The following is a 72,089-nucleotide window of genomic DNA, read 5'->3' as shown; positions in this document are numbered from 1 at the left end:
CACCATCATCATTGTTACTATTCTTAGCATTACTCAGTTTTTATTTATAGACTTGAAGTTATAGGACAAGGGATTAAAATCATTTTCATGACTAATAACATTTTGCTCTTCAGAAAGACCTCCCTGGTTTACATGGCCTGGCTACCTTTCAAAAGAATGAAAGTCCTCCCCTGGTCTTCTTGAGTATCAGGGGCTCCAGCTAGATGAGGTATGTTGATCATGAAGCATCCTCTTTCCAGAAAGCTGAAATGTGTCTGAATTGATGGCGATGGAATTTAGTCTTCGGAGGGAGAGGCTGCTTCTGGAGAATGCTATTTTTTCACAGAAAGCAAAGTCAGATGGACTTGACCTGGTGGATTCTCCCCACCAGGCCAGAGTCCAGCCTGCTCTGGCAGTTAATAACTAGGGGCCAATCCTGAATGTCTATTCTTGTCTCAGCAACTCCACAGTAAGTATCTACAACTACATCATAAACTGGAAAAGATACCTATCCATGAAAAGAGCAGTTTCAGCCTTGAATACATCCAATTTTCAGTTGCTTCTCAGTGATATTCAGTTTTTAAACAGTGAAAATGGGAATTCTGTTATTTTCTTGACCCGAATAACCAGAGAAAATCTAAAAACAAATAAAAAGCCTGCATCAGCACAAGGTTACAACTAAATGGAAAGGAAAATTAAGAGCAAACAAAAACTATCAAGCAGATCAGTTCACAAGAGCCGTTTAACATGATCAGCTCTATAAATAAATAAAGACTCTGACCAGTGTAAATAATTTGGAAGTAACTAACATTGCATTACAGGTGGCAATAGAAAATAATCAGATATTCAAATATACAAAAGGAATGACCACCCCAACATCTCATCTTACTAAATAAAATATTTTAAAAAACTAAAAAAATAATGTTCAGGTCTCCACCAACCTATACTAGTAGAAGTTGTAATACTATAGTGTCTGCCAGTAATAATTCACAGCTCAGGTGCTAGAGTCAAGGCCATGTGTTGAACACATTCTGAGCATCAGTTGAATCTGTTCAGTAAGATATTGTAGATACTGTGAAATGTGAAGTGTCAGAGATACATTGAATAATTTTTTAAAAAATGAAATTAGTTGATGAATTTAAGCAATCTTACTAAACTCTATTGTACAGATTAAATTTAACAAGTGTCCAAATTGGAAGCATTTTTTCATGGGGTTAAATAATTACTTTTATTAGTACCATATAGGGCACATTTGATGTGACAAGTGTTTATGACAACTCTTCATATTAAATTGAAGTCATTCCTCATAGCAAAAGGACAATAGAGCTTATTCTCTCTCTCTCTCTCTCTCTCTCTCTCTCTCTCTCTCTCTCTCTCTCTCTCGTACTAGGGATTGAACTCATTGCCACTCGAACACTGAGCCACATTATTCTCATCCCTATTTTGTATGTTATTTAGAGATAAAGTCTCATTGAGTTGCTTAGTGCCTCACCATTGCAGAGGCTGGCTTTGAACTCAAGATCCTCCTGTCTCAGTCTCCAGAGATGCTGGGATCACAGGCAGAGGACAGTAGAGAATTCTAGGCCAACTTTTCTAAAAACTAGATGCATTTCCATTTCTAATTTGTAACTTTTATTTCTTATTGACACAAAGATGTTCATGTTTATAGGGTAGAGCATGATATTTCAATCCATGTTTATGCCATGATTGCATCAGGGTAATTGGCATAATACATTACCTCAAACATGTACCATTTCTTTGTGTTGGGAACCTTCAAAATCCTCTCTGGTAGCTATTTTGAAATAGCTATGTCAATCATAGTTACCCTGCTGTGCTACAAAACTCTAGAGTCATTCCTCCTATCCAACTGCACCCCTTCACCCATTTACCATCCTCTCTCCCTCCTTTTACCTTCCCAGACCCTGGTGACCTCTACTCCATACATCTATGAAATCTAATTTTTTAGCTGCCATATAAAAGTGAGAACATGTTGTGCCTGACTTATTTCATTTAACTAAAAGTCTTCCAGGCTTATCTACACTGCCACAAATGATAGGATTTCTTTCTTTTTATGGCTGAATAATATTCCTTTATATGTGTGTGTGTGTGCGTGTGTGTGTGTGTGTGTGTGTGACATTTTCTTTATCCATTCATCAAACAGGAAGCATTTGATGAAATTTTGTAGATGGGGTAGAGACAGTATCTAGAATAGTGAGTCCTAAAGCATAATCACACTCACCCCAGGCACACATGCACATATGCTCACATGCAGACACATTACATGCCACAAAAACGCATGCAACTTTTTAACATGTAATAGACAACTATGAATATGAAAGAAATACCTTAATGTTTGAGAGGGCCCTCAGTGGGCCAAACTTGTTAGGGTTGGGATGGATGGTTAACTTCAGCAAGCTGGTTTGCAACTGAAGCTTGGGTCTTTTTGCACAGGGATGAAATTACCCCAACATATGCAATCAGCAGCAGCAGCAGTAGTAGCAGTAGCAGCCTTCAGCAGCTCTCCACTTCCAGCCTCCTGAGTTATTTCTCTACCTACCCAATGCTAAAATTCTCTATGAGCAGGAATGGAGATGGGAAGGAGGAGGAGGCAGGTAGCAGAAGGTGGTGTGCAAGAATAGATCCTGTTCTATCACCTTGAAAGAGGATTGCTAGTAAGCCGCTTGTGTGTTTTAATGCCGACTCTCTAGTAGGACATAAGATTTTTGAGTCCTTAAACTGAAGATGAAAAGAAAGTCCCTCTAGTATGGGGGCATCAGCCTTTTAAAAAATTAAATTGTTCAATGTACCATTAAAGAAGATTATGGTTTTTGTTTCATCATAAAACGCTCCTTCTTCCTTGTTATGTGTTAATTTCACAGACTTCCCAGAATAATTTATCCCACCAATTCTTCTTAGAGACCCTAGAACACATTGGTAATAAAGGTGCACTCAGAGCATTTCCTGAGGTTTAGGGTATGAGTTGGTGGTTCTACTTTACTACGAATCATCTACCCACAGTCTTAGGCTCATATCCTTCTAAGGCAAAGATGGAAACTCTGCCATGGACATGATACCATAACTCCATGAGCATCAACTTAATGATGGCAAACCTTTGTACTCAATTAGCCTGTCTTCCATTTAGTTTGTGTTTCCAGCAGTGCAGAAATTCTGGCCACAATGACTGAAGTTTTAAAAAGTAGCATGGGCTATGGGTAGGCCTAATCTACTGCAAAAATAAAGAAAAAATTTTAAAAAAAGGGGAAATGTCATGCTAGCTACAGAAATGCATGCTTTATGGTGGATTGAAAACTTTGTAAGAAAATAATCAAAAGAACAGAGAAATCGATAGGTAACTGATAAGGGATAGATAGAAAGTGCTTTGACATGAAGAAGAAAAAACATGATTATCATCATGACTTTCTGATAATAGACAAATAGTAGAGGGGAGAAATGATTGCCTGCGGTGCATCTTGGCTTTAAGTGATTTGAAGATGATACAGATGTATGCATCTCCATGGGAGCTACGCTAAACAGTAGTAGTTGGTTCTCTAAGCATGCCCAGACCCACAGCATCAGTACCACTTGGAATGGATTAGAAACATTCATTCTAAGGTTCCACTTTACCCACCAAATTAGAAACTTGCGGTGGGGCCCAGCAATATGTGTTTTAACAAATCTTTCATGTGATTTTAATGCCCTGATTGTGAACAACTGGAGAAGTGTGTCAATTAGCTTTTCATTTCCATGCTCAAAATCCACATCTGTGAGGTGTGTGTGTGGGGGGGGGGTTTAAAATTGTTTAAAAATAGATTTTTCTCCTTTGAACTCAGTCCTGTTAGTGAAGGAAATAATAAGCAGAAACAGGATCACTAAATAGCAATAAGTGGTCTAAAAATGATAGTAAAAGGACAACAGGAAAATACACAAATATGTCATTTTTAATTTTCTTTTTCTTAACAGCTGAGTGTAAGCCCCTTGAAATTCTGTTGATGTGAAAGTCATATTTGTTTTAATTTTGAAGCGGTCTTTGGCACATCTGTTGCTACCTTCTCAATTTTCAGATGAGGAATTTGAACAGGGTAAGGTTTTACTGACTTGCCAAGCTTAAACAGCAAGTTGGTGATCCTGGGTCTGAGTAAAGAGATCTCAGGTAAAAGTTTAAGTCGAGTAAATATTCTTGACTTGGGCGTGGGGGGGGGGGCGGATAAAATGCTTAACTACCCTTTATTTTATATACTTTTATGATTCCTTTAAACTATCTTCCTAGTCATTTGGCTCCTGCCAGAGGCTGGTGCTGAGACACGTCTCACTAGAGGAACATATGTTCTCTCCGGAGGTGACAGGCCAGCAGAGGGATCAGGGTAGCAGACAGGGCCCCAGCTGCAAGGCTGCCTCTGCCAGGCGAATGAAAGAGCCTTTTCACTCCCGGTTTCCTCCCTCCTCCACACCAGGCACGGCACCAGCAACCAGCCCCCACCTTCCCTCTGTGAATACATTCTTCAATTCTGGAAGGAAATCATACTCAAGTTGGCCAGGAAGGATTGCTCTTGAGTGAGTAAAGGGATAAACTTATTGCCATTATTCACCACTATTGTTTTATTTATGCTCTCTATTCCTCCTTCTTTAAAGGGTATGGGTGGGGTGGGAGGTGGCCTTTATTTTCAAGGGCTGTTCTCTGTCCCATCATTCTCTGCCAGGTCTCTATGTCTCCAGAAGGTGAGAGTGTGGAGAGTCAATCCTGGATCCCGTCTTCATTGTTTCTCCAGTGCCAAGTTCACTGCCTTGTACACAATGTAGGCTTCATAAGTCCATGGTGAGCTCCTGAGTAATTGTGAGAAATCAGGAGGGAAAATGGCAATGGAAATTATAGGGGAAATTATCTTGTTTTGTTGCATAAAAGGGGTAGTTTCTGAGAATAGAATCCTTTGTCTTTACTCTTAGAAGTAAAGATAATGAGAAGGTGTGGAATCATGGTAATGTCACCCTGAAGGTGACGTTAGATGACAAGTCAGATCTCTGTGTTTCTGGGCAAAGAAATCTTCCCAGATTTCCTTGGAGGAAAGTGTCTTGGGTTTGAAGACCCTTCAAACCAGAATCCAGATATTGGTCATAGCTGGCAGTCATGCTTAAATGAAAAATAAACCCTAACAAAAGGACTTGATGAAATAATAGCAAGATTGGAGGCAAAATTATGTTCTATGTCATCTTAGAATTGAGGGGTCTACTAATACTAAGACAGATTTTGATCTATAATAATGAGGCTATCACTCTAAAATATCAGCCTTAGGATACTTAGGAATAAATTGCAGTACTCCTAATAATACTGCTATTTTTTTTACTATATCTTATTCTATAGCTAATAAGAGATTAAGTGAATTAATTCTGTCTGGGTCTCTTGCTGTTTAAAGTATTAATGAAGAATGAAGAGGATGAGATGTTTTCGAGGAAAGAAGCAGGAAGTAAATATCATCTGATTTAGAAAAGCATAGAAGTATTCAAAGGCAAAAAATCTGAAATTTGTTTCAATCATTACCGTGTAGTAGATTAGGACATTTATTTTTAGCTTTAGTAATAATGGAAAAATGTAAAACAAACATATATGATACATAAATAGCTTGACTTTTCTAATACTGAACTTAACCAACTGATTAAATTGATATTTTATTAGGAAAAGCATATAAATGACATATTGGAAATAACTTATTAGCATTTTTAAGTAAAGAAGGATAAAAACTATTTTGGCAGGACAATCATAAAAATTGTGGAAATGTAATGCTCTTTTTCAGCAATCGATAAACATGTTCTCAATAAATTTTCTCTGTCCTTTTAAAATAATTTTTATTTTTTTCTCTTATTGAAATATGGTCTCACTATGTTGCCCAGACTGGCTTTGAACTCCTAGGCCACATGATCCTCCCACCTCAACCTCCTGAGCAGCTGTTTCTACTAGCATGCGCCACTCACTGCCTCCAGCTTGTCCTTTTCTTGATGGCTTTTCTGCCTCAAAACTTTCTGGATTGGTTTGAGTTCATATGAATCTTCTGCAAGCATGATCAGAGAGGAAACTTGCCTTTGTTGTGTATTCCTGCATCCTCAGAAGCTAATATAGTAGCTAACGTATTGGCAAATTAGAAGGGAAAAAGGAACAAACAAACAAACAAATAATTCATTTCTTGTTAACATGTTTAAAATACTCCTAACAGGGGCTGGGGTTGCAACTCAGTGGTAGAGATATTGCCTAGCATTGGATTCGTTCCTCAGAACCACATTAAAATAAAGGTATTGTGTTCTCTACAACTAAAAAAAAATTTATTAAAAAAATATTCCTAACTGATCATTTCCATGAAAGAAATGTGATAAGCCTGAAAGTTTTATAGTTATGATTAGTTAACTAATAGCAAAAGTTCATGGGCATTAATGTATGTATCTTGAGTCCTTTTCTTGTTTATAATTTTTAGACCTAAAGCCCATTAAATGAGAAGAGGGGAGACACAAATAAATCACGCATCTTAATTTCGTGGAGGCAAATGATTATCCATCCTTTTTCTGAGGATACTTTCATTTTTTAAAAGCTTAGGAAAAAATAATTTTAATATTTGTGTCTATTATACATTTGAGCTAAAAGATCTTTCAAATATATTTTAATTGAACTGGATCCTGGTACCAGATGACTATAGGATCACATTCTTACATGAGTACATGTTACCAGAGAAGTAGAAGCTCTGCTTCCCAACAGGGCTGAGGAACATTGCCATCTGCCCCCTTGTTTGTTTTCAGATCCCCTTTCCAAGAGGAATTTAGAGGACATTTTTCCTTCATATTAAACTACTTTAAACAAAACAATTTAAAAAGATACATGTTGTAGGTTTTTAGCCTTTTATGAGTAATATGTTTTCAAAACTCAACTGCACCCAAAATTCTATCTGGAAACTATTATAGATGGAGTCACTGCTTTGCACATAATATTTGATGCATTCATTGACATTGCCAATATAGAAAATTTCTGTGTGGGCAGGCAGTTGGAGAGGGGGAGGAAATAGATTACTAAGAGGCTGGAGGGGAGCAAGTCACATGAAAGTGGTAGTGAAGGTCATTGTGGTGCTGGCTAGTGGTGACAGTAGTGGGATAGATTTACTGGAGCCATAGAACAGGTTCTATGGAATTTGTGGCATTTCAGAGAGATCTAGAAAGCAAAGAGCTGAGGAATGCAAGGTTTGCTCTGGAACAGCTGAAGGCATTATATGGACAGGGCAGACACTATATAGAGAGAAGGAAGAGAGGCAAGCCTGATTTGAAAGTCACACCAGATTGTATGGAAACCTCAAATGCCCTTCTAAAGCTATTAGATTTATTTTCCAGACAGTATGGAGTCATTAAAGGCTTTTAAGCAGGAGAGTGAGGTGAACAGATTGTGTTTTAGAAAACACTGCTCACAGATGGAGAAAGGATTCAATTAGAGAGATCAGTGAGAGGAGACTACTGCAGAAATCCAAGAAATGACAAGTCTGATAGAGTGGTGGTCATGGCATGTTTGAAGACAGTTTGAAAGTCAAATACACAGGATTTGACAGCTAGTTCTGTGTGGAAGAGATGAGGAGACCTAAAGATGAGCTCTTACTGCCAACACAGCTGAGTACTCTGGTGCAGGCTTTAGCCCATTCGTACAATCCACAAATATTTTTTTTTTTAGAAATAAAATATTGCAACAAGTAAAATCATTATTTTTATCCCTCATATATGCTCAATAGAGAAATGGTTTGATAACAATAGGTGGGTCATAGGAGAAAAATATATGAAGAGATGCTTGGCTTTGCATTAAAACAAAATAAAAACTTCTAGGGGGGAGAGTCTAACAGATTGATAAAAATGAAAAAATAATAACTTTAACATAACCCAATTTTATAAACTAGAATACACAACACACACACACACACACACACACACACTTGATGGTAGGACGAATGGTAAATGTATACATCAAATTGCTAATGGCTCTCCCTAGACAATGGGGTTATAGGTTTGGTGAGTTTCACTTAATTCTTTGTGCTTTTTAAAAATTTTTGTATATTTTTTATTCATTCTGTGTTGCTTCTCTAAGGTAAAATTAAGCAATACTACTGTTATTACTTTGGGAAAAAAATGAAAAATAGCATTAAGTTTAGAGGGCATGAGAGAAGAGCATCCCTGGCAGTGGAGGGGTATATGGAAAGGGACTGGACACAGGGAGTGTTGATGGGAGTCACTGTTCAGCATCACACAGCATCAATAATCAGGCAGATTGCAATGGTGGTTACATGAGTCTAAATGCAATCTATTAAATTTCAGAGTACATATCCCTCTTCCTCAAAAAAAAAAATATTTTTAAAAAGTGCGTGTGAAAACTGGAAAACTCCAAATAAGGTCCCTAGTTTAGTTACTAGTTCTGTATCAAGGCAAATTTTCTGGTTTTTGACAATATTTACTGGTTATGTGAGATGTTATCTTTGAGAAAAGCTGGGTGAAGGGTATACAAAATTATTATTTTTGTATCTTCTTATAATCTTTAGATCCAAATAAAAAACAGGCTGGAGCACTATCACAGCTGATACATTGGAACATGCCCATTTAGACATACTAAGACAGGGCTGCCTCAAAGCTGCCTCATAATTTAGAGTAAGCTACTGTATGCTAATATTATTTTAAGGCTATCTTGAGCATTGATCTAATTTCAGGCCAATTTCAAAAGAATGTGACCAACGTCACAAGCTGAAACAACTGGGACATTCATGCTACAATCTGTCTCAGTCAATACAAACTCTAAATCTGTGGGGGGGGGGGGATGGGGAGAAAATCAAGCAGAGGCAGAGAAAATTCAGAAAAGAAAGGAGAGAGCCAGGAGGCAGCAGTTCAGCATTTCTGTGTGGGCATTGGAGATGAGGGGGCGGGGAGGGACCTATTTAACATGACACATAACTTATTTCCAGATATTTGGAAAGAGAATTTACTTTCATTAAAATACTTCCATAGAAAAAGTAATAGGGGAAAAATTAAATCAACTAAAAGTATTTTGGGTTCTTATTGCCTTCAGGAAAAGAAAATCTAATTTTTAAAAAAATCTCATTAATAATCTTTAGATTTATCCTATTCTTATAGACCCTCTGGCATATAAGGACAACTTGAAGTCCTATGCTCCTGAAATTGTGATGCATCCCATAAAAGCATAATCTCAGGCCCTACCGCAGACCTATTCAATCTGACTCTGTATTTTTAAAGAGTATTCAGGGTATGCATATTAAAGTACCCGGTACTCTGACTAGTTAAGTTTGCCTTTCCACCACAATAATCATAACCAACAGAAAATTAATTCATACAAAGGACAATTATTGACAGTACTTTAGAAAAATAACCTCACATAACTAAAACAAGAAGTGAAATAACATTAATTTTTAAAAATAATGTTATTTAATGTTATTAAAATACTTTCTATGGAAGTATTTTAATGAAAGTAAATTCTCATTTTGAAATCTCACTTTGAAAGAAGTCTTCCTTCTCTGCATTATGATCTGCTTTGTTGCTGCTGCTTTGGGGCCAGCAGCTGAGAGGCAGCAGGTGGTGGGGCTGTGTGCTATTTCAGGCACCAAGCAACCTCTGTGGGTGAGCTTTCCAGAGGGGCAGAATGCACACCTGTGGCCCACACAACTTCCACCTGTCCAAGGCCTTGAGCTTCTTTGCACTGTGGTATGGAAGTTAACCAAGAAAAGCTGAATGCACAGAGAGTCCCAAAGCAGAGAATAGAAGTAGATACTCTAAATCTCAAGATATGTCCCTAACTAACAGTAATGTCCCTTTCAGAATGTGGTACTGGAATGTATTGGTTTTTTTCAATAACTGAGTTACTGGTGGTTAGGTTTTCTAACAGAAATGTAGTGAATTTATTGGTCTTGGTTTTGACTCATGAGATCTGGATTTACCTATGCCCCTTCAAAACAGGTCACTTCTCTGAATCTCTGATTCTTCTTTTATACTAATGGACACTGTTTGCCATACATCCAGTGAGGCTAGAGTGATAATAATGCCTATATAAAATGAATTGCACATGGTAATATTTACACAGCATGCTGTAAACCTTGAAACATTATACAAGCATAAGATATTTTTATTATTGTTGTCACAGTATCGAAAATTGATCTTAAAATCAAAGAGCAAAAATACCAATTGTGAATATCTTTGGGTAATCAGTTTAGCTTGCTGTTTTAGTAAGCTTATTCGGGGCTCACGGCTTTAGAGGCCAGTCCATAGACAGCTTACTCCACAGCTCTGGGCCTGAGATAGGGAACAGTAAAAGGGCATGGCAGGGGAGAGCAACTCAGGATATGGCCACCAGGAAGCAGAGAGAGCTCTGCTCACCAGAGACAAAATATAAACCCCCAAGGCATGCCCCCAGTAACCTACCTTATCCACCCACACCCTACCTGCCTACAGTTACTACCTCGGTTAATCCGTTAAGACTCTCATAACCCAATTCATGCATTGGCTAACACATGAGCTTTTGGGGGACACCTCATTTCTAAACCATGACACTTGCATTACTCTAATAATGTTGTACTATGATTTTGAATGTAAATAATAGTGATAATATTTATATAAAGTTTAGAAAGTTGCAGGACTAACAGGGAAGGGAAAATACATGGTAACTTGACATCTAAGAAGCTCTATGAACACCCTCACATTTACTCCCCAGGTCTGTTTTCCTCCAGGCCTGAATTCTTAAAAGCCCTTGAAACTTAAAATATCATGTCTAGGTGACTAATGCCTGCTTTGCTGGCTTACATGATGCATATTCTTTAGAAAAGATAAAGGCAAGGGAAAATATTGTTAGGGATTTATGATGTAAGTATATTCCAAACATTATCTATTGACTAGCTGACATCAACCTAGATCCTGAGGACCAGACCATGGTAACCCTCCCTGTGCTCCATGATTAAGAGAATGATACTTAGCAGGCTGCTGTCACTCCACCACCACCACTACCACACACACACACACACACACACACACACACACACACACTTCTCAGTTTCACTGTTTACAAAGATTCCTTTAAAAGGAAGAGCCCAAGCCCCCAAAAGCATGCCTTACTCTTAAACACCTGTGCTCCTTCTCCCTTTGAGCTGGTGTCCTGCTCTATTGCCTGCTTTTCTAAATAAATCTCTTTACTTTCTTAAATAAATCTTTGTGCCTCTTTTGACAAGTTCTACAATCCCTTTCTGTGGAGTAAGTCAAGAACCTTCCAGGACTGTGTTGACATCCCCTCCCTTCTGGGAGAACTTCTTGGACCCTTTTCTGGTGACAACATGGTTCCACCTAATATTTGTATTACAGTTAGTTTTTGAAATGAACCACAGTTCCTTTTAGCAGTGCTTGTGCTTAAGAACTTTATGGTTCTGTGATTCAGAACTTGGATTTTGGTAGAAAGTTCAGAAATATTACCCTTAAAGAGACATATATTCTTTTGACCAGTTGAGGTTGTTTTTAATGTGTTTTGTTCCCAAAAGTTTGAGGTAATACAACTGGCAAGCATCATTCAGAAGATTGGGATAGAAACATGTATATTTTGATTTTCTGCCAACTAGAACTAGTTAAACTGGTTGAACTTTAATGTTGAAACTGATCTAGACAACTTTGCTATGGTTGCTAAAGGCAATTGCTGCATTGTGAATTTTAGCTCCAAGATAGTGTATGCCTAATTTGAGTAGTAGAAAAATACAAAAACTCTCATGACATTTCTAGGCAGAGTTGTCCGACCATTACAGATCTCTTAAGTTATTATGGAACTCTCAGAGCCCATGTGGCATCTCAAAAGGTTCTCTATGGAGTTATCAACAATCACCAAGAAAAGGAAAGGGTCATTTTGCATTGAAAGTCATGACTACACTAATATATAATACAGTCTAACCCTTGATGTGAAAAATTCAGAGCTTGGAAGGGTGAGGAGGCAGGAGAAAAAGAATTCTTACCCTATTCATGCAATAAACTTATTTGGCAAGATGATTATCATATATAGATAGTGTGTATGGCAAAACATATGCCTTCAAAGATTTTCCAAAATCTATAAAACCATTGTAGAGAAGAAAACCTCTAGGGTGGTTGAATCTTAGAGTGAAATGAGGTGCTACGTATACCATGTGCCTAGCACAGTGCTAGGGAGATACTGATAAAATGTGAGTTCTCTTTCTTCCTCCTTGCCCATATGTCTAATCCTCCTTTTTCCTATCTCAGGCAATACATAATGTCACATTCAGTTGCTTTGTCACACAAATCTAGAAGACCCCCCAAATGTCTTTCTTGCCACCTCTCCTCCCCACTCTCCAACTCCAACAAACCTACTGGGGTGAATAAATCTCATCATTCTGGGGCAGCTGAATTAATTTTATGTTTCCCTAAAGAAAAAAGATCAAAAATTAAAATTTTAAGTTTTTTTAAAAGAGAGAGTGAGAGAGGAGAGAGAGAGAGAGAGAGAGAATTTTTAATATTTATTTTTTAGTTCTCGGCGGACACAACATCTTTGTTGGTATGTGGTGCTGAGGATCGAACCCGGGTCGCACGCATGCCAGGCGAGCACGCTACCGCTTGAGCCACATCCCCAGCCCTAAAATTTTAAGTTTTAGGAAAAAAAAAAACATGTTAATTTGCTCACATGATAGTAGGTAAAATTGCTACCATTTATTTAGCATTTACTGACATTCAAAGAGTATTTATTTAAATTCAACAACATAGTCTGTATAATGTTCCAGGCACTATCCTAAGTACTTTAAACAAGAAAAGAAAAATTACGAAGCAGTTAGTTACAGTTTTACCAACGAGAAAACCAGTGGCACAGCTAGATACAGTAAAATTGCCCAAAGTCACAGAGACAAATAATGGCAGACAGAGTTTTAATGCAGGCAGCTGACTCCAGGATTGGTGATTTGCTACCTCCCTTGGGGTACGGAGCTTTGCATACATTATCTTATTTAATCCTAAATTGAGGTATCTATGAAAAAATTGTTGCTATTCCAATTACACCATGTTGGGAACTGAAACTTTGAGAGTAAGTGATTAGCCTAAGTTCAGGTAGGTAATAGTCAATCCTGCCAGGATTCAAATACAGGTTTGTCTGATAGTCCATAATGTTAAGTATTTGTCTACTGTTAGGGTAACTTGAAGAGGCCACCCCTGTCCTTGACAAAATTACTCTTTTACTAAGATGTTTTAGATTTTTCTATAATATATTTTATCTGTTAGGATAACCAATAATAAGACATTGTGATATAAAAGATCATGCTCAAGTTTTAAAATCAAAGACTCCAGTTTAAATTATAACTCTTACTAGCTGCAAGACCTTGACCATTCTATTTAATGTGAATAAACCCCACTCCATATTGTTTTGAGGGAATTTGAAGATAATATATTTGTAGTGAGCATACAGTGTTCAATGAAATATTAATTTCAACAAAATAACAGGTCTGAAAATAGTCTTTGGGACAAGTCTCAGGTTCTTGCTGTGGGGTTTGGGACTTTCTGAACTTTCTTTTCATTTCATCTAAGGTTAGCCACTTTATAGGTTCATGTGAATGGGGTGTGAAAACAATGATGAAATAAAACTGAGGGTTTTCCACTTGGTTTGGAAAAATGATATTTATTACTATTGCACCAATTTCAGTTTTTTAGAAAATTGTTTTCATCTAAAAAGGTTACTTAAATTCCCAAAGTTCTTAACTTATTCTGATAGAATAATTTATAAACTTGGTAGAGTAAGTTTAATACATATATATGTATGTATTTTCCATGGACTGTTTAAAACTGAATTTTGTTAGCATTTTAATATCTATCTCTTTAGTGCTGCATAAGAAGCACCCTGCTGTTATAATCAAGCCTTGCAACCAAATTGAGTTCAATGATGCTCAGTTATGCAACACTGGGACACCTCAGTGGCTTGTCTGCATATAAATTAAACTAAGGAAAAATCTTGGGTGGAAGAAGTAGCTCTTTTAAAAGAAACAAGCCATAAAGAGATGATAAATGTTTGAGGAGATAGATATGTTTAATGAGATTTTCACATCACACAATGTGCACATGTATAGAACACTACACAGCACCCCATTAGTGTGTACAATTATTATCATTTTATGTATCAGTTAAAAATAAATTTAAATTTAAAAACCCTGAAATTCTCAATACCTACTTCCATCCTAAATTTAAAATTCTAAAATAGTCAATATCTTCTTTTAGTTGGTAAGAGCAATACCAATTATTCAAGCCAAATGAAGCTATTGAGGAAAAAAAATGTAAATGCCAGTTTGATTTCTCACTCTCATGGCAATAAATCTTTGTAGCAGTGTTAAAAAGATACAAGATTTGTTTGTTTGCTTGTTTGTTTTGGTTGTTTACAAAGTATATTCACACCAATTTGTGTCTTCATACATGTACTTTGGATAATGATGACCATCACATTCCACCATCATTTCTAACACCATGCCCCCTCCCTTCCCTTCCCACTCCTTTGCCCTATCTAGAGTTCGTCTATTCCTCCCAATGCTTCCCCTTCATACTCATGAATCAGCCTCCTTATATCAGAGAAAACATAGAGCATTTGGTTTTTTGGAGATTGGCTAACTTCACTTAACATTATCTCTTCCAACTCCATCCATTTATCTGTAAATGCCATGATTTTATTCTATTTTATTGCTGAAGTAATATTCCATTGTGTATAAATGCCACATTTTTTAATCCATTCATCTACTGAAGGATTCACATCTAGGTTGGTTCCACAATTTAGCTATTGTGAATTGTGCTACTATAAACATTGATGTGGATGTGTCCCTATAGTATGCTGTTTTTAAGTCCTTTGGGTATAGATGGAGGAGAGAGATAGCTGGGTCAAATGGTGGTTCCATTCCCAACTTTCCAAGGAATTTCCATACTGCTTTCCATATTGACTGCATCAATTTGCAGTCCCATCAACAACGTATGACTGAGCCTTTCCCCCCACATCCTCGTCACTTATTGTTGTTTGTATTCATCATAGCTGCCATAGAGATACATGTTTTTAAAGTTTTTATTGCTCTAGGAAAAATAACTTTTTTTTTGAGGTACTGTGGATTGAATCCAGAGATGAGCTACAACTCCAACTTATTTTAATTATGTTTGAGACAGGACCTCCCTGAATTGCCCAGGATGGCCTCAATCTGCTGATCCTCTTCCTTCAGCCTCCCACATAGTAGGGATTATGGGTATGGACCACTATACCTGGCTAGAATTTTATTTTTTAAAAAAAAAAACACTAACAATTAGAAACTCAAACATGCAAAAAAAGACTGAGAAATGCAGACTGTTCAGGAATATGATTTAATAACAGAATTTCTGGGAATCATTTGAATTTTTTTACTGTAAAGATGCAACCCTTGAAGTATTTTTTAACCAAGTCTTATAAAATAGTAGTAGTTTTCTTTTTTCTAAGAACAGTATCTTTACCTACGAACTCTTTGAGCTGATGCACTTGTTGAGTGCTGGGTTTCTGGTCATCATCTCTAACATTTTATTTGAGCAATCAGGCTCAGATAGGTCAGCCCCAAGAATAGACTGTCCTGGTGATGGAATTTCTGCATCTAGAGCTTTCCATTAAACTGTCTGCATATTGCCAGAAAAGCATTAGATGTTCTGGAATAAGAACCCTCCCCCCTCCACCTTGGTCCCCCAGACAATCAAGGATGTCCAATTATGAATTTGTGTTGTGCAGTGGATTTTATCAGCAATCCATCACTTCTTCACATATATTTCTTCTTGATCGCCCCAGTAAATGAGCTACACAAGAGAGAAAGAGGTAATGTCTGGTGTTATAGCCAACCAGCAGTAAAGATATTCTCTCCTCTTTGTTGTTGTTGTTGTTGTTTTATTTTGAGACAGGACCTTGCTAAATTGCTGAGGCTGGCTTTGAACTTGTGATCCTCCTGCCTCAGCCTCCCAAGGTGCTGGGATTTCAGGAATGAGCCATTGCATCCAGCTTTCTCTTTGTTCTTGTAATCCGAAATTATAAGGACTTGGAAAGCTTTTGTAAGTATATATTGACTACATAAATATAACCCTATTCTAATAATGCAGAAAATCTAATCACTTTGCTGTTTTACCAAGGAGTTCTTTCATATTCCACTTATAGTATCCTTCTATTAAAAAAATAAAAGCAGTGTTTAAGCAGAAGATCTGTGGTATGACTCACTGCAAAGCCACACATACAGAGTGGGACACTTCCTCTGATTCTTCTGTCTCAGCAGAATCCCCACCAGGGTCTCAAGTCCTTTCTGTAAGTTGGCCACTCCTGCACATTCTTCTGAGAAAACTACTCAGTTTTCATCAACTCACCTTGTACCAGCAAAGAAATCTCACTTGTCAGATCTAATTTTTGCTCCCATCAGGTCTCTTGGTGGTGATGTGTGTCACTGTGCAAGGAGCCTAGATAGCAAAACTTCTATTCATGCACCTACCTCCTCAGGAAGCAGGTCCCAGATGAGGACCATCCACATTCCCAAGAACAAAACTATTAGCTATCCATAGCGGTAAGAGCAGGAGTGTCCACACTCTGCCCCCTATCAAGGAGGATAATGGTGATCCAAACCCACCATACCCCAGAGCATAAACAACTCCGAGAATCTGTGTTAGAGCTTGAAGTTAGCATGTCCCTCAAGGCTCCTGTGATGTGGAGTTCACTCTGCTATGATAACTTTATACAAAGCATGTGTTAGGAACCCACATACCTAATTCTGTTCTAAAAGCCATTTTAATTCCATTAGAGAGCAAGAGTTTGATACACAGCAGGTTCTTAATAAATATCATTTGAATGACTGAATGGATACAATCCTAAAAAGCAGACTTAATTTCTCTCAAGATGGTTTATTGGAAATATGTCTTCTTTGTCCTCTTTCTCTTTACCTCCATTTTCTATCCTTAGCTCCAGTTACTCTTTTAGTTATTACTTAAAGAAGATTGAAACAGAAAATTATTTTGTTATGAACAAAGAGGATGTAAAGAAATTAATCCACATTGACTAGAACTGGCAGTAAAGGGGACACACACACACACACACACACACACACACACACACACACACACACAGTGAAGGAGTGAGTCAGGGCCTTCCCAGACCACACTCAAGCTGAGTGATTCAATAGGAGGACTCCCAGGACTTAGTAAACTATTATACTCACAGTCACAGTTTATTAAACAAAAGAATTCAAATTAACATTAGCAGCAGGAAATGGTGTGTGTGTGTGGGGGTGCAAAGTACACAGAATCCAAATGCAAACCCAAGGAATCCTTTCCCAAAGTGATTAGCTTTTCTAGACAAGATGTGTGAAGGGTTGCTAACCAGGGAAGGTCAACTGGGCCTTGATGTTCAGGGATTTTACTGGGGGTCAGTCATGTAGGCCTACATTGCCTGTTATGATTGACTGAGCAACTCAGACTCCAGAACCTGAGAGCAAACAGGTGTCCTCCATAGATCACCTTTTAATATAAATTATCTGATAAAACTGGTACTGCATGGCCCAAGGCCTCAGGCATAAGGCACACAAAGGCACTCTTATCAGAGAGACTATTCCAAGGGTCAGAGCTCATTTCCCAGGAGCTGGCCAAGGGCCAGTCCTGGAGACAGGCTTCTCATGAGCTGAGCAGGGTCTGATCAGTCTAGGTCTATTCAGTTGTTAACCTTGACCTGCACAGAAAGGTTATTGTTTTAAGGCAGTCATGGTCACAGTCAGAATCTTCTAATAAAGAAAAACCTTCTTTACGCTTCTTTTGCTATACTTTTCTACCTTCAAAGGACATCAAATAGATGTCTTTAGTCAACTAATTGGCAGATTAAAACATGAAACAGTTCAGTTTTTCTTTTAATGACATGATTCAAAGGAGAATAGACTGTAGTCAACCAGCCCTTCAACCTGCTGAAACTATGTAACCCAGATATCATCTAAACTCATTCCACTTCATTAAATCTAGATAAAATCTGTGAGAAAGGAAAACAGTACCCTGTGACATCTGGGAGCAGGCTTCATACTATTGACCAGGTTTTGGTATTGCCGGGGCTGGCCTGTTATTTAAAGCTAGGCTTTGGGGTTATCCTATTGAACATAGCAGCTGCATAGAACATGCACATCAGACAAGGCTCCTCTGTGACTATGAAGGATTAAGACAAAAATACAACCACTCTGAAATGGTGTCTGAACAGGGAGCATAAATGTTGTACCACGTACAAAAACAGCCAAACACCCCCCTATCCTGGCTAATATGAATGACTTCTTAACTGATAGTTTTAGTGTGGTTTTAGTCCTCTCTCCTTCTAGATGAGATTTATTAAGAGCCTCAATTGTATAATTATCTTTACTTCCTGACAGCACCCAATTTAGAGCAAAGTCCTTCTTCTATATATCCACTTCCAAAATCAATTAACACGGGCCTAAGTCCCATAAGTCCTTCCCAACACCCTCTTAATGTCCCATAAGTCTTTCCCAACAGCCTCTTAATGAAATGTCTCATAGCTCCACTGCTGTGTGTTTTACCTTGCTTCAATAACTAATAAACACGAGTTTTTCAAACTTCAGGTATGTTGTTGGGTCTTTGATCAGAGGGCATTGCATTTGCTTTGAGCCTGGATTCCACACCTCTAGTAGAAAATTCAATACCCTCTTTAAAATATCCAAAAGTTCCCAACAGACTTATAGCCTCAAGGGTACCTCTGGGTTCTGATCATTTGCTTTTCCTAATTTGGTTCAGTTCACAGATTCTTTCAACATCATTGTCTTGCTCTGTATATATTTGTCTTCTTCTGTACTAAGTTAACAAAATGGATATTAAAGCCTCTTTTCTATATTTAGAGCTAAAACAAAACAAAATAAAATAGAAACAACTTTTTTTGGCAAACTGGAAATTTAGGCTTCTTATATCATGATGCATAAACAACCTCAAATATGACATTCAAAACTCTGTCCTTCTGAGTCCTGTGTCAATCCACAATATTGTTTAGCTTCTCTCTCCTCACTTTTTACTGCTCCTCATTCCCTATTCCACCAGTGCAGATCTCTGCTCATTTCTAATGTAGTGACAATATTCTTTCATTCATTTGTCTCCTATCAGAGCCTTGGAGACTCATCTTAATTCTAGATGGCTTAACATCTAAAGCCATTCCTAAAGCCATGTAATTACTATGAGAAGAATTTGATGTCTGGTGTTAAATTCCATCCCACCATCCTAACGTAAATAGAAAATAAAATAGTTTACTGAATAATCCATTAACTTCTTTATAACATAAAAAGTACAATCAGACTAGAGCAAAACCAAATCCAGATTAGTAAGAAATATCACCCGAATTGCTTCTAACACTTACCCCAAGAGATTTTTTTTAAAAAGTGGGTGTACTTGCTAAAGACTGAATACTTTATGTGGAAATAGGAAACCTTCAAAACCTGATTATGTATCTTCAATTCTGTATTTAAAGATTCTCTTTTATACTAAGGATTCAGTTTTTTTAAATGTTGCATTTGTCTATCAGCCACTGTATTTTGTCTGCAAGGGAGAAATTATGCTGTTCTAAGAACATCAATCTTTTGTCAAATTTATGCTTGTCATATAACAAGGGATTTAAAGGAAGAGAAAATGCAATGATCTCATAGATTGATGACCTAACCTCATGTCGGACTCTTGAAACATTATTATCACATTAGCCCTCAAAATAATGTGCTCACTAGGAGTTTTATTTCACTGAGTCCCTATCGATTTCAACATGAGCAATTAGGTGACAGCACCATGATAACCTAGATCATCAGTTCATGAGATGGATGCCCTGACACCTAGCTCAATTCATGGCTAAACTAATTTGTATATTTCTCATATTAATGTCATACAACATTAAATGTCATTTAATGGTTTTTCTAATATCTGGTTGACAATATCATATAATAAATGAAGATATACACATATATATACACACACACATTTAGCATGTGGATAAAAGTAACTAGGTAACCTGAAAATGAATATAGTACAATTTATGATAAATTTTTTTTTTCATAAAATTCTTCAAACTAAAATGCAGGCTTCTATACAAACATTTTTTTACAAACTTTTTTTGCATAATCATTCATGAGTTGTAATCACAATGGATGTTACATACTTACATACCTAAATAGGCATATATCACTCCTAAAGCCCACTAATAGGTAGACTTTTCTTCTAAGCACACTCATGTAATCAAAATAATGCCATATATTATTGTTTTTGTGAGTGGCACTGTGAGACAGTTAAAATAGTATTTATATTTACTCTTTTCTATACTGTGAAGTAAATTTGTAATTATGGAAAAATAACTTCATAAATTTATGGAAGACACAATTAGAAGGAAAAAATAACTCAGATATAACAAAACCACTCTTTGCTGATCATTAAAGAATTTTAGCAAAGAGAGAATATCAAATATCATTATGACCGAGCACGGTGGTGCATGTGTGTAATTTCAGCAACTCAGGAGGCTGAGGCAGGAGGATTGAAAGTTCAAAGCCAGCCTCAGCAGCTTACCAAGACACTGTCTCCAAATAAAAATGAAAAACAGTTGAGGATGTAGCTCAGTGGTAGAGTACCCCTGGGTTCAATCTCTAGTACAAAAAAAAAATTATATCTATATATCTTATGAACATTTGAGTGCCAACTTTAGATGAGTTATTTCAGTTAATTCATACAAACCTAAGAAATTGGTCCTGTTATCACAGCTTTGTCTTACAAATGAGAAAACAGGTTCATAGTGATTAAGTATTTTCGACAGTGAGATGAGGTAAATTTGAACTCAGGTACTAGGATTCCAAAGTCAGGGGTGCTCAGCTATAGATACATGATTCATACAATATTTTTATCTGGATTATGAATACTGCTGAAGGTATACAGAAATTTACAAGAATACAGAAGTTTTAAGATAATCAATATCCACATCCTTAAAGTTTTACGGGGTACTTCCTAGCATCTCTTTTTCTACGTCTTTCACATTAAAATTTCTCTCACTTTCCCCAAGAAATGCACTTCTACCTTCCTAAAGCACACTTTAGTGCATTATTCAGGATATAAAAACCTCAAGAGTGTCAAATAAAATAACAACTCAAAATATTTGGTGGAAGCCTCTTCCAAACCACCATAAACCAAGCTTAGAACTTTTGTCTTTCCCCATCTAGACACAATGTTTCAGGTAAGACCTTAGAAAAGAGGAATACTTTGTTAGGACATTACTAAATCAGAAATATTGTGGCATGCAGGGAGTATGTGAATAATGATAATTTTTGTTTGAAAACTTTCACCTACCTCTTTAAATTCTTCATTATTATTAAAGAGTGCTTATTTATTTGTGTTTGAGACAGGGTCTTGCTATGTTGCCCAAGCCTAGAATTTCTGTGCTAAAATGATCTTTTTGCCTCTGCCTCCCAAGTATCTGGGACTTCAGACACATAATACCATTTTTGGCACAAAGACATTACTTTTTAGAAGAGACTGACAAGAACAAAAGTTAAGTATTCACCAGCTGGTCCATAACCAATTATTCTTAGCCTGGAATGCTCAAGTAGATATGACCAAATCAAAGCTCCTTCAGACATGCTAACTGGAACAACATATATACAGATGGAAAGATAATGGAAAGTCCTTGTCTTTGAAATGCTTTTAGCTGGGTACACTTGGGTTGTCCAGATGGCTTAAAGCACAAAGACTTAGTATTTACAGAGAAACATATAACGGCCCAGTAGAAAAATGTCAGTGTCAGCTGTATGCTTACATAAGTATAAAATGGAGAGAGGGCATGACTGAAATAGCTGTGCTTGTGTAAGGGCTAGCTGGCATACCTCATCTAGAAACCTCATTGCTAGGTCATAGGTCAGAGTGTGTTCTTAGGAGGTAGAGGGAAGATGGGTTGGCAGTTTCAGACATCTTATTTCCTTGTGACTGGGTAAAAGTGCTGATTCTTGTTGGCCTGATTAAAATATCTGAGACTTTGTTTTTATCTCAGTAAGATGTATTAAATGTTAAAAATTATTTTCACATTTTTAAATATAAGCTATTATTTTCTGCTAATCTCAAACACTGTTTCAGCATAAGCAGATCCAAGTTGTATGGTGGATACACTCCACAGTTATTTGGTATTTAGGAAAATCCCTTTGGCAAGCCATCTAAGATGAGCCTCCAAGACATAGACAATAAAGGACAAATGAAAAGAATACAGAATTAGTTGTTGTTGTTTTATTCTAAAAACAAAATTAGGGAAAAAGTGAATAAAAAATTACAAATTTTAAAAAGCTGATATACTACAGACACCACAAAATCCAGGAAAAAAACATAATTCTTACATTACTTAGGTGATTGAAAAATATCATACCACCTTTTTTTGACTCTTTACCATTAAATAAAATTTATGGGAGAACAAGGATTTGAATTGAGCATCTGCCCTAGAGTTTAATCACTAGTAACAGCTTTAGTTGGTTGCAGAAGTCCCTGTAGCCAATTAACTAATTAGGCTGCAAACAACTAGTTAAGCTGTAACGAACTGGATGGCCAACTAAGCTGTAGCTAACTAAGTTCACTTCTGTTTTTCTAAAAACGCTGTCAGATCACATTGTTGATTGAATTTTTATGATACTATTCTAGTTGTAGGATGCTTATTCAAAAAGTATTTACCCAAATTTAGAACATATGTAATACAAATAATAATCATTCAATATAGGATACATCTTTAAAACTGCTTTAGTTATAATTTACATATTATAAATTTCACTCATTTTGAATATTCTATTCAATAAATTGTTTTATATTTACTGAGGTAGATATCTATCATTACAATCTAATTTTAGAACATTCTAACCTAAAAACTTTCTGCCCATTTATAGTCATTTACCATTACCAACTCTAACCCTTAGCAACCACTCAGATACTTTCTCTTCAAATTTGCCTTCTTAAAAAAAAAAAATCATACAAAAGACTCATACAAATTCATGTCTGATTTATTTCAATGAGCACAATGATTTTAAGTTTCAGCTATGTTTATCATATATCAATACTTTATTCATTTTTGTGGCTGAACAATATTCAATTGAATGGATACACTGTATTTAAAAAAATCCATCCTTCAGTTGATGAATATATGGACAGTTTTTACTTTTGATCTAATGCTGCTGTGAACATTTGTGTACAAGTATTTGTATTATTAAAAAATATTTTACATATTCTATTTTCAAAATGGTCAGGGGGTCAATATCAATTCCATTCAAATTTTAATTTTTAACAATGTAAGCTAAAAAATTCTGTCTACCTAAATAAAGTAAGTAGCAGCAGAAGAGGTTTTATAACAGCATCAATCAATTCTTTGAATCAAAAAATTGAAGACTTGCTCTCAAAATTCCACCTAAGAATGGAATTGCTAAGTTATATGGTACTTCTATGCACCAACTTTTTTAAAAAAAGAAAAATTGTTTTCCAAAAAATGATTGCATCATTTTACATTCCTAACAACAATGCATGTGGGTTTCAGTTTCTGAACATTGTTTCCAAACCTGTCACTTTTATTATTATTATTATTATTATTATTATTATTGTCATGTTAATAGGTAAGAAATTATCTTATAATAGTTTTAATTTGCTTTTCCCTAAAGACTAATGATGTCATCTTTTCATGGTTTTTTTGGTCATTTGTACATCTTCTTTGAAGATTTGGTCATTTCTACATCTTCTTCCTCATTTTCATTTGTTACTTTTTTAAATTATTGAATTGTAAATGTTGTTAATATATACAAGTCAAAAATAGTGATTTGCAGGTATTTTCTCATATACTGTGTGTTTCCCTTTTCCTGATAGTATATTTTTCAAGAGCAAAAGTGTAATTTGATGAAGTCCAATTAAACTTTTTTTCTTTTATCACTTAGGCTTTGGAGGTCATATCTAAGAAATCATGGCCTAACATGTTCATGAAGTTAATTTCATAATCTGGGAAGTTATATTTTCTTCTAAGAGTTTTATCATTTTAGTTCTTACATTTAGGTCTAGGATCTATTTTTGGTATATGGCATGAGATATGCGTGCAAATTCACCTGTTTGCTTAAATATCTGATTGTCCTATTTGTTTAAAATATTTTTCCCATTGGATTTTCTTGTCACCTTTGTTAAAACTTAGTTGGCTATAAATGCAAGGACATATTTGGGGGATATTAATTCTAATATAATGATCAATTGTATTCCGTATGTCTTTACTCACACTAGCACCACACTGACTTTATTACTGCAGTTTTATAGTCAGTTTTGAAACTGAAAAGTGTACGGACCTCCCATTTGTTTTTAAGATTGCCCTGGCTATTCTAGGTCATTTGCATTTCCATGATTTTATGAATTTTAGAATCAGTTAACAATTTCTGCCTAAGTCTTCTGGGATTTTTACAGGGATTATGTTGAATCTGTGTATCTATTTGAGGAGTATTACCATCTCAATATTAAATCTTTTAATTCAAAAGCATGGAGTATCTTTTCAATTCAATTCTTTCAGTCAGGGCTGGGATTGTGGCTCAGCAGTTGAGCGCTCCCCTAGCAAGGACAGGACTGGGGTTCAATCCTCAGCACCAAGTAAAAAAATAAAGACATTGTGTTGAGTCCATCTACACCTAAAAAAATAAATATTAAAAAAATTCTTTCAGTCATATTTATAGTATTCAGTGCACAGGTCTTTTACTTATTTTGCTAAAATTATTTCAAAGTACATTATTCTTCCTGAAGTATTGAGAGTGGAATTCTTTTTTTTTTTTTTTTTTTGTACCAGGGACTGAAACCAGTGGCACTTAACCACTTAGCCACATTTAAGTTTTTGAGTCACAATCTTTTAAATTTTTGAGACACAGTTTCCCTAAGTTGCTGAGGCTGGCTTTGAACTTGTTATCTTCTTGCCTCAGCCCCCTTGAAAGGTTAATAAAATAGGTACTTGTCACTCCGTTTTTCTATATGCTTAACAAAACACTGTTTGCTAATCTTGTTCCCAGGATGTGCTGTCCCCAACTGTGAACTGTTTGCTAATCTTGTTCCCAGAATGAGCTGTCCCCAACTGCCAAACTACAAAATGTAACTTCTCTCCCTGTCCTCTCCAAGGAAAGTATATAAGCTCTGCTTAAGCTGTTCTCAGGGCTCTATCTCTCTTTGCTATAGAGAGCTCTGGGCCCTAGCATGCTGGTCTCCAAATAAACCCTCCCTTCTGCTGTTGCATAAGACAGTCTCTTGTGGTCTCTTCCTCCGACGTTTTGCCGGACCCTTACAGTATTATAGGTGTGTGCCACCCTGCCCAGGTTGTGAATAGAATTCTTAATTTCATTTTCAAATGTTCATTGCCAGTGTATATAAATATTATTAATTTACATATGTTTAACTTGCAACCTTGATGAACTCATTTATTACTTCTAGTACTTTTGTAGTAAATTCTTTTGGGTTTTCCATATATAATGACTTCACATATAGAAACTTCCATTTTAAGCACTAATCTTTATGGACAAAGGAAATTTTAAAAATTAGAATTAGACTTATTTTTATGCAGAGAAGTATAGTAGATGATCAATAAAAGATTTCCAAGAATAAATAAATATTATGTTAAGAAAAAATTTCACAGAGTGGAATGAAGTGGGAGTTCAAGGTATGAAGTAAAATTTTCTCCTAATAAAGAAAATTGTGTGCATGCAGTATTAAAACTTGATGGTATGATTTTAAATTGGTATTTTAGAACCCATCAACTACATTTAAAAGTTATGTGACTTTTATTTTAAAATGTCAACCTTTTCAACTAATTGAGATTACACATTTTGATGGTCAATCTAAAATTGTGACAGAAGGTACACAACTACAGTTTGTTTCAGGAGTTTCTGTAGGGTTGGTTATTAAAGAAAAATCATTTCAAATCTTTGAGTTGATACACACTACCCTATCAGGGTTTGCTCTTTTAAGATAAATGTGACCTTTCTGAGATTTGAGGGAACTACCAAATGACTCCCAATTTTGAAAGTAACAGATCCTCCTCCAATCATCATCCAATGATGATCCAATCATCATTGGATCATCCAATAGCCCGTACCGTTAATTAATTTTGATTGAGGGAAGCAATAACTCATCTGAAATAAGCCACTGCCTTAATACAAGTTACGTAATTATATTTAAACATTTAAGGAACTACAAATAGACTTTTTAAAGTCAAGCTTATTCAAAAGTATTAATCTGCCATCTATAGCTTTTTACTAACTTTAAGAACTTTTGAAGAGAAGTAAAGCATGTATACTTAGACTTTTCCCTCTTAGCATTCTATAAGCCCAGTGGTATTGCCTTATCATCAGAAATCTTATGTTTTCTACGACATTGGTACAAATGTTCTAACCTATTGAGACCCTTAGGCGGGCAAACCATTCTCTGGGTCCTGTAGTTATGAGGGCTGGGCTCCGGACCTGCAGATCAGCCTTTGTTCCCAGGTGCACAGCGCCTGCGGCTCCCTCCAGCGGCCACAAACTGTCACGATCCACTGCTCTTTTCCTAGAGTCTCCAGATGTCTCCCTTTCGTGGGGTTAGTAGAGATTGCGCAGGCGCAGGGGCGGCCGACGTGGCCGCGGAGACCCTGCTTAGGGGGTCGTGTTGAGTGGCTGACTCACGAGGTTCTCCTGGGTTTCCTACCCTCGTTCCCTCCTCTCGCTAAGGTTTTACGGTGGTTCCTGGGTTCAAAGCCGACTGACGTCCTCCCCTGCACCGTTTGGAAGGTCAGAGAGCGCAGAACCTACACTGGGCGGGCTGGTGACGAGTACGTGGGAAAGACGCCCGCGTGGGCGTCACGTGGCGGCGAGGAGGCGGCGCGTGACGTGGCGCGTGCGGCCTGGAACGCTTTGTGAGCCGCCGACGCGCGCGGGCGCTCGCAGCCTCTGGACTGTGGCTTGCGGAGCCCCGGGTTGCGGCGGCCAGGCGGGGAGCTCTCTGGGCGGTGTCGTAGCGCCCGAGGTCTGGAAGGCACAGGTGGGGCGGCGGCGAGCGAGTCGCCCCCGCGCGGACCCCACGCTGCCTGGCAGGTGGCCTGGCGTCCAGGGTCGGGTGGGCTCGGCCTGGCGGGCAGGTGTGGGAGGGCGGGAAGCGGGGCCTAGGAGGCCGGCCCGGTATCCAGGTCTCAACGAACTTTCGTCACAGGGTGCCATTTCTGGGGAGAGCAGTTCGAGAAGTTCTTAGTGAATCCCCATCCCCTGTTTAAGGAACCGTTGGCCTGCCTTCCCGCGCGTCTTATTGTCGGGATGGTGCGCACCCTCCCGCCCCCGCCACTCCCAGATCGCGGTCCTCCCGGGTTATCAGTTGGCTGTTGTGCAGCCCCACCTCCGCTCTTCACCGCGACTTCCCCTCCCTCAGCGTTCTCGGCCTCCCGAGGGTCGGAAGCGTGTCTTTAGCTCAGACTCCACAACCAACAATAATTATATTGGGAATGCATAACGTGGGGTTTTACTCTTTCGAATACTTTGGTTGATGTTTGCTAGGGACTGAGCGCCGCAGAGGATCTCTGACCTAGTTCTGTGTCTGGAAAGTTTCTCTCGGAATGCGCGCTGTAATGACAAGGCATTATTGCGTTACTGTAGGGTTGGCCTGTTTCCCACTCCCTTTTCCACTGCTGTAGTAGTCTTTTGAGGATCCTCGAGGTTTGCTAATTTGTTACTGCTTCAACTATTTAAGAGTTTAACATTTTTTTGAAGTTGACAAAAGAAAAATAACGGCAACATATAAGAATATTCTCCCCACCCCCCCCACCCCCGTCAAAGAATGAATATTCCAGTTTCTGATTCCCTCCCTTTTGTGTTCACTTAATTTGGTGGTTTCATATGACCCCTTTGAAACAGGAAGCCTTTATACTATGTGGTGCTTATTGAAACAATTTGCCCAGCAAGCCAGAATAGGGTAAGATGGAGTAGGATGTTACAGAGGGAATTGCATACAGATAATACAAAAAAAACACTCTCATTTCATTTCTCCACCCCCCCCCCCACACACATCACTAGGAGAAATGAGTGATTTTTTTTTTAAAGATCTGTTGCGCAGAATGGTGAATATAGCTAATTGAGTGTTGTACATTTCAATATTAGATAAAGCCTCAAATGTTTTCATTTCAAAAATTATCAAATATTTGAGGTGATTGATAAATTAGATTTAATCATTCCATATTAAAAACCCAAATATACCATCACTTCATACCCCATAAACACATAGAACTGATTTGTCAATATATAATTTAAATAATAAAAAGTAAATTTTAAAGAAAAAAACCCTGTTTCTTTTTAAAAGGGCCAGATTGGCTGGCAGGCATACATTAGACTAACTTCTGCTAGCTCTAGGGAGATTAAATGCTGTATTATTAAAAAACTATTTGGCAATTTTGCTTGTTAAACATAATTGTTTACTACCTTCATTATTTATGGGATTGAATTAAGTTGCCAAGTATTTTGGTTCAGAGTTTTACCTCTGCAAGCGCGAGGGGTTTTTAAGGCATATACATATAGTTATATGTGAAATTAAATGCCTTTTTTACTTCTTTTATTAGAAGGTTTAAATAATATAACAAGTTTATCATAGTATTTGGTAATCGATTTTGATTTGTCATATGACTATTATACTGGTGAAGTTACTCTATTTAATACCTTAGGTTGACTTTTCAAAGACTTTCCCAACACTGAAAATTAAAGCATGTGAAATCATTTTTTACCTTTTCAAGATACTCAATAACTACTTAGGAATATGATAGGCCCCTGCTTTCTTGATATTCTCTTACTCTTATCTTTCTTGTACCTTAAGAGGGAGGAAGAATGTAGAATGTTTTCCCATGATTTTGGAAGGAAGAGTGGGTTTGGGTCTGTGTAAAGGGAAGACATTTTGATGACACAGCAATATGTGTAATTCCAGGGAGAGGGGGTTATCAGGGTTCTTTTGTTTTTTTAGGAGGGTGGGTACTGGGGTTTGAACTCAGGGGTCCTCACCCACTGAGTCACATCCCCAGCCTTTTAGATATTTTTAATTTAGAAATAGGTTCTCACTAGGGCCTCCATAAGTTTTAGCCCTATTGTTGTATACCACAAGCACTTAAACTTTCTATCTATCCATATTCCATCTTTCAAAATGGTTCTTCCATAATTTTGCTAACATCAAGATTCATCAAGATTCACATTATGAATTGTTACCTTGAATTATTCACATTCTCGTTATTATGACACTAATCAAAACTGGAACGTAATAGCCAATGGTTACTTTTTGTTTCTAGTTTAGTCATCTTGTTTTCCCCAGAGTTAATAATTGTCTTGATAATTATTTCCTAAATTATCCATGTATTTGTCACAAAGTAAACTTTGAATCCTCTTACAATGAATTCTATTTTTCTCAGAAATTAAAAGTATATTAAGTCTTCTGTCAATTTTAGTTTCTTGAAGAAATCTTTTCTGGAGTTATTTCTACCCTAATCTGAATAGGTTGCATCTTGAGAATTTTCCATCATGAGTTGGGATACCTTTCTCCAAACATGGAATCCCAGAAATAGGATCTAGTAGCGGGGCAGTCATTTGGCTGGGCTTGAAGTATTTTTACTAAGAATTATGAATAAATTTTACCATTTTATTTTAAATTTTACTTGTTGCCTTGAGGAAGTTCCTTAATACTCTTATTTTTCTTTTTTTTAAGCTTTTTAAGAGGGTCCCTTTGAGCCCAGTTTTCTGAAATTTCATTGTATGTTCCTTGATGTGAATCTTTTTTCATCCTTATGGGTCTTTTTAAATCTGGAAATTTATGTTTTCCAGTTATGGTAAATTCTGTGAATTATTTATACTACTCTTTCATCCCTTATTTTTTTGGCTATTCTTTTTTTCTGAAAGTTTTAGTTTTCAGATGTTGAACTTTCTGGATTTTCTTACCTATTTTTTCTTTCTTTTTTAAATCCCTTTGCTCTGCTTCCTGCACATTTTTTCATGATTATATAGCCTTTTTTTATTTGTTTAGTACTGGGGAGAGAACCCAGAGTTGCTCTGCCACTGACCTATATCTACAGCTCCTTTTATTTTTTGAGACAGGCTCTTACTAAATTGTCTCTGTTGGCCTTGAACTCATGATCTTCCTCAGCCTCCAAAGTAGCTTGAATTACTGTGCCACCACTCCCAGCCTATAATCTTTATTTTTTTATTCCTCTACTGATTTTTTCTTTCTAGCTATATTTTTATTTAATTTCACTTCCTCTTTTGGGTGCATTTTCATCTTATTTTTATTTTATGGATTCAGTATTTCTGCATGTTGTTATAAATGATAGGGTTTAATTTTTTCCCTGCATGTCGTTCTTTTCATCCAAATGCATCATTTTCATTTTTGTCTTTAATGTTAGAAGTTTTCCTCACTTTTGTGATACTTGACTGTTTGCATGTGTGTGTATATACACACACAGAGAGACACAGACTTATTCAGGGGAGATATTTTCTAAGACCCTACATGGATGCTTGTTGTCATGGATGATACTGAACCCTATATATACATTATTTTTCCTATACATATGTGTCTGTGATAAAGTTAACTTAAAACTTAGGCATAATAAGAAAGTAACAAATGATAATAAAATAGCAGAATTATAATATATCTTGATAAAAGTTATATGAATGTGGTCTTTCTTAAAATACAGTGCAGTTTATTCACCCTTTTGTTGATGTGAGATGGTACATTGTCTTCGTGATGAGATGAATGACATAGGCATTTAATGTGGTATTATTAGGCTACTATTTAAGTTCTGATGTATTTATAGACTCTAGATGTATCCTCTGCTTTGGGTGATCCTGGACCATCGAATCATGACTATGTTGATTATTGGATGTCAGGAGTTGATGACGTCCATGTTTAGGGTCCTTGGTAGTCCAGGTGGTCTTTTATTGAGACTGTTCAGAAGAACATGTAATTAGAAATTTTTGTATGGCCTTCCATATTTTATGCCACGGTGCTTCCTTTGCACTTGTAGGACTTCTTCAAGAAGAAAGTGGTTTCACCGGGTGCAGTGGTCCACATCTGTGATCCCAGTGGCTCAGGAGGCTGAGACAGGAGGATTGAGAGTTCAAAGCCAGCCTCAGCAATAGTGAGGTGCTAATTAACTCAGTAAGACCCTGTCTCTAAATGAAATACAAAGTAGGGCTGGGGACGTGGCTCAGTGGTTGAGTGCCCCTGAGTTCAATCCCTGGTAACCCTCCCCATCAAAAAATCAATCAATCAATCAAACAAACAAACAAAAAAAAAAACCAGTGATTTCATTGCAGTTGAAGAATTGTGTTGGATGGTATCCCATTTTCCTTAATTGACTTTTTCAACTCTTTGTAGCAGCAATTTCTCATCAGCACATGCAGTTTGGCCCAAAGCTAATGTTGAATCTGTGTAACTATTCCTTATTTGCATTAAGTGATTTTTGATTTTTTTTTTAGGGAATCCCTTGCTATAGCAAGACTTACTAAGTATTTCTATAGACTCAGTGCTTTCTATTGCAACACACTGCCAATTAGTCAGGACACATTGTGTTCATGTCTTCCACCCATAAATTTAATGATTTTTCTGTCTTAACTCAGCACTTATTGCACACTGTAGCTGTAACTTTTGAATTTAGAGATATGACAGAATACTGGCATGAATATCTTTTTCCTTCTTTTTAATTGCATAGATAGAAGAAGATTCATTATTACCATAGATCTTAGCAACCTCAACATTGATTTTTTTTTGTTTATTAAGTTGGGAACTTTTTCACTTATATTAAGCACTTTTACAGCTTCTTTTTGGTACAGCCAAATTTTTACTGCTTTGTGCTTTGGGGCCATTATTAAGTAAAATAAGAGTTACTTGAATATAAGCACTATAGTACTGAGGTTGATCTGATAACCAAGATGGCTACTAAATGATGGGCAAATACATGGATATGCTGGCCAGAGAGATTATTCACATTTTTGGTGGGTTGGATTGAGATTTTGTAACACTACTCAAAACAGTGCACAGTTTAAAACTTATGAATTCTTTCTGGAATTTTCCATTTAATATTTTCAGAACATGGTTAACCTTATGTAACTTAAACCATGGAAAATGAATCTGCAGATTAGGGAGAACTGTACATATTTTGGCGCACACACATACACACACACACACACACCCCTACCTGCAATTGGAATTGCTGGGTCATAGAGTAAATGAATGTTCAGCTTTAATAAAAATTGCCCGTTTTCCAAAGTGGTGTGCCATTTTTTCCAGCAGCAAAGTTTCTTTTTTTTTTTTTTTTTGTGGTGCTGGAGTTTGAACCCAGGGCCTTGTGCATCGAGCACTCTACCAGCTGAGCTGTATTCCCAGCTCTTCATTTATGTTTTTCTAACAGTTTTTAAATTTTTGCCATCTGAAAATCACTGTGGATTTTAGTTTTATTTTCCTGAGAAATAATGTGTTGAACACCTTTTCACGTGGCTTTTGAGTCTTTGTGTGTGTATGTGTGTGAGAAATGCCTGTTAATTTCTTTTTCTCATTATGAAAAATAGGCATGCCATTTTAATAATCTTTAAAGTCAGTAAGGTTGGGGAGGGAATAATGCTAACTATACATAATTGAAAATTTTCTCATTTTTTCCTTTCTAAAGTATGATTCAACTCATTTTTTATTAGCTAATCTAGATTTATATTAACAATGAATTTCAGAATGAGATTCTTTTGTTCCAATGCTAAATTTTGACATAGAGAATTATTTCATTTATTGTAAGAAACAGGAACAAAAAATTACTTACTAGACATATTTTGATGTATTCTATTCTGTTTTTTAATTAATAAGATATTTGGACCCAAGAGCCTTTATCTGTTCATCAGCTACATATTGAATGTTTTCTCTGTGTCAAAACTAAGAGTAAGCTTAGGGGATGCCATAGTGAACAAGACAGAGAAAACTGTCCTCTTTAAATATATTCAGGTAGATGAGGTGGATACTAGAGAAGTAAACAGTTAAGCAAGATAATTATGAATGTTTTCTATTTTGCAGTTATGGAGCAAGAGCCACAAGATGGAGAACCTGCTGAAATCAAGATCATCAAGGAAGCATATAAAAAAGCCTTTTTATTTGTTAATAAAGGACTGAATACAGATGAATTAGGTCAGAAGGAAGAAGCAAAGAACTACTATAAACAAGGAATAGGACACCTGCTCAGGGGAATCAGCATTGTATCAACTGAAGCTGAACACACAGGCCCTGAGTGGGAATCTGCTAGACAAATGCAACAGAAAATGAAAGAAACACTACAGAATGTACGCACGAGGTTAGAAATTCTAGAGAAGGGCCTTGCTACTTCTCTGCGGAATGACCTTCAGGAGGTACCTAAGTTATATCCAGAATTTCCACCTAAAGACATAGGTGAAAAGTCACCAGAGCCTCAGTCCTTTAATTTACCTCTTCAGCATGCTGAAGTAGATGGAAACACTTCAGCCTTAAGTGCAGGGTTAGTGGCTACACCTCCTTTGTCCTTACCATCTCCAGGCTGTCCATCAGAAGCTCCTCCTGCTTATACTCCTCAGGCTGCAGAGGGTCACTACACTGTGTCCTATGGAACAGATTCTGGGGAGTTTTCATCAGTGGGAGAAGACTTCTATAGGAATCATTCTCAGCCACCTCCTCTTGAGACCTTAGGGCTAGATGCAGACGAGTTGATTTTGATACCAAATGGAGTACAGATTTTTTTTGTAAATCCTGCAGGGGAGGTTAGTGCACCTTCATATCCTGGGTACCTTCGAATTGTGAGATTCTTGGATAATTCTCTTGATACAGTTCTAAACCGTCCTCCTGGGTTTCTTCAGGTAAGTCAAAGAAAAACATAAAACATAATTTCAAATATATTTAGACATCTACATATCATATATATAAAATGACATCTTTGCATCATTTTTGACAACATTTATAATGTATCTAGGATTGTAAGACAAGTGAAAAAATATTTAAGTTCTACTTTCTTCTTAAATGTATTTATGAGCTTTGAACATCTACATTTCTGTTTGGTTTGCTTTTCCTTTCTTTTTTTTTTCTTTTTTTAAGATAATGAGGTCTTGTTTTGGTATTTGTGATGATAGGACCTAAGGAACATCAGAGTGTTTATTCTTAAGTTTTTAATTCTTTACCTGAAGTTACCTAGTAACTTTAATTTCAAGTTATGTAATATATACAAGTTATATATGTAATTCATGTGGCTGTGTAATTGTAAATATCCACAAATGTTATCAAGACCCAGCTGAGCGTCTGAACTGGGCTAGAATCAGCACTGTCTAGAATAGTAGTTCTCAACTAGGAGCAATTTTGCCCCTCCAGGAAACTTTTGAGTACATCTGCAGACATTTTCAGTTATTGCAGCTAGAGAGTGATTGCTGCCAGCATCGTGGTTAAGGATAGGGATGTTGCCAAACATCTACACAGGACGGCTACTAAAGCATTAAAAAAAAAAAAAAAAAAAAAAAAGATCCAGCCCAAAATCTAACATAAAGTTAGAAACTACAGATGAGTTTACCAGAATGTAGTTGGTCCAAGTGCAAAGACTGCCACTAAATAATAGTTAATGTTAGAAGCATTGCTGTGGATTTAGTGAGGTATTCTGAATGTGATAATTCAATACAACCTGCTTTTAAAAAGGTTGCATGTAGAAACAAGGGAGATAGACTCTTGAAATAAGAACTTGTTATACATTGAGTATAACAAAGGAGTTTGCATCAATGAGAAATCACTATTTAAGCAAAGTATTTTCACCCAAAGTTCAGATTATGTGGCTTAGTTATAGCACTATTTTTTCTTATGTATACTAAGTTCTTTTTTAAAGATATGTAGCTTTTACATGGAGTTAACTTGAATGTTGTTTAAAGAACCTAGAAGTTATTAAGAAATTAATATTTTTTAATTCAGGAGAAATTAGCTGCCAAAACATAATGATGAAGAGTTAATTGCTAGAATTTTTCAGTTATATGTGGCAGCATTCTCCCCACCTCCAAAATCTCTTGACTGTTTTTCCTCCATTGAGACTAAATCTCATCTGGATTGAATTATCTTCACTTTGAAAATTGGTATGTTATAACTGATGTTATTGAAAGTTGCCCCAACCCCTTAAGGGTTTTTCTTAGAAAGAATTGGGGCTATCCAGTTCAAATAGTCAAGGTGACAATGAATTTTAAAGAAATTGTAGTAAAGTACATAAATATTTTCACAAACTTTGGTCATTTTACAATAATCTACATTTTTTTTTGTCAAAAATATAATCCTATTACTTTGTTAATATTTTTATTTTCACTTGTTAATTTCATCAAACCAGTAACAACTGAAATCAAGGAAAGGATGTTTTTTTCTTGGTACATATTAAAATACATAACTACTCAGATATTAAGAGTTTGTGAATTACCCAATGTCATTTTGAAAGACTGTACTTTTTTTGTAGCTGTCTGAAGTTTGACTTTTATAAAAGAAGTGACTTTTGGGATGAATAGAAAAGAATATGTGAAATAAAAATAATTTTAAAGTGCTTATTAGGCACTTTCTAGGAGTCACTTGAGTATTCTAGTTCTTGCATGTTTTTATTTTGTTGGTTAGAGATGATGGTAGTATATCAGAGTTTTCCATCTTTCATATGAAATTTCTCATGCTTTTTGACTTATATTCATCACACATTGTTTTAATAAATTGGCTTTCCAATTTTCTTTATGATAATAGTGTTCTGGAAGTTGTGCACAATAAAATTTTGGTTACTGAAAGAATGTTAACATATTAGAAATGAATGCATTTGGAAATTCTGATTTAAAATTAATCTCGTGAATTTAGATAGCCATGATTTGAATTTAAGTCAAAGTGTATTGATAAACTGCCCTCCGCAGATGGCATTGCAGGAGCACTTTGTGTTATTTTGTCTTAATTTCATAATACATAGTGAGTACACAAACATATCTTAATCTCTTCTAGCTCTGTCATGGTAGGTTCTCTTGGGGTTTAAAAAATATTTTACGTTATGAGTGCTGGGTTTTTAATTAAAACAGTTCTTTTCTTTTCTGATTCAGACTGCATGATCTCAAATCCTACCTTCACTTTTTAATTGTTGACCCTTAGCAAATTAGTTAACCTGTTTGTGCTTCAGTGTCAATGTGCAAAAAAATTACAATAATACTGCTTTGAAATAAAAAATAAGTGCCTATCAGTTGATGAATTGATAACATATAGTATATATGCACAATGTAATACTATTCACTGCAAAAAAGAATGAAACCCTGTCATTTGTGTCAGTATTGATGGAACCTAGAGGTCATTAAGTGAAGTGAAATAAGCCAAGCACAGAAAGACAGGAACCAGGATTTTCCTGATGTGGAATCTAAAAATGTTGATCTCATGGAAGTTGAATGGTGGTTACCAGAGGGCTGCAAATGAGGGTGAGGTTGGGAGAGGGATGAGGTAGGATTGATCGATGGGTACCAAATTATAGTTAGGAGCAAGAATTTCTGGTATGCTATTGCATTGTAGGGTAACTACAGATAATAATATAATGTACATTGCAAAAAGCTAGAAGAAAGGATTTTGAAAGTTTTTAGCATAAAGAATGATAAATATTTGAGGAAATGTTTAACCTGATTTGAACATTGTGCAGGGTATATGTGTATTGAGATATTATATGGTACCCTGTTTTTATATTTTCATGTTATCATTAAATACCAATTTCATAGGATTGTTTTAAATTAGTAAATAACATGTGTAGTACTGGAAAACAGTTTGAGTTTGTACATTTCCACAAAGGGATATCTAATTTGAATAATTAATTCACTTTGATTCTTACATTTAAAGCTAGAAGCATATTGGTAGCACTGGACTATTTAAGGCCATCAGTTTTAAAACCATTATTAGGGGAGCAATAGCATTTTTAACGTTTTCTTGCAGGAACATCAGATTAGCAAATGATTAATTTTCATTAGGTATTTATTGATGTTGATGGTTCTATAAAATCTTTTAAAATGTGTTTTAGACTTTAAAATGTTTGTTTTATAACAATTTTATTATAACATAGATGAAAATTATTCCATTTATTGATAATTTTTTTTTACCTAATTCTTTCAGGTTTGTGACTGGTTGTACCCTCTGGTTCCTGATAGATCCCCAGTTTTGAAATGTACTGTAGGTGCCTATATGTTTCCGGATACAATGTTACAAGCAGCAGGTTGCTTTGTGGGAGTTGTCTTGTCTTCTGAGTTACCAGAAGATGATAGAGAACTCTTTGAGGATCTATTAAGACAAATGTCTGATCTTCGGCTCCAGGTAATTTGTATTATAGTCATTAGGGTAAAAAAATCTATTTTAACATAAGCACTTCTGCTTTTAAAGAAATTATTACAATATCTGATGTGATAAGAGTTAGAAGATAAGAATATATATTTTCCTCTGTGTTCATAATTTTATGCTGGGAATTTGCTGTAAATAGTGGATAAGATTGTGGAATTCACATTTTTCCACTTAATATTTCTTTAACTCAGCTCTCACTGAGCTTATATGGACTTTAATGTCCTCTTTCCTTAAAATGGAGATGTTAAATGCAATCAATCCCAGATAACTGTCAACATTCATAATAAAAAATATTTTACCCCTCTTGGCAAACAGTATGTTTTAAACTTCATGGTGCTGTGGTAAACTTTAAAGCATTATATTAATGGTAGCAAGTGGTTATGCTCTGTGAATGTTAGCTGTTGTTTCCTTTAGTGTGTTATTGCTTGGTTGGAAAAATGGACTAATTGGTGCCAAATGAAATGAAGGTAATTTTAGCCTTAGCTGATAAGTTGTTAGACATAAGACGTCTGATTGGTGTTTTACAAATAGATATCAATTGAGTAAATTGTCTTTGTTCTCATGGTATGTGAAGGCCAAAAGAAAAGAACATGTGATTTAAAATATGATCATCCTGTGAAGTTTCCTTATTTAATCTGTTTCTTCTGCCCACACACTTACCTTTCATTGGAAGGTTGAAATAGACTCATTTGAGGTTTTCCAGTGTTTTGCTCATCTACTGTTTGACAAGAGGGGAAAAATATTTTTTTATTATGAATGTTGACAGTTATCCGGGATTGATTGCATTTAACAGCCTGGTAGTATAATTTTTTGTTCTTCCCTTTGGTCAGCAAACATTTGGAATCCATTATTTAACCTTTTTTTTTTATTAAATGGTGAGATGGGAAGTCATCAGGACAAATAGAAAGATATATATGTGTGTGTTTGTGTGCATATATGTGTGTATATGTATACATGTGTGTTTGTACATATATGTATGTGTGTATGTACATATTTAACACCTATTTTCAGGTACCTGAGAATGACCTGGTGATCAAGGGCAGTACTTAAGAATAACCAATAGTTCTTAATATATGTTAGCAAACACATGATCACTTGTATAGAAATGTGTAGCCTTGGTGTGTTCATGGGGAAGAATTTACAAACTCAGGAAAATGAGCTGTACTTATATTACTGGGCTTTTGAAAAGAAATTAAATAGACTTTATGTTATAGTATATGTAATTTTCTCTAATTTTAGTTTTTGGTTGTATGTTATTTTTACTTTGCTATATTGTTCCAGAACCTCAACTGTAAACAAAAGGTAATAGCCATAATTTTTATTTGTTTTGACTTTAAAGCATTCATTCAGCAAGGTGTATGCTGATAGAATACCTGTTATATTAAATGCAGAAAATAAAAAAGTCAGCTTTTAACAATGCAGAGTGGACATGAGTTTTGTTAATTGCCTCTAAACTCAATTTTAGTCTTGTATATACTTCCTAAAATTTATTATTGGTTACCTAATTAAACATAATTATCATAACATACTAAAATCTGTTACCATTATGCTTTGTTTTTTGAAATTTATTATAGATTATATGTGTAAACAACATTAGAGATTTGAGGTTTGATGATGAGGTAAAAAAGTTTAGGGAAGAGAAAAATAGTTGTTTATAGACTGTCAAACAGTGATTTTTGCATAATTGTATCATGAGAGTATGATCTAATGCATCTGGAGGAAAGTCATCTTTTTAACAAATGGTGTTAGTAAAACTGGTTATCTATATGTAGAAGAATGAGACTAGATTCTTATCTTTCACCCTATACAAAAGTCAACTCAAAATGGATCAAAGACCTAGGAATTAAAAGAGAAACTATGCAACTCCTAGAAGAAAATGTAGGGTCAACAATCCAACATATAGGCACAGCTTTCCCAGTAGGATCCATCAAGCTCAGGAAATAATAATCAGAAATTAGTAATTGGGATTGCATCAAATTAAAAAAAACTTCTGTACAGCAATCTAGCAGGAATGTAAGAAAAGCTACTGAATGAGAGAAAATCTTTGCTAGCTCTTATTCTGACAGAGGAGTAAAATCCGAAATATATAAAGAACTCAAAAAACATGGAAAAAATTAGTAAATAGGCAAATGGACAAAATAGACACTTCTCAAAAGAAATACTAACGGCTAATAAATAAATATGAAAATATCTTCAGCTTCCTTAGCAGTTAGGGAAATGAAAAATCAAAACTTCACTGAGATTCATCTCCAATTAGAATGGCAGCCATCAGGAATACAAACAATAATTGATGCTAGAGAGGATATAAAGAAAATGGAACACATTTACACATTTGGTGGGATTATAAATTAGTATAACCACTTTGGAAATAAGTATGTAGGTTCCTCAAAAGATAATGGAACCACCATATGAGCCAGCTATATCACTCCTTGGAATAGCTTTATCCTAAAGAATTAAAGTAATCGAACCATAGTGGTTCATGAATTGCCATGAGCAGCACAATTCACAACAGTCAAACCATAGAACCAGCCTAGATGTCTGTCAGTGGGTGAATAGATAAAGAAAATGTTATGTACATACACAGTGGGGTTTTATTCAGTCATAAAGAATGACATTTTGTCATTTGCAGGAAAATGAATGGAACTTGAAAACATTATGTTAAGCTAAATAATCCACACTCAGAAAGTCGAGAGTTGTCTGTTTCTTCTTGTATGTGGAAGCCAGAGAGGAAAAGGAAAAGAAAGGTGGAGGGGAAATCTCATGAAAAAAGTGGAGGAGAGGGACCAGAGGATTGGAGGAGTGGAGAGAAAGGGGAAATACTGGGGAATGATATTGGCTAAATTATGTTGTTATATTGTGTGCATGTCTGAATATGTAACAGTGAGTCCCATCATTGTGTATGATTATAATGTACCAATAAAAAAATATGGGAAATAAAAATCAATGATAGAGAAAAGAACCAAAAACAAAAGTTAAGTCTGATTTGAGCTAAGGTTAGTCCTTTATGACCTAGGCCAACTGGCAAAGGGCAGAAGGGGAAAATGAATTCCAAATCCCTGGAAGAGCAAGATGCCCCTCTGACCAATTGAAGGAAGAAGCTTCTGCCACTTCATTAGACCAAGGCAACAAGGATATGCGTCATAGAGGAAAACGTGGAAAAAAGGTAAATGAAAGAGCAAAAGAGAGTAGGTGTGTTCTTTTATGATGGTACCTTTCGCCAGTTTCATGGGTTTCACATTTACTGAAACACATTCACTTATGCAGATTTCATTAGCAAAGACACTTAGAATCAGCTTTAATATTTCTTTTACCAAGTATTTGTTCCTTAAACTATTTTAAAAGGTATTCTGTGTTTGGGAATAGTTTTTCTCCAATACTTGAAATATTTGAATAATTAATCATTAATGATGTGCTTGCTTTTTTTTTTTTTTTTAGATTGTTCTCTGCTTTCCTGTATTTACCAAGAACTTAGGGCTGGGTATGCTACTCTTTCTTGCACTCTGCCATTTTTATCAGTTCCTTATTTTTCATGGATGGGCAAACAAAGCTGAGATTTGGTTTCTTAAAAGTATATTTAGTAGTTTCTTCTATAATTGTTCAGGTTCTGATTATTAAATATATTCTAAATGGCATATTTGGATTAGAATTCAGTAAATTACTATTAGAATAGTGGGCATATGTATTGGAAAAAGTATAAGTTTCTTATCTCAAGGAGTTATATAGTTGAAAGCACAGATAAGCAAAGAAATAATTTTTATCTAATGCGATCATTACAAGATTCAGCCTAATCTTATAGGTAAGTGTGGATAGATGGGATGGGTGGTATGGGAACCTCATCCTAGAGGACATCATGACCAAGGGGAGTCTTGAATGATAAAGAAAAGTTGACCATACAGTATGATAGCACACTAAAGGAGATTCTAGGCAGGAGTAGTAATATAAGTAAATCAATGAAGAAAACAGTATTGTATGTTTATGTATTGCAGGCAGTTCACTGTTGTTTGTTGCTGTATTGTTCATGGTCATTGCTTCTTAATTTTCTTTGGAATTAATGAATATCACATGAATAGTCCACATTTACTCAGAAAGTGTCACTATGACTAATGTTGAACATCTTAGACCACCGTTTCCCCTGCCACTATAATCACTTTGGGAGTCTAAAATGATTCCAAGACATTTATTTTAATTTTAAAGATTTTTTTTTAATAAGCTAATCCCAAGAAACCAAATCAAAGGGGGGGTATAAAAGGATATATAGTGAATAGTAAGTTGGCCTCTCATTCCTGTCCACCAGTCACCTATCTCCACTCTTCACATTGTTAGTAGCTTATTTTCCTTCCAGATTATATTTTATGCATAGTCAAACAAATATACACACAGATATTATTTTAACATAAAATTTTGGCATTGCTTCTTCCCTGTATATTTATTTGGAAATTCTTTCATATCATTAGATGTTCATTTTTTATAATATTTCTGTGTTAGAAAAATCAAATGATATTAAAAAGGAATATACAGTTAAACAGCTTTACTTTTACTTCATCTTTTCCCTGTCCACACCATTTCCCTTGCCACTATAATCACTTTTATTTTTATCTTATATATCTTTCCAGAGTTTCTTGAGGCAGACAAAACCAAGTACAAATGGTTAATCCATACCCTACCCCACCCCCCTCTTTTTTTTTTTTTTTTTTTTTTACTTTTACAAAATATAATAGATTTTCCTGTGAGGCGATTTTTGTTTTTGTTTTTTCCTTTGGAGGTAAACTTGAGATATTGTTCCATTTCAGTAAATAGAAAACTTCCTTAATCCTTATATTCATTCTGTGAATATATTATAGTTTCTTTAATGAATCTCTTACTGAGAAGTGCTTTGCATGATTCTGTTATTTTGCTATTACAAATAAGGCTTCAATGATAACTTTCTAAATCTGTTTATTCATTAGTGTGTAAGTAATTGGATAAATTCTTAGAAGTGGGAAAACTGAGTCAAAAGATAAATGCATTTGTAATTTTGGTAGATTTTTATAAAATGCCCTCCTAGGATTGTACTACAGTACAGCAGTCACACACACATCACATATTGGTGGTTTTGATTACTTGTGATCAACCAGACTGAAAGTATTATGGAAAATTCCAGAAGTAATATGTTTAAATTAGGCACCATTCTGAGTAGCTTGATGAAATCTTATGTCTTTCTTGCTCCATGCTTTCAGAGACATGAATTATCTTTTTGGCAAGTGTGTCTGAACTGTATATGCTACCTCTCCTTTAGTTAGTTTGTAGCCATCTTATTTATCAGATGGACTGCTGCAGGATTGCAGTGGTTGGATTAAAATAATTCTTATTTTACCTAATAATTCCCCCAACACATAAGAGCAAAGGTGGGTGCCAAGGAGAAGCTATAAAGTACTTCCTTCAAGTAAAAAGGAGGGGGTAAAAAGTCAAATGCAAAGTTTCTAAGATCTATGGTAAGAATAAATTTTCTGTGATATTATGAAAAGAACAAAAATTTATGCTAGTTTTGCTGTCACAAAATATATTTCTAACTGTACCTAATTAATAGGTTAAACTTTACCATAGGTATATATGTATAGAAAAAAATAGTATTTGTAGGGTTCAGTGCTATCTGTGTGGTTTCAGGCATCCACTGGGTGTTTTGAAACATATCTTCCAAAAATAAGGAGGGAATAGTGTACCTATTTCCTTATAGCCCGGTCAACAGACTGGTAGGTGGTCAGTCTTTCTGTATTTGGTAGTCTGATAGATGAGAAATGATATAATAGAATATCTTAATTCAATTTTGAATGATATTGAGCATCTGTGCTTAAAAGGGCCTTCAGTTTTGTTTTTGCGTATTGTTATTCAAGTACTTCATTTTTATTATTGGTTTGTTGATCTTTTCTCAGTTTTCAGGAGTTCTTTATATATTAGGGATATTGACCCATAGTTGAAGATAGAAATTGCAAATATTTTACCCAGTTTGTCTTCAGATTTTACTTACAAGTGGTTTTTCTCCTCCATGTAGAATTTGTTTTTGGTTGTTTTCAATTTTAGTTTTTCAAGTTTTGTAATACTGTGAGGTCTATGTTAACATGTTCCTTGTTTCTCATTTCTTAGAGTGAGTTAATTTGGCTTTGAGATTTGGGGGTTGGCCCTAGCTATTGTAGCAATGGGCTGTTATATTAGCAAAGCACATTAATTTCTGTGCTCCCCATTTCCATTTAAATGGAAGGTCAGGTCATTCTATGTTTATATATTTTTACTTGTTTAAATTAAGACTTTTATTTGATCCCTACCAAAACCAGTTTATTCAGAAAGTTCTTTCCTTATCAACTGAATCATTTAGCAGAAATCTTTTACTCTTAAGTACCATGTGTGCATACTAATATGTAAGAATGAAATTTGTGTGGAGGAACACATAATCTGGTCAAAGAAAGAAAAAAATAGTCAATTTAAATATTATTTGATAAGTGGTGTTTTGGAGTTCTAATAGTATTTAGTTCATTCCAGTGGAAACATTCACAAGAGCAGAACAATTTTCAGCTTCATAATAATTCTGGTATTATTATTTTTACTATTATTATTTTTGCCAGTGCTGGGGATTAAGCCCAGGCCATGGCACATGCTAGGAAAGTACTCTACCACTAAGTTACATTCCTAGCCTTTTTTATTCTTGACATGGTCTCACTGATGTCACCCAGACTGGCCTTAAACTTGGAGTCCTCCTTCCTCAGACTCCTGAATAGCTACAATTACAAGTGTGCACCAAAACACTGTTCCATTATAGTATTCTATAATACTTTCAATAAATAGGCTGACTGGAGATATTTTTACTAATTATATCTATAGTATTTGTTGGCTCAGTATTTTATAAAATAATAATTGTTCCCTCTACTACTTAGATAACTTTCACATTATAAATATTTTACTATTTAGACTAAAGATACTTCAAATGAAGAAATTAATCTGAGTCACATTGTACCCTGTGAGCCGGTTTCAGAAGAAAAAGCAAAAGAATTGCCTGAATGGAGTGAGAAAGTGGCTCAAAACATTTTATCAGGTATTGTGAATTTTTTCTCTTATGGCCTGAAACCTCTATAACTACTGAAGGTATTGTTTATAAGGGAATATTTTGATTATAATTTGTATTTTGTTTTTAAATGACCAATTATAGAAATAATTAAAAGTAGAAGGAACTCCAGTGTCTTAGAACCACATATTGTCAAGTAAATATAAATTCTTGCTGACATATCATCTATTTTACTTTTGGGAAAACTGGGAGTAAAAAGCTTTAAAAATCCTCATACTCTCAAGTAGATTTGAATATAAAATTCCTTTCCCCTTTGAGATTTCTTCCCTTTCCTTGCCCATTCCCCCATTAGTGTGGTCTAATGTTTGTTTTCTCTCCCCTCAACCTCTCCCCTCAGTTTATATGTTGAAATCCAAACCCCTAAAGTGATAGTATTTGGAGATGGTGCCTTTAGGAGGTTAATCATGAGGGACAAGCCTTCATAAATGAGATTAGTCCCTTATCAGAGAGACTCCAGAGAGCTGCCTTGCCCCATTCAGTATTCACGGGCACAACTAAAAGGTATCATTTGGTGAACAAGGAAGTACATCCCCATCAAACTCCAAATCTGTTGCCACCTTGATCATAAACTTCTCAGCCTCCAGAACCATAAGAAATAAATTTCTATTGTTTATAAGCCAGTAATTTGTGGTATTTTGTTATAGCAGCACAACAGTCTAAAAGACACCCTCTAAAAAAATGAAAAGATATCCATCAATTTTGGAAGTATGTTAGCCTTCTATTACTCTAATGAAATACCGAGGCAATTTTCTTTAGAAAGAGAAAGTTTTATTTAACCTAGAATCCTGTTGGTTCCAGTTCAAGATTGGGTGGTAAAAGCACAAGATGCATTTGTGGGGAGAATAGGATATACATGGTGGAGCAAGAAAACAGAAAAAGAGGAAGAGATTGGGGTTTCTTCATGAGCCAGCAAGCTAATAAAGGAGGAGATTGAGGGTACATCCCAATGACCTAAATAACCTTTCTCCCATAAGGCCCTACCTTCTAAAGGTCCATAGCACCTCCTAATAGCACCATTCTGGGGACCAAGCCTTTTAACACATGGATTTTGGGAGACACCATCTATATTCAAATTATAGCAAGAAGTAAAACAGCACTCCCTAAACACCACAGCAATGCAAACACCAGAAGGTCTAAAGGTAATAACTCATCTATTTATGAAGAAGGCCTACTCTTTAGTTATAGTTATAAAAGGCTTCAGATCAATTATTCTGAAACCAGAGCTTTAATTGGTTTATATTTCACTTTGCTTTTTAATGTAGTGGCATTCTGATTTATACCTTTTATTTAAAAAAAAACTGCCACTTTTCAATAAGGCAGATTAATGATAGAATAAATGGGTATTTATTTATTTAAATGACTATCAATTCAGGGTTCCGTCTCCATACAAAAGCAAAGGAAGTCTTCAACATAACCAACAAGCTAAAATAGAGAATTAGGAACTAAAAATATTTTCCCATTGCTAAAGAACTGTGATTGAGATGAGAAGAAAAGATAAAACCCATACTTTCAAATATAATTGCAATAGTTAATATTGACCCTTGAAGATATTTTTTTAAAGAAAATTTTAAAGAAAAACCTTCACTCTTATCACTGTGCTCCTAACTTTGCAGGCTGCCCAACATTAGGAAGTCAATATTCAGAAAACTTGCCTATCACCTTCACACATGTGGATAACTAGTTTCAAAGGTTATTTTCCGAAATTTTTTGAGTTTGTACTGCTGTAAGTTTGTTTCATATTGTTGTGTAAAAAAAAAATTAAACACATAAAACAACAGGTGTTGGTTTACCCATTTTGCAGCTGTAGTATAGGGGCCTGCAGCTGGGTGAACCAGTTGCTGGCATGCCCCAGTTTTGCCCAAAATAGAGGCCTGACAACCCACACTGTGCAACATGGAGTGTGCCTAAGTGACCAGGAGAAAATCAGATGTGGACAAGGGTTTACACAGAAGGAATACTGGTTGTGGAAACCCACCCAGCTCTCCTTGTCCCCATCCAGTCTGGCTGCTTCCCAGGACCAGTTAGGAAAGAGATACCTAGCTGGGAATTTGCAAGAGTAGGAGAGGTTGAATTTGGAAACTGAACTGGAAAGACACCTGTTCCACACGTGACGAAGTAGACTAAACATTAATTCCTCCACCCCACAAGTTGAACCTAAGGGAGATCCATGGGGTGCAGTCTTCCAGCAGGGACTGGCAGTTGGTGGGCCCTGGAGGTGCACTTATTTAAAATCTCCAGATCAAATGGCATTCAGCAAAGAACCTGGAGCCTACCTAAGCCTAAACCCTTCTTCCAGGAGTTCTGCTCATAAGATTACCTAACACCATCAACCCCACCGTGAGGGTGGAGCAACTATCACTCTAGATGACCCCACCTAACACTACACAGAGGGGAAGCTGAAAATCTTTTGAACTCCAACAGAAACAATTCTTTAACTTTTCAATAAGATTTTTTTTTCTTTTCTCTGTTTAATTGTGACCTGAATGGTTCATGGACACTTATACATATCATATTTGGTTTTATTCCTCATTTTTGAAGCCAGTTAATCTTCATGGGTCAGTATTTTGAAGACTAGGATATTTCATTAGTATGTTTCAGGGGTTTTTTTTTTTGTATTCTTATTTTTAAAAATTTTTACTTTATATATTTTTTCTCTCACTTATGTTTCCCATGATTCTCTTTCTCTCTCCTTCTACTAACAGCCAATCTCTATTGTTCTCTTTCACTCTTCCTTTTAATTTTTTTTTACTTCTGTCTTTTCTCCTCTTCCCTCATAATATCCTACATCACTTCTATTTTATTTCTGTCCACCATTCAAAGTCATAAACCCTTTTGCAAATTTATTGTTTTTACTGTAGGCAATAATTGATCATATCATTTTTGTTTATTGTGACAGTTAACTTTATAGATGTCAGAGCAAGGACTGTTTTGTTTAAGGCTGTATATTGTTTGCATTGGTGGTGGTTGTTATTTAATGTCTCCCTTTATAACATACTGGAAACCTTCAGGGACACTATAAATCCACAGGTTAGAAACTCTGCTGTCTCAGATCCATACTTTTAGATGGATAGACACAAAAAACCATGTGAAAAAAACAGGGAACAGATGGCCCCAAACAAACCAAAGATATTTCCTTAGCAGAATCCACCACAGTAGAAAAAAATGTCAGAGGAGTTTAGAATGTCCATCGTTAAAATCATCTGCAACATAAAGGACAATGGTAAGGGGTGAAATCAGAAAATACAGAAAGTGAAAGATCTATAAAGAGATAGAGATTCTGAAAAAAAAAATCAAGCAGAAATTCTCGAAATGAAAGAATCAGTAAACCAAATTAAAAATTCAAAGCAAAGGATCACCAACAGACTAGCCCACTTGGAAGACAAGAGTTTCAGGTAATGATTTCAAAATACATGATCTTGAAAATGAAGTTGATTATGGAGGAAACCATGAACAGAACTTCCAAGAAATATGAAATAACATGAAAAAAACAAATTTAAGATTTACTGAGATAGATGAAGGGTCAGAGATACAAACCAAAGGAATCTTTTCTGTGAAATAGTATCAGAAAATTTCCCAAACCTAAAGAATGAAGTGGAAAATTAAATACAGGTATCTAACAGGTCTCTAAATATATAAAATTACAACAAACCCATTCCAAGACACATTGTTATGAAAATGTCTAACATAGAATAAGAATAGAATTTTAAAGGCTGCCAGAGAAAAATGACAGGTCACATTTAGAGGGAAACAAATCCAGATCTCAGTTGATTTCTCAGCTCAGACCCTTAAAGCTGGAGGTCTTAAAATAATATATATCAAGCTCTGAAAGAAAATGGATGCCAACCAAGAATACTATACCCAGCAAAATTAAGCTTCAGTGTTGATAAAATAAAAATCTTCCATGATAAACAAAGGTTAAAAGAATTCACAACTAGAAAGCCTGAACTAAAATATTTCATCAAAAAAATAAAAGTGAAAACCAGCAAAAGAAGAAATTACACTAGAAGAATAGTCCATCAAAAGAGAAACATTCAAATTAAAAATCAGAAATAAACCAAAATGATAGGGAATAAAAAATCATTTCTCAATAATAACATTGAATGCAAAACTAAACTCTTCAATCAAAAGACATAAGCCAGCAGATTGGATTTAAAAACAAGACCCAGCAATATGCTGCCTCCCCAAGACTCACCTTATAGGCAAAGACCATCCACAGGATGGTAAAAGGATGGAAAAAAATACATCATTCACATGGATCTCATAAACATGCAGGGGTTTCTATTTTTGTACCAGATAAAGTAGACTTCTAGCCAAAATTAATCAGAGAGACAAAGAAGGACTTTTATACTGCTTAAGGGAATCCTACATCAACAGTATGTAATGATCATAAATATTTATGCCCTAAACACTGGAACATCTACGTACATCAAACAAACCCTTCTCAATTTCAAGAATCATACAGACCACAATACAATACTGGGTAACTTTAACATGCCTCTCACCACTGGATAGATTCTCCAATCAAAAACTAAACAAAGAAGCTATAGAAAAAAAATACAATTGATAATTAGATTTAAAAGATATGTAGAATATTTCATACATCAATGACTAAATACACTTTCTTCTTCTCAGCAGCACACATAGCAACTCTTAGCAAATACATAATATCTCAGGGTCTTTGCTGGAAACTCAAATGGTGGCTAGTCATTCTATGTTGGGGGCTGGAATCATCTAAAGGTTCCTTTATTCACACCTTTCTCATCTGAGTTGGGAAAGGTCATAGTATGGGGAGACCAGATGGTAGTGCCTACATGTGGACACTCATGGCTTAACTTCCTCATAACATGGTCATCTTAGGCTAGTGTGACTTACATGGTAACTCAGGCTTTCAAGTGTGAATTGTCCAGCAAACAGAAACTGTATTACATTCTCTGATATATTCTGTGAAATTTCCAGCATTGCTTGTTTATAAGCAAGTTACATGCTTATATTCATCAAGATGTAGTATATAACATAGCTCACATCTCAGTCGGAAGAATGTCAAGGTCATACTGAAAGAAAAACATTGGGGAGATACTGGTTTGGGGCAGTCTTTAGAAAATACTACCCATCACAAAGCCCTGTCCCTCCTAGGTTCTACACAGTGCTTCTACCAGAACAAGTAGAATATCCTTGAAGCTAGGTAATCTTGGGAAGAAGTCTCTTTAGAGGGGTGTGTGGGGGGGTGTTTTTTTATTTGTTTGTTTTTAACAGCAGGGCCTTATTATAAGTGAGCAAAAACTGAATACTGGTAATACGTAAGCAGCCTTTGCTATTTGAGGCTTCATTCCATTTCTTCATTTTGTGTTTCTTCATTCTATTAACTTCCTTTTCATTCTATGTCCTTAGGACTAGAGTTCCTAGTAATATCTGTCATAGTTGGTGTCAATAAAATCATTTAACTGCCTAATCAGGATATATTCTCTCTTTATGTGCTTTTTAATAGGAAGAATAAATAATAACTAGTGCACCAAATATACTTGTTATAAGTAAAAAAGAAAGGGACAGAAAATATTAAGGATTTACTCTAGGTAAAACTTCCTGATCTGTCATGAGACTGTTTCTACCTGACTCATGCAAACTCTATATAAAATAACAAGTAACCAGCTGTCTAAATTGAGTTCTTTCACCCTAGCCTATGATTGGTTCCTATTCACTGTTAAAGGATGAATGAAAATTAGCAAACACTGGTCATAGGTTTTATGAATATGAAAAAAGAAAAAAGTTAAATAGCTGTATTTCAAATTTGCCTGTGTTGAATACTGGTGTAAAAAGGAAGCTGCCATATATTTTCAATGGAGTAGGGTCCAATAAGCTGATTTTGGAGGTTGGTGACAGTACTGTGATTTGAATATACTGTTGAAGCAATTTACATTAAACAGTTCTGAAAAATAAAATGTCCTTGGGATGCCATATTTTCATTATGCTTTTCAAGGATCTGATATAAATGAAAGCAGCAGAAGCTTTAAAGGTTGTAAGGTAGCAAAATAACATCAAGGCCATTTGAATGTACCTTCTTAATTCTCTAATATCCCTCAATTCTATAAGTAAAGATAGAATCTAGGATTCTATAAACAGTTGACATGGAGTGTGGAAGTGTGGTCACTTTCTGCTTACACATTCTAATATATGTAGAGCCAGCTACTATAATGCACTCATAGTTTCTCCAAGGTAGGTGTTTTTTATTATCATCATGTGCCTCTGGACTCTCAGGAGAAATTTTCCTTTTTGGTTAGTTCAGTCTGACAAAGAATAGTCACAAAGTTGCTCTTCTGTTCTTCAGTACATTATTTACAGGACTCCATTGGCCCAGTATAGTCATCTGGCTGTTAGGTCCACAGAGAACTTTTTCTAATAGAGGGGATACAAAATTAATGAAGCATAATCAAAGAGTAATCCTATATTCAAACAACTTATACTTTGATGGGGGTACATGGTGATTAAATGCTAAAATAAATCATTTGTAGATTTTTAGGGGACAAAATCAAACAGGATAATAAAAAATTCATGTCATGAGAATTGCTGCCATTTCCTCCCCTCTGTTAGCCAAATATAGAATATCGAAAACCGAATTAAAAAGATCAATGTTCTAAAAATCGCCTATTTTTTATAAAATTATTAAATACTCAAGAAAATTCAGATCTGTATCATCTTGGATTTCAGGTGGCCTTTTACAAGGAGAGAAAGCTGTGGTTTGGGGTTTCTATTTTTAATAACATGTTTAAGGAGTTTAGTAATTGTGGACTGCAGTGATTGGGTTTAAGTGAAATAATTCCAAGTTACCTGCCAACTTTTCATTTGTTAAGCATTCATTCATTGTCTGCCATTTGTTGGCATTATTGAGTAGATAAAATTTAAACATGAATAGAATCAATCTATGTCTGGTACTACACATGCCATTTAAAAGTTCTAGATAGCTACCAATAAAGTATTATGTTTATCTTCTATTGCTGTGTCTACAGTTTTAACATATTTACCTGTGTTATGCTATTGCCTGATAATATATTGCTTATTTTGATCTAGTATTTTGCTTTATTAGTCCTATGATCTTTCATTTATCTTACTTCTATTTATTTTCCTCAGTCACCAGTAGACTGTATCCCTCCCCCTTTTTTACAAAGTTTAATTTGGGGGTTATAATCTCCTTTGTTCCATTGTCAGTTTGATTTCTCAGTCTCTTCACGTTCAACCAGTTTTTCATTTCTTCAGATTTTTCAACCTACAAGTTAGTAACTCTAAAATCTTTTTTTTTTTTTTTTTTTGTGAAGGACATGTTCAAGCCTTTTATTGTTATGGGAACCTGTTCACCTAGGTTTATGACTTGGGCCTCCTTCAGAATTAATTATTGGGCATGACTATGGGGTAGGATTAGAGATGGAAGTAGGGTATTGACTGAATTAGGAGGAGAAACAAAAAAGTGGCAAGTTATCCCCTTCATACTAACTTAAAAAAAAAATTTAGGTATGATTTTCATGTGATCACTGGATGCTTACTCATGGACTGGAGTAATCATGTAAAAGTAGGTCATAGACCTTGACGTAATATCCTAAAGTATTTTATATGGATAGCTTTAAAAGTTCAATGTTTTGGGGTTGGCCAAAAAGGAGATTGTTTAAATTTTAAGCTCTCTATAGAGGAGTGAAATACTCTTAACTTCTTGCTTCTCTCACTCTACCTTTTCTTGGAAGTTTCCAGTGCTGAGGACTTTTTCTTTTCACCAAAGATGACCCTGGCATTCCATTTTTCCCTCTGCTTTTTGATCAAAGGAAAGCGCTAGGGACCATAGTAATGGGAAATGACAAATCCTCTAGGCCTTTCATCTTTCAAATTTCCTCTTCTCGTGCAGTCTTTCACGTTAAGTTTTTGTCAGTCAGATTTAGCAATCTAAAAGGTCCTGAGATCTAGGGGTTGGGTTTAGGATACAATGACCTTTAGCTTAAAGTAAGCAAGAATTTATGTGGTATTTGAAAGACATCCTTTGTGTTTGCATTGTTCGTGTCTTTCTCCCTCAGGATTTCATGGGAGAAAAATGGTACCTGGACCAAGGCAAAAAGAACAAGAATATCCGGGTCCTCCTGCCAAATACTATCTTAATGGCACCAAAACTCAAAATTAGTATCTAACAATAGTGTAAACTGTGGTAAGTAACATATGGAGATAACTACAAGTTGTAGTACCAGCATACAGTAACGCAGAATTCTGTCATGGAGAAATGTTAAACCTAAGTATTGAAAGATAAGTTTAGTTTGAAATAAGATGTGTAATCAAGGCAGAAAATTGTAGGTACAGATTTGGCTTGAAAATTTATGGCATTGTATTTGTGGGACCTAAACTCCTTTTATGTTTTTCTTGTCAATATTATTAAAAGGTTTCAAGATATAATATATATATATAAACTTAATGCTATACAATTAATAATTTTCCTTTAAATAGGTGCTTCCTGGGTGAGTTGGGGTTTAGTCAAAGGTGCTGAATTTACTGGTAAAGCAATCCAGAAAGGTGCCTCTAAACTCCGAGAACGAATTCAACCAGAAGAAAAACCAGTGGAAGTTAGTCCAGCTGTCACCAAGGGACTTTATATAGCAAAGCAGGCTACAGGAGGAGCAGCGAAAGTCAGCCAGTTCCTAGGTAAATTAATTCTAGATAACGTTGCTTCTTTTTAGTAAATTAAAAATAATCTCTTAACCCACATTTAATCTAAATATTCATTTAGATGTTTTAATCTCGGAATTAGAATGCAGCAATTTCACCTTGCTATTCATGGTGGGACTTGTAGATCTTCAACATCAGCCCATCTGGGAGCTTAGAAATGCAGAATTTTAGGTACCATACACACTTTACTTATTCAGAATCTTCATTTTGTAAGATCCTTAGATGATTGTTTTTTGCATATTAACATCTGAGAAACTGGTAAAAGGGTAGTTTTGATGTATTGAGAAGGAGAGTATATGTTATCTTGGAAAGGAGATCCAAATGTATTTATTATTTATTCTTTGAGCTTCTATCTAAGGAATATGACACATTGTTTAGTGGATCACAGCTCAGTAGTTGAGGGTCAAGAAAAAGGGATAGATATATTGTTTATGAGATGTTGACTTAGTGATTCTGGTGCCAGTCTTGCCAAGCTATATTCTTCTTCCTTTATCTTTTGACAATCACAGCACTAAAATTTGATGTTGTAAGAAGGTCACATTGTTAATGGATTACCATTAAATTAGTGAGATTATCTTCTTTGATATTTGGATACTAAATAGTATTCTTTGAATCACATTTTGGGTTGTTTACTTTTGTAGACTTAAATATCTTACTATTTCTTGAAATATTTGGTGCTAGAGAGAAAGAGTATAAATATGCTTTGCTGAAAAACTAAAGGTACATCCAGTTTTGTATTGTAAAAGTCAGATAGAAAAGGTGGATGATTTTCTTTTAAGCACAAGTGCCAAAAAGAACATGTATAGCCATGTATGGATGGTAAGGTTACCAGTAGTAGATAAAAAGCACACTTTAAGCTAAATAATAGCCTTTGTTTGAAAACTAGCCAACCTAGCTTCTCATTTTCAAGTAGAAATGGTAGCATTATGTAATAAAGAATTTTACTAAATGATTGTGGTAAAATCAAGGGAGAACAGGTTTTCTAAATACTTTTTTTTTTTAATGGTCATATTAGTTGATGGAGTTTGCACTGTAGCAAATTGTGTTGGAAAAGAACTGGCTCCACATGTTAAGAAGCATGGAAGCAAACTTGTTCCAGAATCTCTTAAAAGAGACAAAGATGGGAAGTCTGCCCTGGATGGAGCTATGGTTGTTGCGGCAAGTAGCGTTCAAGGTAATAAAAAGGCCCAGAATGTTACACTGTGTTAGTTTGGAGGGGTTCAAACCTGGGCCTTTTGTATGATAGACAAATTCTCTTAACACTGACTGAGCTACATCTCCAGCCCTCAGCAATTTTAATTGGGAAGCTTTGTTTGCTTTGAGTTGAGATTTACTTACTTTTGAATACATTTACAGGATTCTCAACTGTCTGGCAGGGATTGGAATGTGCAGCTAGATGCATTGTTAACAATGTTTCAGCAGAAACTGTACAAACTGTCAGATACAAGTAAGTTGAATTTTATCACTTTAATGACTAAATCTTTTGTATAATTTGTTAAAATCCATGATGATAAAGATGATTATATAATTATTATTTTTAAGTATATGATAAAACATTTTTTTCACTGTGTTTCTCAAATAGGGAGAAGAGTGGTATTTTTTTTTAATTTTTATTTATTTTTTTAAAGAGTAGTATTTTTAACATAACAATAGAATTCTTGTGACTTTGCTTCATGTTACTAATTATAACAAATGTTTACCATTAGTGCAAAGACTAGGCTTATTTTTTTTTTTACAAAAGCTTGCATTTTTTTATACTATTAATGACTTCGTTTTGATGGTGATGTTTGTTTGAAAGGAATCAATTGAACTATAGTACCCCTTATTAATGTTATCCTACTGTTGTACAAGACAAATTTATGACACAATCTTGACTCTAGAACCACTGTACATTTGTATTAAAAAGCACAGATGGTATGTCTTCTATTTCATATATTAAGAAATGAACAAACAAATGGTTTGTACATGTTTATTTGGTAAGTGGTGTTAAGATTTCTTTCTAGTTTGGCTTTTGAGATCTCTGAGGAGTGTATATAAACTCTAGTCCTGCCCTTCTAGGGCTTCAAGGTAGGTAATCATGGGTTTTTATAATGCAGCTTTTAGTATTACTTCTTTATCCTGGCAGATGACCCAGTACCTAAGTTTCCAACCTCTGACCACGTGGTGTCCCTCTCACAGGAACCTTGTTTAGGGCTGGGGATGTGGCTCAAGCGGTAGCGCGCTAGCCTGGCATGCGTGCGGCCGGGGTTCGATCCTCAGCACCACATACCAACAAAGATGTTGTGTCCGCCGAGAACTAAAAAATAAATATTTTAAAAAAAAATTCTCTCTCTCTCTCTCTCTCTCTCTCTCTCCCCTCTCTCACTCTCTCTTTAAAAAAAAAAAAAAAGGAACCTTGTTTATGCTGGCAGACATTCTTGTGTCTCTTGTCAGACCTGTATCTAGTTTATTCCTACTGAGATATTCACTAAGAGACCATTAACTGGAAGGAGAGTTAGGTTTGGTTGCATTGGTCATGTGAGACACAGAGGAGGTAGTACAACAAAACAGAAAATAATAAAAGCATGATGTTACAAATCCACGAGAAAAGAGGTGTTCCCACAAGAGCCGTCAGGAAGTCTGAAGACATCAGGGTTATTCAACCAGTGTGTCAGGAAAGAGAAAGAGAACAGATTTGTGTAAAAGAGGGGAGGAAAGAGGATCTGTGACACTGTGACTTTAAGATCATGGACATTATCCTTTTAGCTAGGAATTGTGGATTAGCTAGTTTAAAGAAAATGTGTAAGAAAAGAATTTATTCACATGACTCTGGTGTGGGCTGTTAGGTTTTATCATGGTCAGCAATTGTGCATTGTGTTGGACTTTTGAGTCAGCGAGATGAGGAACAAGAGGACTATACCACAACACAGGGGAAGTTTTAACTAGGTCAAAAGACCTAGGATACCACAGATTTCAAACAGCTTATGTGAGACCTAAAAAATAGATGTTGTGGCAGCAACTATATTTAGTTTATGACAGATGGTATTAAAGATGAGATTTAAAACAAGATCTGCTTTTATCTCTTTTTCTTTCTAATTATACTGCCTTTATAGTAAGCACTAGAGGAATCAAGATCTAAAAACTATATCTAGTATGAAGGTGATGACTTGCTTTCTTAGCTTTGAATTAGTTCAGATTTTATGACATAGTTACAAAAGAAAAAACATTAATAATGTTCACTATTCTTGGTCATTTGTGTTAATTATTCATTGGCAGTATTGGCATTCATATTTACATATTAGGCACTGTCTGTGTTCATTGCTTTTCATATGTGTATTTTAATATTTTTATTCTACAGATGAGGAAATCAAAGCATAGAGTTAAATACCTAGTTAAAGATTTCAGCCCTAGTAAATTGTAGGGCTAGGATATAAACCAAGTGTTATCATCAGAATCTTTGCTCTGCAGTGCAGAGAATAGTGATGGGGCACTATGACCTTGTGTTGTGAAAGTTTAGTACCTAGAGTTTTTGTAGCATTACCTGCCGCGTCCGGCAGAAATGGACCGAGTCCGGCGGGAGACGTCGGGGTTAAAAGAATTCACAGGACACCAAGGTTCTTCATCCAGGGAGAGTCTGTCTTTATTATCTCAGCTCATACTTATATATTTCTTTCAGATAGAATGGAAAGTCACTAGTAGGCGGGAGGAAGGAGGAGGGGAAAACAGGTGGTTCATGTCGACTCATAATGAGCCTTCAACCAGGAGCCTTATCGGACCCAAGCAGGTCAGGACGTTCCCACATGACCATCATAGGCTGAATAATATGAAAAAAGACACCACAAACCCTTCAAAGCCTTGTGAGCTCCTTCAAGGCCTTGTGAGCTGGCCTCTTTGACGTGCACAACAAGAAACCAGGGCCGGCACCAAGCCCCGGGGGCCAGGGGGGATCCGAGCCAGCAGTTCCCCCTCTTTTGTTTGTTGCACGTCAAAGGGAATCAAGTAGCCCCTGTCTTAGGTCGTTCACTGCCCTTACAGTGCTTACCCGTCTCTGGGGAGGCCCCATTCCCCTGTCTTAGGTTGCAGTGCAAGCGTGAAAGTTGCCCGTCTCTGGGTACTACAAGATCAGCTCATTGTTGCCAAGGCATTAAGTGGTAGCGATCCAGCCAGTCATTATTAGGTCTTTAATCAGTTCCGGTTTGACAAGGCATAGAGTCAGAGGAGAGGAATAATAAGGAAGAAAAAGGGGGCAAAAGGAGAAAGGCATGAAGCAGGATCATTGTAGAAAAATCATCTTCGAATTGGTCGGAGACAAACTTCAGCAAGATCATCCTTGGTTTGTAGGCGTTGATAATGGACCTGTATTGGCTTAGAAGTCAGAATGTTAATTTGGTCTTTAATAAATTGTGTCATTCTCTTGACAAGGCAGGGGCCTACAGCAACTATAAGGAGGAGACCGAAAAGCGGTCCCATATTGTGAGTGGCGGCATCTGCTTTAGCATTGCCTTCCGCCAGAGGTCCAGGAAGCTCTGAATGTCCTCGGATATGTCCAATGAATAAAGGATCTCGTCTAGCCCAAACAAGAAGCTGAACCATTTGTAATTGTTCCATGATAGTAGATTGCCTGCCAATATAAGGGGCTGTTTCAATAACTAAGGCTAAATTGGCAACATAGAGACTATCAGTATACACATTAAGTGGGGTGGAATTGTAAAGTTTAAGAGCCATAATTAGAGCCTCAACTTCTGATCTTTGGGCAGACAGTTTAGGAACAGGGTGTCGAATTACTTGAGATCCATCAAAAACAACAGCAAATCCCCCTTTAGCTCCGTCTGTATAAACAGTCTGAGCTCCTGGGATAGGTTCCCCTTTAATAATTTTAGGAAAAATAATAGAACATTTTTTAAGGCCTTCTAGAAGTTTATGTGGGGGGAAGTGATTATCAATTTGACCTTTGAAATTACAGAGAAAAAGACACCAAAGATCATGTTCTTGTTGTAATTATAAAGTCATATCCTGGGTATAAGGCTGAATGAGAATGTCAAAAGTTTTTCCAAATAGTGCATCACCCAAATATTTGGCTTTCCAGATCAGATTTATCACTAGTTCATAAAAGGGAGTTATCACCCGAGAGTTAGAAGCGGGTAGATGGACCCAATAGATGGGACCTGTTTGCCAAAACACTCCAGTAGGAGTTAATTTTGATGGCAGGATTATAAATGATAGGGGTATAGAATAATCTATCTGGGTAATTTGTATCTTTTGTGGGGCTGTTTTTATTAACCTGAGTGCCTTCAAGGCTTTTGGAGTAGGTTTTTACAGGGAGGTGGGTGAGGGGTCTCCTCTCAAAAGGTCATACAGGGGTTTAAGTTAGTAGTTCAATATACTTAATATTTAATCAACAATGTGAATTTATTTACCAAAATTAATCTTTATCTTAAACAGTAAGAATTATTAGGCAATAAGGATCTTTCTTTAAAGAAATAAACTTACATTTTAATATGTTTTTATCATATCAAAATATGGACAAAATTTTTGCTCACATTAGTATAGTTAAATTAGGAAAATAACCTGAAATACCCTTAAATTAATTATAGTCAGTTTAGTATATATAAATCTCTTTTTTAATTGTTCTAACTTTTTACATCATCTGTTTAGATACCAATATAAAACTCTCTCTCTCTCTCTCTCTTCTTTTTTTTTTTTTTTTTTTTTTTTTTAGGAAAATGAATATAAAGACCTTGTTTTACCCAAAGATGATTTCTTTCTTCTTTTTAGGATCCATGTGTGCTTTTTCTTTGTTGAAGCACCTTTTTCTTAAAAAAAAATATACTTTGGAACAATTTCTGAAAACCTTAGAATCTATAAACAAATTATTATACTTTGATAAGAAATATCAATGAAAATATAGTTAAAACCTTTAGATATTTTGTAGAAATAATTATAATAATTTATCATCTTATAAGTTTAAACAGTAACCTTGAGAATTAGAAACTACTTGATTGTGTTTTCACTTAAAAGCAAATTTATAGTAAACACACTTATCTCAAATATCTGTAACTGAAAAGGCAGAGTATCTTGATAAATGTAAATATAAAACATAAATTATGGGTTTCCTGTTGAAGAAAAACAATTAGGCAAATATATATTAACTAATCAATTAGGCATGTGCTAATTAATTTATAGATTAACAAATATAGGTTATTTAAATATCTAAAAAATATATATTAAGAATAAGAACTTAACTTATAATTGTATTAACTTTATGTAACCACGTGGCCTTAAAATATTTGGATCCATTTTAATTTATTTTTAACTAGGAGTGCACTCTTTTATGTGACGTCACTTGATGTAACTGAAATAAGATCCTTGAGTATACATTTTTATTTTTATGGTTAGCAATGAGAATAAGGATTTTTTTGGTCATCACAGGAACTTTGCCGGCTTGTTCCTGTGGCGAGTAAATGCATCCTCATAACCTCCAAAATTAAAGGTAAAATATAAAGAAGCATATTTGATATCTCTCATCAATAGAACATTATTTAGTAACACAACTATAAAGAAAAAGTCAGGTTATTTAACTTAGAACTAGCTTAAATTTAGGACTGTAACATAGAAACCTGTAGAATTAAATTTTGTCTGAAAAAGATATCTTTCGTTAGCATTTACAGGTAGGCATCTTTTAAAAATACAGGCTCTGAGCAGCTCCGGTAGAAATCTGAAACACAGCAGTACAGGTTAGTGGCTGGAAGGAGGGACTAGAAGTCCTGTCTGAGTGACTGTGGAAGAACCAATCAGTAGCCCCAAAAGTGTGGGAGGTGGGACCAGGAAGCAGCTCTTCCGGCCAGGCAGTCCATGGTTACCATGGTGATGCAAACAACATGGAGTCCGCTGCTCATTTTGGAGGCAAAAGTTCCCCAAGTTTTCCTAGCCGATTACATTTTGTTTGATTTTGTCTGCATTTTTCCCCGCCTGGCTAAGATCTTACTGCGGTAGCAGCTTGTTCTGTCTCTGTACCGCCCCGTACACTCTGGCTTCCAGGCCCGGGGCGGGCCCCTGTTCCCGTTTCCCGACGATATGGGGTTTCCATCAATGTCCCATCTGGACTGGCATTTACTACCCCAGTGTCTGCCTTTACGGCAGCGGGGACAAAGTCCAGGTTTATCTCCGCCAGGATTGTTATGAAATTCCGGGCAATCTTTTTGTAGGTGACCCCTTTTGCCACATTTAAAGCATTCCCTCAGGTTAACCCCTTGATTGTTAGATTTTTGAAAACCAGTCTTAAGGGCCGCGGCCAGAACTTGACCAGTGATATGGGGCCCATCTATATCCTTGCATGCTCTAATCATATCATCAACACTTTTGGCTCGTGAGGACTTTATGGCATTTTGGCAGTAGGTATTAGCATTTTCATAAGCCAATTGCTTAATCAAAGGCATGGCCTGTTCCAGGTTTGGGAATATTTTTCCCGCTGCCTGCATTAGGCGGGCTGTAAAGTCTGAATATGGCTCGGAAGGTCCTTGAGAGATTTTTGAAATTTTAGCCTCTGTTTTGGAGACGGGTAAGGCCTTCCAGGCATGCACGGCAGCTGCGGCAATCTGAGCGTAAACGCCTGGGTCAAAATTTATCTGTTGGTCAATGGTGGCATATTGCCCAGTCCCCGTCAACATTTCTGCATTCCTCTGTGGATGACCTGCATTCTGATTAATTTGGGCCAACTCACGGCATCTCTCATGATATTCACTTTTCCATAACAAAAAATCTCCTCCTGATAAGACAGCCCTACAGAGTTGTTGCCAATCACTAGGAGCCAACTGATTAGCTGAGAAAGACTCAAAGAGGGTTAATGTAAAGGGAGCATGAGGCCCATAATTTATAATTGCCTCCTTAAGTTGTTTGATATCTTTAAAGGCTAAAGGAAATGCACTCTGGCTGGCTGTCCATCGGCATCCAGGTTTTCAATTACTGGAAAAGTTTGAGCCGTCTTAGGCTGCCACTGAACCTCCCCCCCCCCCCACCTGCTGGGGTTGTCCTCGTCCCAATCGGGGTTATAAGGAGGGAGCACAACAGGGATCGGGGCCGTAGGCTTTAAATCTTGACTTCTTCATTCGACCCTCTAGTTCCTCTACCTCCCTTTCCAGTTCCTCCTCCTGCCAGCTGTTACCATGGAGCCCAGCTAGTAACTCCCTTATCTTAGAAATGTACTCAGCACTGTGAAGCCCAGCTCAAGGCCAGAGGCCTTGTTTACATATTTTTGTGAAAAACTAGTAAGGGAGTGTCCAGCGCCTGGAGTGCTAATTTTTTTTTTTTTTTCAGACAGTAGCCAAATAAAACAGGGCAACATGAAAATAGGAAATTTATCCACATTGAACCTTTTTGTAGAGATTGTTTTGTAGAAAGTCCTAAAATAAGCCATGGTGAATATTCTGGAGAAGGTCAGTTAAGACTTTTTTGTGGGCCTATTAGGGAGGGGGAAGATGAGAAGGCAGGGTTGAGAGTAGCTAGGGTGGATCTAAGAATGAAGAAGGAGATGTGAAAGAATAATGGGAAAGGGGTAAGGACTCTGCCATTTGCTCTTCCTGGACCTGGTTAAGGACCTGTTCACATTCTGCAAGCTGTTCCTTAATCTTTATTTTATCTATTAACAAAGCATCTTTAACCAGTCTCCATAAAGAGAAAGTGGCGATTGGGATACTTTCCGGACCTTGATCCCTCAACAATCTTTGTAAATCACATCTGACTTGATCCCAATCATTGTTATTAAGAAATCCCCCTGTCAGAAACCAAGGACATGCCTGGGCAATAACTTCAACGAATTCTGTTACAGTTTTTGTTTTTATTCCTGTTCCTTGTGTGTTCAGCAGCTCCCTGAGTTCGTTGGCCAGACGAACTTTTGCTGCTGAGTTACCCATGGTTCCTTATTTAAGTTGCAACTTTTTCCCCCTTCTCTTATGGAAGGTCTCTTTTTCTTATGGAAGGACCCCTTCTTCTTATGGAAGGCTTCCAGTCTCTTTACTTTATGGAAGGACCCCTTCTGCTTATGGAAGGCTTCCAGTCTCTTTACTTTATGGAAGGACCCCTTCTGCTTATGGAAGGCTTCCAGTCCCCCCTCTCCGTGGAGGGAGCCCCCGTCCGCTTACCTCCTCTTTCCGGTCGGCGGAACCTCCAAACTGCCGCGTCCGGCAGAAATGGACCGAGTCCGGCGGGAGACGTCGGGGTTAAAAGAATTCACAGGACACCAAGGTTCTTCATCCAGGGAGAGTCTGTCTTTATTATCTCAGCTCATACTTATATATTTCTTTCAGATAGAATGGAAAGTCACTAGTAGGCGGGAGGAAGGAGGAGGGGAAAACAGGTGGTTCATGTCGACTCATAATGAGCCTTCAACCAGGAGCCTTATCGGACCCAAGCAGGTCAGGACGTTCCCACATGACCATCATAGGCTGAATAATATGAAAAAAGACACCACAAACCCTTCAAAGCCTTGTGAGCTCCTTCAAGGCCTTGTGAGCTGGCCTCTTTGACGTGCACAACAAGAAACCAGGGCCGGCACCAAGCCCCGGGGGCCAGGGGGGATCCGAGCCAGCAATTACCTAATGATTTTAGACTCCTTTTGGTTTAGGAGATACCAAACTTAATTTCCATCCTAAATTGATTTGATCTGCTCGATTTGGATTTGGGGCATGCATAGCTTTGAATCAAAGCAACATGGCACAACATATTGTAGTCAGTTTTACCAAGAGTTGAAAAAGAAAATATAGAGTATATCTGAAATTCTTTTGATGGAAATGTAAAAACTCACCTTCCAGTTCACCTCTTCTTCTCACACTGACCTCAAATATTGCTAATTTTTTATGCCCTTGAATTTATTTTGATTAGTCATTCAGAATTAGAAAGTTTCTTTTATAAGCAAGAGCAAGTCAGAAGTGCCTTTTAGGCCAAAAGTCAGTTATGTTTAGATCATCATTTATTAGCATAATTAGATAGTTATATCAGAAGGTGAAAGTGCTTGTTGGGTTTTTCCAAGTTTGATAGTCTGTTAACGAAAACGTACTAGGTTTTGATATAGAGTATATTTCTGATTTTAGTAATATGATAAACAGAATATTTTAACAGTGGTTCTAAATTAATTTCTGTAATGGTATATATTGGAATTCTTTTTATCCTTTCCTTCATTTGGATGACAAAAAGGTGAAAATTTAGTTAAGTAGCTTTGTATTTGCAACTGTAGGGATGATTTTCAGTTATAGTAGTAATTTATTTTCAAATCCTCTTAGAAAGGATGAGAGAGGCAATGGGGAATAAAGGATCTTGTCCAGGTAATCTTATTTTCTTTCTTTTTTGGGGGGAGGAGGGGTGGGGAGTACCAGGGATTGAACTCAGGGGCACTCAACCATTGAGCCACATCCCCAGCCCTATTTTGTATTTAGAGATAGGGTCTCACCAAATTGCTTAGTCCCTTGCTGATTTGCTGAGGCTGACTTTGAACTCATGATTCTCCTATCTCAGCCTCCCTAGCCACTGGGATTATAGGCATGTGCCACCACACCCAGATATCCGGTTTTCTCACTGATGGAAATAAGTATTCAGCCAGTAATAACTTGGTGAAAGAACTGAAGACATGGAAGATCTAGTTTTTCTGTCTTTTAATTGAGTTCTCAGTTATTTACATAAATTTATACTTTTTTACAACCTTATTTGTTTACATTTATTATAGTATCAAAAAGCAGAGGAGCATTTGTGTTGTGGAAAGTAAACCAAAGTAAATGTATATTATTTATTATTTTAGTGATAAAATGTTACTCTCTCAAGTAATTTCTTTTAAATCTACTGCTATATGCATTATGCCTGGAAGAAAAACAAATACATAAAATCCATTATCTGATTTCTGGTGATATAAGCCTATATAGAGGGTTAGCTAGCTACATTTTTAACATTTTTTAGGTAAATGTATAGCACTATTAAGACTATTTTTGTCAGTTACATTAGTAGTTTTGTCTACTATAGGAACAATGAAGGTAAGTAACTTTAAATCTGCTATACTAAATTGCACTATAGTACCTATTAATCATCACTCTTCTTCATAGTTTCTAGATTTCACTATTGAGCTTCTTTAGTTCCACCTTAAATTGTTTAAGAAGAATAATATAATTCCAGTAGGTTAGACTATTTTTATTTTCCCCTAACAATATTTTTATATTGAAATGTTTGTTTTTGAAAAATAAGCATAATGATAAATATTTTCCTACAAGAAATTTACTGTTGTATGACACAGTATTTTATTGGTTTGTTTATAATGAAATTTAATTAAAAGATCCCTTAAAATTTGCATGGGGTGAAGGGGTAACTCCAGTGGCAGTTGTCATTAGTACTTGAAACCAGTTCTCTATGACATATACTCAGGAGTTACATATACAGAATCTTCTTTTTCCATGTGCTATCTATACTGATATTTAAACACTGTCATTATGTCCTTTACCTGTTTTTTTTCTTGTTTTCTATGTAATCTTAGTTCCTTTAACAACTGCATATATAAAGGAAAAATAGAAGTTTATCAGTATTATTTCCAAGATGTGGCATACAGAATCAAATCTAATATTCCAGCTCTATTGTGATCACATCAAATATAGTGGGATTTGCTTCCCTTATCTTGTTCATATTTTTCACTTGATAAAATAATGGCACACAAGTCAGAGTATGTTTTTTTGGTATCTTGTCTTTGGACATTTGCTACTTGTACCTAAAATTTAGAGTTTTCATCTATACTGTTTAATTTTATTTTGTTGATTTTGACCCATCATTAAGTCAGTTCTTCATTTTAGCTTTTGCTTTTGGTATGTGATGTTAGCCAGCCTTCTAGTATGGGTTTTCAGTTTATTTGAAAGATAGTGACTTTTTCATGTATATCATTTTTCCTGAAATTTTCATGGATAACTTTTAATCACATGCTTGTTTACCTCTCCTGATTGATCTTGTTTTAGTATTTAATGTTTGTTAAGAATGATGAGTTAGTGTGCAAATCTAACAGTATTCTCATTTAGCCCATCTTTCCATTTGGTCTTATCAGACTGTTTCTCAGGATTGTTTTCTTCCACATCTATCTTTTACATATTGGTCCTCATTAAAGTTCTTTGTTCTGTCCTCTTTTACTTTTCATGGATAATCTTATCCACACTTGTGGATACAATTATGACCTGTATACCAGCAACTCTCAAACTTGTGTTTTTTGTTAACTTATGTCTTAATCTTTAGGCTCAAACATCCAAATTACATTACTACAGATTTTTCTGTTGTTTTTTTTATATTCATCCCTTGCTCTCAAACCTTACTGCCTTAGAATAGACCTTCATCATTTCCTATCCAGCCCACAGCTTATTTCCTAACTGGTTCCTTTACTTCCAGTTGTGTATACTCTTCAAATTCAGAATGTAACCAGAGTTAGAGGAATCTTTCTAAAACACAAGTTGGATCATTCCATTTCCGTTGGTAATTTTTTTTCATTTTCCACCAATTTCAAGATAAAATTTAAACTCCTTAGCTTCACCTACAGTTCCTTCATAAATAACCATAAGTTATCTACCTTTGATGACTAGGTTAAAAAAAGCTATTAATGCTTCAAATATTTCAGGGTAATATATCTGAGGATAATTTTGAAGGTGGCATATAAATTGATTTACATGGAAATTTTATTTGAAAGTTGTAATTGAAATGTTACAATAATTAGTAAAATCTAAAATCACTGGCAATATGCTATGTGTGTCAGTATGACTGAACACGGGGCTGGGGATGTGGCTCAAGCGGTAGCGCGCTTGCCTGGCATGCGTGCGGCCCGGGTTCGATCCTCAGCACCACATACAAACAAAAATGTTGTGTCTGCCAAAAACTAAAAAATAAATATTAAAAAAAAATATGACTGAACACATTAGGAAAATTTCTGAAAAGTCTGATTCATATAAATTCCTTTGATTTATTTAGAACATATTTCATATTCACTTTGTATTATTCTTCATTTGGTAATGTTAGTATATAAAATCTAACTTATAATCTTATTAAAGTCAATTTATTAAAAAGAGATCAAGAATAAGCTTTATATTCTTGCCAGATATATGCTTCCTATGAGTTCTTAGCAGTGTAGTTTGAATATGAATAAAAAATGTACTGAGAAGTTAATTATCTATGAAGAGAAGAATAGACACTTTTATGAAAACTGGTTGTAAGTCTTTGGGAAGCAGATGAGGAAGAGGTGAGCATATATTTAAAAATAAAACTAAAAGTTCTCTTAAAACGTATTAGTACTACTTTAGAATTTTCAAAGTGCTTTCATATATACATCATTTTATGAGATAAAGAAGTTGAGAAGCAAAGAGATTGGGACTGGACCACGGTCATATGGCTAGTTATTTGCACATCTGATATTAGAATCTAATTTTCTGATTCCTAATTTTATAACTGTTTTCCTTAGCTTAACAGAAACTTGTTGTGATAACATAGAATAAGAAGTGAAATCAACAGGGTATCAAAACAAATTGAGTTTTAATATTAAGGACAGTGTTGTTTTTAGAATTGCATTACACATAGAAATATGAGTGCAATAAGAGGTATTAGACTTGTAGTAGAGTAGGAAACATTGTATGTATCTAGCAGTGGAAGTTTATTCATCTGGAGTGCTTCCTGGACTTGAAAACCTGACTGTGGCCAAATTCTTGTTATGGTGTCCCAGGCCTAGAGAAGTAAGCTTTAAGAAAAACTGGTGTCACTAAGAGTTAGTTACTTTTTCAGTACTGAAACAGCCACTATCCCTTTTTCTTGTTTAGTCATAGCCATTGCCGCCCGACAATAGTATTTTCTGACTGGGGCTTGGTTGGCTATGAGAAGGTCCCCACTGTGTTCTGCACCATTAGCAAATCCTGCAGAATGCTGAGGACTTACAAAATAATAGGGACTGACCAGGCATGGTGGTACATGCCTTTAATCCCAGCCACTTGAGAGGCTGAAGCAGGAGGATCACAAGTGTGAGGCAAACCTTGGCAACTTAGTGAGAACTTATCTCAAAATAAAAAAAATAAAGCTGGGTGCAATGGCCCATGCCTACAATACCAGTGGCTCAGGAGGCTGAGACAGGCCTCACGAGATTCAAGATCTCGTGAGTTCAAAGCCAGCCTCAGCAATTTAGTGAGGCCCTAAGCAACTTAGCAAGACCCTGTCTCTAAATAAAATATCAAAAGGCCTGGGAATGTGGCTCAGTGGTTAAGTGCCCCTGGGTTTAATCCCTGATACCAATAAATAAATTAATTTTTTTAAAAAGGGCTGGGAATATAGCTTAGTGGAAAGCACCCCCTCTGGGTTCAAACCCCCAGTACTATAAAAAGAGAAAAAAAACAACTAACTACAGAGAGCAGTTACAGGAAGCTTTTTTCCTCACATACCTGGTGAGAAATCTCTTGGCAAAGAGTTAGCCCAGACTTAAAGTTTGAATGACTATAGCTTCTGTCTATATAATTAGTATAATATAATTATTAACATCAGACAGAGGACAGAATGTAATCATCATTCAGAGCCATAATAAGATTACTCACACAGCACTGGGTTTGAGGAAAGCAAAGCACAAATAAGCCAATGGAATACCACCCACTGTTTAAGGCCAGGCTAATAGTAATAGGACTTGTTAATTTAAAGACAGATCCTGTGTTTATATATAGTACATCCAGATGTAGGTCCCAAAACACCTGTGCAACTCTCATGTGTCCTGGAAAAAGTGTAAAAATTTTCCCTTTGGTGGTTGATTATTGTTTAAACAATTTTCTGCTTAGGGAATTATGTAAGCAAGAAAAGCTTCAAAAGCTTGATGCTGCAACAAGGGGTACAGAGTAAAACAAATAATAGGGAGATATGTTTTAATATCCTTGTATAGGATTTTAGATTATATTTTCTCAGATATAAATTAAAGACATAGATTATTGACACTAATGACTGCTTTTGTATATGTTTGTAATTTCTCAAGTACTTTGCTATACATTTGATGCTCAAGAAACTGAGCTGTATAGAGTGGGAATTAATCATTTCAGTCCTTAAATATTTATTGATGATCAGGCACTGTTCTAGGTGCTTAGGATACATTAGTTTATATTTTAGTGAGACAATAATATATTTTAGTGAGACAAGCAATAAATAATAGTTATTGATAAATTCTATAGCATTTAGAAAATGATAAGTATGGAAGAACAAAGAGTAATTCAAAGAGGAATTGATTGGCAGTGAGATGGGGCATATGGATAAGGCCATTTGAACTGAATTAAATACTGAGAAAATAATAGTTGAACCTGCTTGAAGAAAGTGAGGCAGTAGCTAAAGGAAAATATAGGTAGATTCCAGCCAGCAGGGAGGTCCTAAGACCTTTTCTATGCTTGGTAGATTCAAGGAAAGGCAAGAAGACCTGTGAGTCTGTAGTAGAGTGGAGTTCCAAGGAAAATGTCAAAGAATCTCTGCTTAAAGGCAAACTCAGATTCCCATGGTTTAAAAGTCTTCACCAAAGTACAGTTAAGCTAAAATGTGAAACCATTTATAATGACTCTAGATTCTCTGTACTGCAGTTGCTTCAGTGAAATTTTTTCCTTATTATTTCCAGAAGGTGGGGGGAGTATGAAAAAAAAACTTTATTATAATTTACATTTTATTATTATTCAGTAGTCTTTATTATATTGTTCCCAGCTAGTCTTTTATTTTCAAACGTGGTTTTTACTGCAAGGGAAACTATTGCTTTGTCACAGTGTGATTTCATTTTGAGTTGTTAATTAAATTAAACCTAAGGGTTGATTTTACTTTTTAGGGATAACATAGTAGTCACATAATTTATTAAATACTAATGCAGAAGACCTTATTTTATATTTATATTTCATCGTACATTCTCTCATTTTCATTTTATTTTGTAAGATACGGGCATAATGCAGGAGAAGCTACACACCATGCAGTGGATTCTGCCATCAATGTTGGTTTAACTGCCTATAATATTGACAACATTGGTATCAAAGCAGTGGTGAAGAAAACTGCAAAACAAACAGGACAAAAACTCCTTGAGGACTATCAAATACCTGGTGGTTCTCGGGGAGAAAGTCAAGAAGGAGCAGCAACTGCAGATATGAGAAAAGAGAAGGATGAAAAGACAGAAGAAGTAGAAAAGAAAGAAGGAAAGAAGAAAGATAAATAGTGGAAGTGCTGGGAATCACCTATACCAAAGCCTTACCAGATGGAGGAAATTCTATTTAATTAGGCAAATGTGAAATTCCCTGCAAATTAATCAGTATTTTTTAAAATGCATTCATTCCTACAAAGTGACTGTCCTATGTTTTATGACATGTATTCCACTTACACAAGGAAAATAATCAGTATTCTTGCACCTGGCCTTTAGAAGTTTGCAGTTATATTCTCAGTAAATTTATTTTTTCCCAAAATTCAGCCAAAATATTTTTGCAGTTAAAATAAAGCTTATAATACATGTGCTATAACCCTCATTAAACATTATAAAATTATTTTTATATGTTATCTTTCAGAAAGTAGAAAATTATATATTTACATAAAATTTGGCATTTAGTAACCTTAGTTCTATTTATAGTGGGAAGGAATGACTTAACCTACTGCCTCTTTTTGCACTAATTGTGGATCTTTTTAGACACTTGTCAGAATTTTCAGTGTGGAAGCTAAACAAAAACTATAATCTGAGCTAAAAGAATTCTTAGATAATATTTTAAAAGTGTTTTCAAAACAAGGATGAAGTTGGATCATGAAAAATGAGGTTCTGTAAAATTATTTGGTAGCTTATATGTTGGTTCTGAAATGAGATTTTTTTTAAATTTAAAATCAATACAAATAAATCTGTAAATCTTTTGGATTGAGAATGGTATTGATTTATTAAGAGCCTAGAAAAGTTTTCAATATGATTGATATTGCATTAAAATTTGGAGTGATTATTATCAGCTTAATTGGACAAAAAGTACCCTAAAAAATAATTTTGCCCTATATTGTTTCTCAGAAAGGCAAACACTTTGTTTAAAAAAATGTTTTTGGAAAAAAATATATGAGCCATTGAATTTACTGATGGTAAATATATTTATTTTTGGCTTTAGCCATTAGAATTTGTATTTAAAAAGCCAATAAGTTATTAAAAGGGAAGATCCTATTTGTAATCAAGGTAAATAATATGGAAACGTTAGGCTCAACTAGGTGTGTAGACACAATAGTTTACACTTTGGGTATAAGAATATCCACCAATCTTAATTTAAGCTACAAATAGATAAGTAAATACTTAATGGCATTTTATTTTTGTTTACTAATTTTAAAAGATTGGTATTGATTTTCATAGCTATATTCTATTGCAATCATTTGTAAATCTCTAGTGGCTAGTTTGTGGGACTTTATTTGAAAATAGCTGAAGAAAGCACTTTGTGAATAAATTTGCTGAACCGCTTGGCCTTAAATGTATTCATTGGGCTTGTCTTTTAGGAACACAGAATTGGTGGAGCTTATTCATGAGGCCAAAGATAATGTACTAGTTGATAAGAGAAATAAAATTTGAATTGGTAAATAGCCTCCAGTCAGTCTTTGTTTTGTTCATGTTTAAGAAATGAAATGGCAAATAGTGGAGCCAAAGTTTGAAAAGTTACCTTAGACTAGAGGTCCACAGATATGCCTCATTAACCAAATCCAGCCAGCTATTGAAAGTTCTATTGGAGCATAGTTAAACTCATTTATTTACATATTGGCTATGGCTACCCTCTAGTACCCTATCAGAGTTAAATAGTTGCAAGAGACTATAGGGCCCACAAGCCTAAAATATTTACTATCTAAACCTTTATAGAAAAACTGTGCTGACCCCCATCTTAGAGCAAAGAAAATGGACCTTCTGTCCCCAAGGAGTTGGGCCACACCACCCTCCGGGTATAATGCATTTACCAATCCAAAAGCTCTCTGAACTCTTATTCAGGAGTTTTACAGAGGCCCCATTATATAGGCATAATTAAGTCATTGACTATTGGTAATTAATGAATCCCAGCACTCTCCCATCCTCTTAGAGGTCGGAGTTGGGAGAGAGAGAGAGGTGAAAGATCCAAACTTCTAACTACCTGAGTGATTCCTTTGGCAGCCAACACTCATCTTTCATAAAATCAGACATGGTTGAAAAAGGATTACTATGAATAATCAAAAAAACTCCTTTGAAAATTCCAAAGCACTGGAGCTCTGCCAGGAACCACAGACGAACACCAAATACCTATTTTGTACATCATACCCTCTCAAAGCATCCAAATATCTGGGTACTCCATGGTCCATAAAAATTAATCATCACAACTTTTTAGCCCAGTTTTCATTGTCTAGAGGCTTTCTATAGTTTAAGTGTTTGTGTCTCCTACCAAATTCATGTTGAAACTTAATCTCCAATGCAACAATATTAACAATCAGGGCCTTTAGGAGGTGATTAAGCCATGAGGTCTTTTCCCTCAATAGTGTGATTAGTGCCTTATAAAAGGGCTGGAACTAGCAAGGCCATTTTTTGGCATTCTGCCTTCTACCATGTACATACACCGCATTTGTCTCTTTCACCCTCCATACTTTTACCATGTAATAACACAACAACAGGGTACCTCTTTGGAAGCAGAGAACAGGCTCTTCCTAGACACTGGATCATCCAATATCTTGATCTTGGGCTTCCAGCCTCTAGAATTGTGAGAAAGAAATGTTTGATCTTTTACATATTACTCAGTCTTGAGCATTTTGTTAATAGCACAAACAGACATAAGACCTTTTGCCTATCTTTGCTTGAATTGTTGAGATTCAACAGATATAATATAAAAATAATGTGCATGATTCTGAGCACTAGAAAAATTAAGATATTTCTTTTTATAGAATAGGAAACTGAGGTTATAGAGAGGTTAAATCACTTGCTCACGATCAAAGAGAATGGTATTAATTG

The 72,089-nt window shown here is 35.7% G+C and overlaps 1 protein-coding gene across 8 annotated transcripts; it reads left to right on the top strand.

Moving 5' to 3' along the window:
• The first annotated feature begins 26,585 nt into the window (after nt 1-26,585).
• On the top strand, nt 26,586-70,708 carry SPART (spartin). 8 transcript variants are annotated; one of them, XM_081307463.1, is made up of 10 exons: nt 26,823-27,030; nt 31,031-31,144; nt 33,064-33,872; nt 37,147-37,344; nt 40,382-40,531; nt 44,308-44,431; nt 52,934-53,128; nt 54,168-54,326; nt 54,509-54,599; nt 69,059-70,708. In XM_081307463.1, the coding sequence occupies exons 3-10, from the start codon at nt 33,066-33,068 to the stop codon at nt 69,330-69,332; spliced, it is 1,998 nt and encodes a 665-aa protein (XP_081163589.1). In that variant the 5' UTR covers nt 26,823-27,030; nt 31,031-31,144; nt 33,064-33,065; the 3' UTR covers nt 69,333-70,708. The 8 variants fall into 8 exon arrangements, with proteins under 8 accessions (XP_081163591.1, XP_081163589.1, XP_081163590.1 ...); XM_081307464.1 differs by having other exon boundaries at nt 31,031-31,149; XM_081307466.1 differs by lacking the exon at nt 26,823-27,030 and adding an exon at nt 27,063-27,083.
• Nucleotides 70,709-72,089: the final 1,381 nt, after the last annotated feature.

This window comes from Spermophilus citellus, assembly GCF_964194105.1.
Source record: "Spermophilus citellus genome assembly, chromosome: 1".
Lineage (NCBI taxonomy): Eukaryota > Metazoa > Chordata > Mammalia > Rodentia > Sciuridae > Spermophilus > Spermophilus citellus.
Note: the sequence above shows the minus strand (reverse complement) of the source record. Positions and strands in the feature narration are given on the sequence as shown.

What these genes read in the sequence shown, in the direction of transcription:
- SPART (XM_081307465.1), top strand. Translation starts at nt 33,066, where the DNA reads ATGGAGCAAGAGCCACAAGATGGAGAACCTGCTGAAATCAAGATCATC. An exon ending in TGTCTGATCTTCGGCTCCAG is followed by an intron (nt 37,345 to 40,381) that starts GTAATTTGTATT and finishes TTTATGACCTAG; the next exon opens with GCCAACTGGCAAAGGGCAGA. An exon ending in GTACAAACTGTCAGATACAA is followed by an intron (nt 54,600 to 69,058) that starts GTAAGTTGAATT and finishes TTATTTTGTAAG; the next exon opens with ATACGGGCATAATGCAGGAG.